The sequence below is a fragment of the Dermacentor variabilis genome, unplaced genomic scaffold, assembly GCF_050947875.1.
Source record: "Dermacentor variabilis isolate Ectoservices unplaced genomic scaffold, ASM5094787v1 scaffold_17, whole genome shotgun sequence".
In the NCBI taxonomy this organism is placed as follows: Eukaryota; Metazoa; Arthropoda; class Arachnida; order Ixodida; family Ixodidae; genus Dermacentor; species Dermacentor variabilis.
Genome location: NW_027460335.1, coordinates 2,058,722 through 2,130,810, shown reverse-complemented (window position 1 = coordinate 2,130,810; position 72,089 = coordinate 2,058,722). Strand labels below are relative to the sequence as shown.

Here is a 72,089-nt window from a genome sequence, read left to right as displayed (position 1 = left end):
ATAAAAACGGCCTAACCATCTTCAGGCTTCTTGCTGCAGTTATATGCGCAACAGCCCGGCATAGCGCTAGAACATAGAGCAGGAATCACAGCGTACAACGTTCGCTACGCCGAGCTAAAGCGCCGAGCCAGCCGTGCTCAGGAGGAAAATGGCGCGAACGAAAGAGAAAAACACAAACAAAACTCAAGATCCACGCGTTTCCAAGGGCAACGGCAGAGAGACCAATCGTCGTGCAGAAAAACGGGGGCAAAACTGGTTGCCGCGGGGGAACGCGCAAGGGGCGAGGAGGAGGCGAGGAGGTCGCGCCGCGGCGGCAGAGTTCAAAGAGTGTCGCTACTTTCAAATTATCAAGGGACTTTAATGTCGCTACCTTATTATAGAAGCACCTAACCAACGGCTAGTCTTCCTATATATACTTTTTCATCGGGCGAGGAGGATGTGGGGCGCGCGGCGAGCCTTTCCTCCTCTCTGGCTTGTTGGATCCGGCGCGGCGTTGCTTGAAAGTACATTGCTATCGCGTGCTGCGGAACGATTTCGAGATTTTTAGATCGTGCTTCCTGAAATTTACGCCATGTTCATTTATATAAAGTCATCAGGGGAGCCTTTCAGTGCATCGGTAACTATAATACGCGGAAATATCTCTTGGGGGCGCAAACATGTGAATCGCATTATCAGCTGGGGTGTGTGTATGTGTTGTCAACTATTTTGCGTATAACGGTTTTAATTCAACGAAGAGAACCGGTGTCTCAGCATTACCACCATGAAATGGTAAGTCTGCTCCCTGTCTGATCGCTTGGCGTAGGGGCTAAAACATAAGAGCGCGCGCTCGTGTACGGCCAACCTAAGGCAACTACGAAGCCTCTAAGCGGCAGGCGCTATCAAATATGTGTGATACACCGGCATCATTCTCAGGCATTTCAAGTCTAGTATACATCGCAAGATATACTCCGGCGTAACGCGCGCGCGCGGCCACGTGCGGCGCGGTTAAGCGACGTCGGTGAAATGCGAGCACTCTACAGTCCGGCGTCATGGCGTGGCAGGCGTGCCCAGGTGCGCTTGGCGAACTCAACGCCGCCGGCGCGGACATAGAGCGTGTTCTATTTCACGCGGCTGCCGCTAGACCAGAATGCACTGCGCGCTGCAGCGGCAGCGAGCAGAAGACAGAATGGCGGCCAGCGGTGCGCGTACTGACAGTGCGGCTGTTTTTTCTACATCCGCGTGTGATGACAGCGCAAGTGAGGACGCACTTATTGAGCGCCTGCTTGAAGCGATTCGAAGTCATCCATGTGTGTACGATGTGAAGCGCATGGACTACCGCGACACAGCGCGCAAAAACAACGCGTGGGAAACCATACGCAAGCAGTGTGGTCTCGCCACAGGTAATCTGCATTTCGTATTCATATTTAGTTGCAGTGCGCAGTTGTCGCAATGTAGGTGGTCCCATCTCGACTCCTTTTTTTTTTTTTCTGCATCAGTTGACCAGTGCCTCAAACTCTGGAAGAGGCTGCGTGACCGCCACAACAGAGAGAGAAAATTAATCGAACAGGCCAAGAGGAGCGGGTCCGGGTATATAGCCAGACGCACGTGGGAATTCCTCTCCGCAATGAAATTCTACAAAGAGTGTGGCCGTATGAGACCGTGAGTATTTTATTGAATACTTTAGAAGTACTCCAGCCACCTTTCTCTTTCGCTGCGCGGACGTTGCGTACGATCAAGAGTACCTCGCCGCTTTCGCAGCCTTATCACTAGACTGAAACGATTTCGGTTGTATTTTCGACAAAATTCACTGGACGTGTTTCGTTTGTTTACTTACAAAAATTAGTTGTTTACCCGCTGTTATTTTTTCCAATGATCTCATATACGGAGTTTACTTCAGATGTTTTTTATGCTACTTACTTGCCGATAACTTTGGTAATTCGCATTTGTCTGCTTTTGTGTGAGCAGGCTGTTGGCAAGAGCGGTCACAACTCTTTTCTATTCACAATTCCGCCATTCTGGCCCGAATTTTCTTTGTTTAGAACCGTATCGAACGTGCACGGTTCACAAGCAGCGACCAGCCAGGACAGCACGGCGGAGGAGCTGTTGCGCACCATGTGCGGCACTGGCAGTGTGTCTCCCTCCCAGGACGACCAGGAAGAAGAACAAGCAGGCCAAGCGGAGCAGTATTGCATTGAGCAAGCTCCCTTACAGGCTGATGAAGGCACTTCTGTTGGGACGGCGCCTTCTGATGCTCAGAAAAAACAAAAAAAAAATGATGATTTTGATCAGCAGCTTCTGAGCCACCTCAAGAAAAGAATGACAGAAAATGAGGCATTTGGTCTTTCCATTGGTATGACACTGGACAGGCTCGCCAGACAAGCAGCAGCTAAGTGCAAAGCACGGTTAATGGAGGTAATTGCCGAGTATGACATTTAAGCGCTTGAGAAAACTATGCAGCATCTACCTTCATTTATCTTGTTCACTCTTGTTAGAGAAGGAGACAGCAGTATGCTGTTTCTTTTTGTTATACAATGAGTCTGCAGAAGAACTGTACCTGAATTCTTACGCCATTTTTTTTATCAAGTGTCTGTGCAGGTAGTGTGCAGCTTGAGTTAGGGAGAGTACCTTTGTATACTCACATGTGCGAATAGCCCAATATAATGCATACTTTCTTTATAGTTGGTTGCAACATTGTTTTACATTTCAAATGAATACATTTATCTGACTTGGAAGTGTGACAGCCATCGTAGGCAGGTCTTTTTATACATTTCCTTTGTAAGTTTGTGCTTTGAACTAACGTGAGTGTGATTACACTACTTATTCTTGTGTTCAGACAGGTTGTATTCTCATTATACTAAACGCTACAGCATCATGTTGGATTTAAAACAGTGTATTATGTGCCTTCAAGTGCCATATTTGTGATAGCACATTTTTTATATATTTGTACTGATGTGTACCTGCTAGGGTAGTTCACATTACATTCACACACTCGCATCTGTAAGTGTAGTTCCTACTTTATTTGCATTTGGCTGCAACCTTATGCTGTAGTTGAATGACTGCAATGCAGTACATTTCTCATTGTGCCTTGAAGTGACACACATATAGGTCTTTTTATAAATCTCATTTACACTTGTTTTGAACTGAATTAATGCAATTCAGATTTCTTTTATGTATTGGTAAGTGCACATTCGTTGCCTTGCATTTTTCTATATAAGGCTGCATGCAGCCTCATGTGTTCCAAAGAGGGCAATATGTGCATGGCTCTTAGTGTCTTGAAGTGACAAAGCTATTCTAGTCACGATTTTCAAAGATTTCATTTTTACATGTGTTCTATGGTAGGAACATGATAGATATTGTTTACATACTCATGTGCACAGCTTGCTTGTGGTTTTATATTTTTTATGTGTAACAGTGCAGTGTCATGTTGGATTTGAAAGATAACAATGTGCTTAGAATGACAGAATGTTAAGCTAGTTATTAGAGATGCACCGTAGCAAAAGGTAAGGGGTGCACACATGAACAGAAGAGAAGGTAAAATGACAGAACACTGTAATGTCTTTACACGGCGTTTAACCTGTCGTTTTCTCTTGTGTTTGCGTCTCCACGCCTAATCTTTTATTTAGTTTTTTTCTTTAATGAGGGCAGTATGTTGCTTTTTCAGCCTTGGAGTGAAAAGACTATCCTATAGTCAGGTTATCTTGTTCAATTGTGTTAAACGTGTTCTGCGACGTGAGCCCAGCTTAGATGACGTTTGCGCTCGCAGTTTCTATGTTATTACCTATTGCTTTATGACTACCTACCTCTTTGAAAAGAAGCTACTAGCCTTGCGCTAGTGCTGTATGTGGTAACTAAACCTTGTCATGTGCTGTGCCCGCTATCACTCTTTCATTCCACTGTTTTAACATTTAAAAATCAATAAAGATGGTGCTTACAGACTTCAAAGCTTATTTATTGTGAAGATACTTTATGTATTTCAAGAAGTAAACCAAGCAGCTGGTGTTACAGAAGAGTGCAGAGTTGCATCGTACATATGTTTACACAGCAGCAGTGTGTACTAAAACAAAGGAACAAAAGATCAGCCAAATTATTATAGTGATTTAGCAGCGCTGAAACAGAAGTAAAAATGACTAAAGGACACAATACAGATAAAAATTAACAATGTCAAACACTATGATTGTAGCTGCTAACAGCCCAACGCGAGATTTATACCAAAAAAGAGGCAAGAAAATCAATACACCTGCAGAAATGAATTTCGTGAAAATTAACATTCGTGTGATGCAATGAATATATAAAAGCGCTGTACACCATCGTGAAATTTCGCGGTGTTGCTCAGCTTCGCCTAATTACGTTAACCTGCCATGGCACGGAGCCTGCTGCAGACAAGAAGTAATTGGAAATTTCGTCTCTGAGTGCCATGGCTGCAGGAGCAGATCGATTACTGCTAGACACTTCAATTGCTCCAACCGGTGTGATCAATTGCCGCCAATACCCATCTTGTATTTCCCCACCACACACAGCGTCACCATAGCCTGCAGGGCAATACACCGAATCGACCATTAAGAAGTTGTGCAGGCACACTGCCGCCTTCACCATGTCAGTGAGCAGCTCGGGCTGTCCCGTGGCAGTGCCTAGAAAAGCCCTCCACCGCGAAACGAGGATTCCAAATGCGTTCTCTACGCATCTTCTAGCCCTTGATAGACGATAATTAAATATTCTTTTCCTGTCGTCCAACTGCCTTCCTGGATACGGACGCATTAAATATGTGCGCAAGGGAAATGCTGCGTCGCCTACCATAAAAACAGGCCCCCCATTGACTGCTGTCGTGGGTAGCTCCATACCTGCACGCTCAAAAACATCTCTAATGGAGCTTTTATTAAAAAAAAGCACCGTCTGAAATCCTTCCTTGGGCCCCGACCTCGACGAGAGTAAACCGGTAGTCGGCATCAACCACGGCAAGTAGAACGATAGAATAGAAACCTTTATAGTTATAATAATCTGACCCGCTCTTATCTGGGCACTGAATCGCAAAATGCTTGCCGTCTACGCTTCCGACTACATTTGGAAAATTCCACTTTAAGCTGTATCCTTTGCGAATTTTATCCCAATGAGCAGCTGTTGGGGGCTTGAGGACGAGCGGTGATAGACAGTCCCATATCGCCGGGAGCGTTTCTTTTAAAATCCCAGCAACCGTTGTTGCGTGCATGCAGTAGCTCATTGCGATGTCTTGCATTGAGGCACCTGTTGCCAGAAACCTGGAAAATCACCAGTAGTAAAATTAGTTCACATGACATGTGATGCAAAATTTATCGAACAACAACTTAAAAACTAACTTCAACGCATTAAGCACTAATATTTATAAAACTGCAATAAAAGGGAACACTGCGCAATAAACGAAATGAGAAATCGGAATTGCTATGCTCATGGGGCGTCAGAACATTGAACTCACCTTAACGTCACTGCCAGCCTTTCGGCAGGGCGTATCGGTCTCCTGTGGTTAGATGCATGCAGTATTCTCTCGTACACAATGCTCAACAGGTGATCGAACTTCGCCTTTGTCATTCTGCGAAAACAAGAGTGTCTTGTGTCAGATGATGCTTGATTACATTTATAGTCCCCAAATTTCCACTGCGGGATATAAAGCTAGCCGTAGTGGAGGGCGCCGCATTAATTTCCACGACAGGAATTACAATGCGTGCATTTAAACGCAGGCGCACATGCGTTTCTTTTTCCTTTTTAATTCACCTGCATCGAATTGCGGCGACCACGGCAGGGTGCAGAACGCAACTGAGTGATCTGCAAACCGGCTGACAGGATTTTTTTTTTAAACCATTTCCATTGTTTTAAAAATGGCGCTTTTTAACATAAACACAGGTCACGAAGAAAGGCCCATTGCGAAGAATGCAGACTTAGGTATAAAAGGAACAGCATTATCCCTTACCTGAAATACTTAAAGTGGTACTCAGGGTCCACTTGGCGCAGCTCCTGTACGAGCTGGTGGTAGTCGCCGAGTTGAGGGCGCTTGTCAAATAGCTCTCGTATGTACATGGTCCGCTTCCGTTTCTGACGTAGTCTACGTACTAGCAATATGAGTGCGATGTTCTGGCTGTCAGGAAAAGTTAACGCCATGCCGCAAAACTTTTCGTTTTAGGCGCACAAAAAGCGCGCGGAACGAGAAAAAACGCGCGCGCTACCCGAGCGGCGCGGGTATATGCAAGACGCGCATGCGCCATGTAAACAGCTGTTCGCCGCGGCCGTGTAGTTGCGCTCCCGGACGCACAGATGGCGCCAGCCTCGCGCGGCGTGGCGCGCCGAACTGTAGATGAAGCAAATTTCTTGCACCCCTGGCGTCGCTAGCGCAGCGTATCCGACTTCGCCTGCCGCGGCCACGCGCGCCGAGAACGTCGGACTATGGACGTCTGACTCTGGAGTTTCGCAAGACGCGTAGCGCCACCTGCCGTTGCGAAGAGGCAGTAATTGAGTAGTGCGAAGCCCGACTCCCTTGCTAAGTTGCCTATGCAGCTAGCGACTGCGAAACAACGATTTAACTAGATTTTGGTCCATATGGCGAGCCTTTTGCGCATTTAACACCCAGACAGAGAGCTACGAATTTCTACGCTAGTCGGACGCGCCTCCGAACTGCCATAAAGCGCTTGCTGGCTTATTCGTCAGGCTAATAGGGGAAACGACGGCAACCGCGATAGCTCCGCGCGCTACAGAGAAACCCCGCAATCGACGCTACTGTTGTGTTGTAAATTGCCATGAACGTGAAGGACGGGATAACAACGTTCAGTTTTACCGATTTCCATCGCGATCGTATGAAGGGGAAAGGTGAGAGCGCTGGATACGGGCCGTTCAACCTGTTGGGTAATCGGATTACTTGCATTCCCCACAACACAGCGGCTCGCATGAGAAAGTGCGAGAATTTTGTTCTTCTGTAGTCGTGTTGCGTAGGCCTGACGGAGGACCGTGGTAACTAAGCGAAAACTCAAGAATTTGCAGCCGCCACTTCGTTAGTAACAGAAAAAACAACGTTGCGAGCCATCTTGCTTATGTGCCATCGATATCTCCGCCTTTTAACAGACGTCCTTTCTCCGGTTGACTCAACAAATGGAACAGAGAGATCTGGCAGGTCAGCTTAACCAAACATTTTGGTTCGTTTATGAATTCAAAATCCTGTTCTAGAGCATCGTTGCATCGCGAGTTCATTTCACTTACGGTATTTTGTACGTCCTGCGCGGATACAACAAGCACGCTTCGCAATGTGCTGAGCCTGCTAGACTGCGTTTTTCAAATGTGAGCAATAAAGTTGCTTTAGGAGCACTGGATGAGTAATTGCGAAATAACGCACATTTGTAAAGCAAAAAAATGTCGCATTTATTTACATTTATTTGTGCGCGCTTGTTGCCCGAAGCGTCTGCAAGAAGTTCAAATTAAGGTACTGAGCGATGCTGTATAGCTCCTGCGAGAAAGAAAGATGCAGCGCGTAGGCACTGTAGGAAGCTTACTTACGTTATGATCGCATGCTGCCTTGGAAAACGTTTTCTGTTTGCTGCCCTGGAAAAGGCTATGAAAGGGTTTACTCTCTGTAAATAATTGCGAGACAAAACATTACAATAAATATACATAAAAACATAGGAGAAACTTAATAAATCTTGTGTTCAGGAGATATTCAATATGAAACAATTTGAAATGCTTAGATTTTTATGCTGATATGCCTATAGACAATCCTGATGCTCTCTGTACTTGCGAGTTGCAGCACGCCGAAATAACGCTTGAAACTTTATTTTATATTGCGCACGTACTTCGCCCTGCTATGCTTCCTTTCCAAAGCGTGGATGGGCGGAAGAAGCTTTCCAGGTCCTTGATTTTTAGGAAACCGTGCCTCAACACAAACGAAAGAGAAGGGTCCATTGTGGCCTATGCACCGTCGCTTGCGGACAGCTCTCCTTGCACTACTCAGTTTGCGCCAAGGCTCCGATGGGGGCGCTGGTGCCGGGTTTTTCCGCAGTGCCGCCTGGGCAGAGTCTGAGGTCTATATCTTCGCCTAGGCTTGAAATCACTCTATATCTACGCTAGCCTACTACATGAGGCCGATGGAGCTGCTCAACACAGCGATCACTGCGGTAGGTGAACCAGCGTGCTATATACATATATATATATATATATATATATATAATATGCTATGTGCTTCGGCATTTCCTTCTTACCCTGTAAAGCCATAATATCCGAAATGGATGGTATAAAAAGAATGCGATGGCTATTTTGGAGGACAAAATTTCTGTAATTCGTTTGAGCGCGCCGTAGAGAAAGGAACGAACACAACCAAAAAAAATCGGTTATCATAATCTTTCTCGAAGAAGACAGAAAAGAGAGAGAGCGAGAGATTTATTTATAGAAAGGCAAAGAGGTCAGCGAGAGCTATAACTATAACGGGCTAACGATTTCGCATAGTCACGCAGCACAACGTTTATAGATCTATAAACAATGATGCCGCATACTTGGCCCATGCGCTATATACAGAACAAAGATATCCTTAATCCGACACTTCTCACTGCATAGGATGCTCGCGCAGTTCGTAAACGGTCGTTTTGCTGGACAACTATAATTCATACTGTAAGGCATGCTGTTATTACTAACCAAAACTACTTTATTCATAGGTGGAAACCTCAGTCCGTCGAACCAAGTAGTCACGCAATGTAATTTGCAGATAACAGTATGAACGCTTGTCAAATTATAACAGCACAGCTCCTATCGTAGCTGAACGGTACCCACGCTGTTACGATCGTCGCGTGTGTTTCATTGCTCCTAAACCACAGTTTGGAACTAGAGGGTAATAGTGCAATAAGGTTACGTAAGTGAATGGAACTTTCATAAATACACACTTGATCTCCGAGGCTGACTGCAGGCTCAAACGTGCGTATGCACATCGCGCTGCGTGCTCCGTCCGCCTCAACGCCACCAGAAAGTGCGCCCATACCGACCTAAACCACGTCACTACGTCTCGCAGCGCCGTTTTACACGTAGAAGAAGCCAGGTCATACTAAGTAGACCGCACGAGCGCGAAAGCAAACGCCAGACACTACCGCCGAGCGTATACCTGCCACAGAAAACTGAACGCTCGCCCAAGCCAGCAGTAAGTAAGTTTGTTGCTAGTCCCGTTTAACACAGGGCAGGCGTTTTAGGTACCACAGGAAAATAAAGTTTTTTGCTGTCTCTCACAGTTCAATGTTTTTTTGTTCGGGCACTGTAGAGTTTCACCACAATTTCCCATAACTATATATGAGCACTCCCCCCCTCCCCCCCCCGCTACGTTCACCGTTCCGCAGACAATGCCGCGCCAAGACAAGCCAAGCCAAGTTCGGCGTCGTCAGTGGCATGGCGGCGCATAGGTGTTGTCTCGTAGCCTGCCGCCAAAGCTTTGGCTACCTTGGCATGGGTAGATCTAGCAGGGCTCTACCAGGTGTTCTATGGCTCCACTCAGCACTCTGCGCAGTCGTCGTCTATGCATCGGTGTCCAAGAGGTGGCGTGTCGGTGTGGGAGGTTGGCAAAGGGGGTGTGTAGGGCGTTAACCCCCTTTGGTGATAGAAAAATGTGCGGAATATAAACAAACTTTATACATAGCTTTCATTGATTACGAGAGAGCGTTTGATTTAGTCGAAACCTCAGCAGTCATGGAGGCATTGCGGAATCAGGGTGTAGACGAGCCGTATGTAAAAATACTGAAAGATATCTATATAGCGGCTCCACAGCCACCGTAGTCCTCCATAAAGAAAGCAACAAAATCCCAATAAAGAAAGGCGTCAGACAGGGAGATACGATCTCTCCAATGCTATTCACAGCTTGTTTACAGGAGGTATTCAGAGACCTGGATTGGGAAGGATTGGGGATAAGAGTTAGTGGAGAATGGCTTAGTAACTTGCGATTCGCTGATGATATTGCCTTGCTTAGTAACTCAGGGGACCAGCTGCAATGCATGCTCACTGACCTGGAGAGGCATAGCATAAGAGTGGGTGTAAAAATTAATTTGCCGAAAACTAAAGTAATGATTAACAGTCTTGGAAGAGAACAGCAGTTTACGATATTTAGTGAGGCACTGGAAGTGGCGAGGGAATACATCAACTTAGGACAGGTAGTAACTGCGGATCCGGATCATGAGACTGAAATAATCAGAAGAATAAGAATGGGCTGGGGTGCGTTTGGCAGGCATTCTCAGATCATGAAGAGCAGGTTGCCATTATGCCTCAAGAGAAAAGTTTATAACAGCTGTGTCTTACCAGTACTCACGTACGAGGCAGAAACCTGGAGGCTTACGAAAAGGGTTCTACTTAAATTGAGGACGACGCAACGAGCTATGGAAAGAAGAATGATAGGTGTAACGTTAAGGGATAAGAAAAGAGCTGATTGGGTGAGGAAACAAACGCGAGGTAATGATATCTTAGTTGAAATCAAGAAAAAGAAATGGGCATGGGCAGGACACGTAATGAGGAGGGAAGATAACCGATGGTCATTAAGAGTTACGGAATGGATTCCAAGGGAAGGGAAGCGTGGCAGAGGGCGGCAGAAAGTTAGGTGGCCGGATGAGATTAAGAAGTTTGCAGGGACAACATGGCAACAATTAGTACATGACCGGGCTAGTTGGAGAAGTATGGAAGAGGCCTTTGCCTTGCCGTGGGCGTAACCAGGCTGCTGCTGCTGCTGCTGCTGATGATGATGATGGGCGTTAACCCAGCCGGTTTGCTGTCGGTTTGTCTGCAGAGCTGTTCCCACCGTAGCAATAGGGTCTTGGTTGACTGGATCTGATTTGATTTGTGACTTGTCCATTTGACCGGGCAGGCCCAAGAGTTCAGTCAAACTTGGCAGTGTTCGGGTTTTATCATGCAGGCGTGAGCAGACTTGCGACACATGGGCAACTGTTCCTTCGGGGGCACCGCACAAGTGGCACGAAGGGTGCGAGTCGAACAGTTCGTGTCGTCGTTGTTGATTGGCCAAAGATCCTGTGCGAGCTTGGAAGAGTAGCGCGCTCGGTCTTTCACCCCTGTAGTATGGTTCACTGCCAGGTTCCAGCTTATGTTTCGCATTGCATGATAGACTGTTTTTCTTTGCGGTCGTTGTGCGCCAGATGTCTGTGCTTGTCTGTGTTATCCCTTTGTTCACTACTTTACTCCATTCAGTTTCACTTTTGCTTTCTTGGAGCTTTGGGTTAGGGCCGAATTTTGTTTCGATAGATTCGAGTCGTTGCATCCAGGGGGTCTTTATGCTCTTATACCGCAGGTGTAAGTATGCATATTTGGTGGCCGTAATTGGCTTCAGGCATAAATTTCAGCCTACCCATGTATTGTAAGTTTGACCTTGCTTCTCGAATTTAAAGAGTGACCAGCCCATTTCGCCTGTTATTGCGGCATTGGCTGCGAAGATATTTCCTCCCAGCAGCCATCGTCCAAGTTCGTTCTGGTGCCAGTTTAGACATTTTATTGTCTGTGTCGAGTATGTGAGTCTGTCAATTGCGTATGATGTTGCTGGGACTGCCGACAGGAACTGGGACTTGCTGGGACTGCCAGCATGCCGACTGCCCATAGATTGCGCCACTGCATACACAATATGGTGCGCCCATGAAAAAACACTCTATACGCCCCCGCAGGGAGCAGAGTTGCGCATAACTTTTCCTGCGCCGCTCGTACCGCTATTCGCCGAGCGCAATCACGTGGTTCAAAATAGCGTCAAATGATCAACTGCGCGCTCCGAAGCCAACTTTACGGAAACGGCGCCGACTCGTTTCTGTCAGTGCAATCGAAATTGCAATCAGCGGACCGTCGAGCGTGCGTAGCAACGATCGGCTTCGGGTTACCGGTACGGTATTCGAAGATATTAAAGGGTCCCTGAAACGGTTCGGACAAATTTTGTAGACGCGTAGGGCTCAGCTTAAGTAGAACATTCGCACCACAATTTAAGTGACGCGTTACGTATTAATGGTGCTACAAGCGATGTCGAGTTACCCTCCTCCCTAGCCATGCTTTTCCTCCTCAACTCCTTCGCCATGCGATCGGGACTAAGCTCCACTTTCACTGGTTATGCGTTACGATGCAAAGTGACATCGTCTACTTCCGGTTGTTTTGGAGCCCGCCCCCGCGAAACCTCTCTGCTAGCCGCTTGGCCGTCGACCCCAAGCGAGAGCTATCGAAGCAGTGCGTTGCGAGCATTGTCATAGCGCCGAACGTGTCTGGTTTTCCGGTAATCACACACTTGCTGAACATGTCGACGGAACGGTGGAGGCATAAACTCGAGCTGATGAAGCAACTTTAGCGTAGACGTACGTGAGCTGCTTCATCATCTGCACGGTCCAGCCACCCGTTGGCTCAGAGCTTAACCAGCCAAAGAAAGAGGTAATATTTCTTTAACCAATTGTAAAACATTTTAAACATTTACAAAAACAACGTGTTAACGATTAAACTCCTGCAATAAATTTACACCAGCAGTAAAGAAGAATACATTTTGTTACTGCTACTGTGTGTGGTTGAGCTCAATGCCAGCAGGTGGCTGCACCGTGCAGACCATTCACATTTGCGCTTCTGTTCATCCCTTAAAACGACACGCAAGGGGACACGGCCAGGCCCTGTCCCCTTCAGTTTGCGTTTATCCTAATACCGGACTCGCGAAACGCTATTGCGTTAGTAATTTTCCGGTGTATAGTGACGGCCGCAATCGCGCGAATCCTGGCTATCCAATCCGATGCGCTGCCGCCTGTCCGCCCATCTGCTGCCGTGCAGAGGCGCACGATGTCGCAGCTTGACATATTGCCAGTCGCTTCGTTTGCAGTCCACAACGCAACAAAGTCGAATAATAGCGCTCGCGAAAAAACTCAGACCGTCTCTGACCGCGGAACTGTCGTCAAAATGGAGCACGTTGTAATCCAAGCAGACGATGCTTGCTGTGTGCCTGAAGTGCTTAAGTTTACTGAAAAATTGTTCTTGTGCATTCTCTTTATGCTACTTTCATGTTATAAAAACAAATTAACTAACATTCTAACTATTAGAAACATTATTTGTTTACCATAAAGTTGGAAAAATTATCGATCACGCGCCCTGGTCAGCCAATCGTATAGCTCACCCCACTAACGTCATATGGGCGATTTCCGTCATATGAGTAGGGGCGGCTTAAAATTCCGCCGAGCAGTGCGCTGCGATCGGCAGCGATGTGCATTTTAAAACCTTATAATAAATTACACGCTTTACGCGGAGAATTTAGATGTGTCAAAAAATTATCAGAAGGACTTACTCTAACGACTCAGTACGTTTGTAGAAAATCGTTTTAGGGTTCCTTTAAGTTAACGACTACGAAGCAGATCATTTTGACACTTTTATTCCTGTATGACGGGTTGCAGCGCACAAAACTGCGCAAATCGCACTGAAGGTTACAAAGGTTTTTACGTAGTGCTGTGCGGACGGACGAGACCGGCCGGCTCCGAAAGGGACCAGGATGTGCGAGGTCCGTTCGCCTTGTTTACACAGGTGAGTTCAGCTTGTTTACATTAAAGCGGCATTTATCTCCAGTAACGCTCCTGTACATGCTGAAATGCGTGCGCCTGGCATGAGAGATTGTTCACTTATGCAATTTTTGGTGTATATGTGCAGCGCGACACAGACGCGGACAAAGAAAGGACGACACTTCTTTGTCGCTCTGCACATATACGCCAAGAAGGTTAACTTACCAACTCGCTCAATTCGCTTTGCTGCTTCTACGATTGTTCTGACTATGCGACTCCAGAAAAGTGTGTTCAGAACAGAGTAAATACTAGCAGGTACAATTTGCCCGCTGCACCCCGCTTTTTTCTGCTCTGTTCTCTTTTAAATTTTTGTCGGCGTTCTGATTTTCCATGTAAAGTCGATTGATGTGCTGGTGTTCATTGTTTTGTAGTAAGCGAAAACACCGCGCGCACCCGCTTATGAGACAGTTGCGATAGCTTCAGCATTTACCGCCCGCAATATGTTGCTTGTTCGATCAGCCTTAGTCGACGTCAGGTTAGTTATTTTATTTTAGTACGTTCAATAGGTGCTGTGTTATAGTAAACTAACCTGAGTAGTATGAAGAGATAAAGAAAAATGTGCTGTCATATTACAGTCTGAAATTTGTCGAAAACACCGCGCGCTCCCGCTTATGAGACAGTTGCGATAGCTTCAGCATTTACCGCCCGCAATATGTTGCTTGTTCGATCAGCCTTAGTCGACGTGAGGTTAGTTATTTTATTTTAGTACGTTGAATAGGTGCTGTGTTATAGTAAATTAACCTGAGTAGTATGAAGAGATAAAGAAAAATGTTCTGTCATATTACAGTGTGAAATTTGTCGAAAACACCGCGCGCTCCCGCTTATGAGACAGTTGCGATAGCTTCAGCATTTACCGCCCGCAATATGTTGCTTGTTCGATCAGCCTTAGTCGACGTGAGGTTATTTATTTTATTTTAGTACGTTGAATAGGTGCTGTGTTATAGTAAATTAACCTGAGTGGTATGAAGAGATAAAGAAAAATGTTCTGTCATATTACAGTGTGAAATCTGTCGAAAACACCGCGCGCTCCCGCTTATGAGACAGTTGCGATAGCTTCAGCATTTACCGCCCGCAACATGTTGCTTGTTCGATCAGCCTTAGTCGACGTGAGGTTAGTTATTTATTTTAGTACGTTCAATAGGTGCTGTGTTATAGTAAATTAACCTGAGTAGTATGAAAAGATAAAGAAAAATGTGCTGTCATATTACAGTCTGAAATTAGTGAATAATTACTTTGCCAATTTGTCATCTTATGTGATTAGTCCAATAAAAATAACCTGTTGTTATTCTTAATAACTTGTTGCCTTTGCAGTGGCTTTGAATTCTGCCCCCAAGGCTCCAACAACCACGGCCGCTATCTTGTACACGTTCGAAAAGCCGATGTTCGATTTCGCCTCGCGCGTTTGTCCAGGCTCCGCCGATATCGCGGCCTAGTCCAATCTAGTCCAATCGCGTGAGGCGAAATCGAACGTCGGCTTTTCGAACGTGTACAAGATAGCGGCCGAGCACTCATCCCCTGCTGCCAGTCGCCATTCCTCATCGATTGCCTTGTACAAATAAATTTGTTCTAGAAGCTGGTGCATTTTGAATCTTTTTCCACTTGCAGATTTGCTGCTACGAAGCAGCTGTTAAGTTTGCGGTATGAATCGTAAAAATAAGCTTTGCATAAGATGTGCACATGCGAACATTTTAAATGCATTTAAATTTACATATCTGCACCGCATATATCGAAAACGTGCAGCTGCTATGAACGACATTTACTGATATGACAGTCAACGGTCACTGACATAATTGTAGGCACGATAATTCTGTTGGCGACATTCATTATTCGTCTCGTTTCGGCAGTCAAAATGTGCTCACATAATTGTATACCACACGTGTGTGAAGTTTTCTTTAAACACCCTTTAAAATATTTCTTGCCTTCCGCCTCCGCAAGGAAACTTCATATGAATGCTGAAAAACATTGCACTGCTTTTTGTTGCAAGGTAATGTGCGTTTGCACGCGAACTTTTGAGCTGTTCGAGCCACGGGCATATCAGGATTTTATTTCGAGGGACCGAGGGGGTCCTATCTTTTATATGTACATTCGTGCGTGTGTTTGTATATGTGCGTGTATATATGTACACAAAAAACTAAAAATTTCGGGGGTTTGGCACCTCTCTGGCTACGGCATTCGTTCAAACTTGGCCTGCATTAAAAAGTGTCATCTTGCTCAGCGCTAGCGTACACTTGCCGCTTGTAGCTCGCGACCAGGAGACAAAAAAGCAAATGCAACACCACGCGGCATTTGCCTCCTGCGCACGCGAGGAGTGGCTCCACCGCAGAGCTGAAACTCTGCGCAACTTTGCGAACCTATGCGCAACTCTGTTCCCTGCGGGGACACGACCAATAGCAGGAGCGGTGGCCGCGCGGCGACCGCGACGAGCCGAGTTGCTGGAGAATCGAGGAACGTGGTGTGCGGTCACAGTGCGGCCATAGCTCAAAGTGCGGCGACGGCGAAAACCTGGCGTAATGTAGCTATCGCTACAAAAACAAAACAAAGAATGGCACATTCTGCGCCGATACCCAACTGCAGAAAACCTTGTTAAATTCAAGGAGTCTAAATCGCAGGGAAAGCGCACGCGACGACAGGCTAGGAGAGAAAGCTGGAAGGAGTTTCTTCCGGTAATCAATTCATGAGCTCCATTAAAGGCTTACGCCTTAAAAACCACAAAGATGTACATGGCTGAGAAGACACAGGTGATAAATTCGAAAATAGTTTCTTGTAAATGTGGTACCCTACATGAACAGCAAATGATGTTGCTCAATCCAAGGATGCAATGTGCAAGCTTGACTAGATGAATGGTAACCAATTTTCTTATACAGGTGGCACACTTTCTTGCATGATGTGGACGCATGCTTGTTGTTTCTTTGCGCCGCAATGACCATCCGTGTAGTATCTGTGCCAGGACACAACAAGGCATGCCAGAAACATACGTCAGAGAGCAGATTTATTCAACCTAGGCATCCGCTTTTCACATATTTGTAATACTCCCCGACTGTTATTTTGTCAGTACCCAAAGTCCCTCTGTATTAGTTTGCCACATGAAAGAAGAATTTCATGCGCAGCAGCTGTTATGCATTGTGCAAAACAAGTGGTCCTGGTTATCATGAGCACATGAATTACTAATGTTCAGAAACTTAGACAAATTGCATGGTATGGAAGAGGGTGCACTGACATTCAGCATGTTGCGTAAATGTGGCATCACAGCTCATCTTTTCTGGGGATCAAGGGAGCCTCTTTATTGTTAGGTGATTTCAAACAGGTTCAACCCTTTGTAACCCAATGGCGGCATGTGTTGCCATAACAATGTACCACAATTGTTGCACACTAGCTACAGCTATGTTTTACAAATAGAAACATGCATGCCACATCATCGTTTTTCATGACCCCCCGTATATGGCACAACCTAAAGAAGGGTATGAATAGACTTGTCTAACGCACTCTCACAGTGCCCCGCGGGCATGCTGTTCACTACGGTTAAAGAGGCTACGTCGAGCGAGCAAGCTTGCCCGGGCACTCGCCGGCCCTTTTGAGCACTGGCGCTGTACGAAGTGAATGCCACAAGGCACTGCTTCTTTATGAGGCACCTCACAACGTAAGTACACTTGGCCACAATAATCTACAGTTCTATCTCAATAAAACAAAAGCGAGAGAAATAACACAGTCAGTGCAGACATCACCTATCAGCTGCGCATTCGCAGAGATCTTAATCTGACGAAAACCGTGTCGCCTTCGTCGTTGGGAACTTGGGTTACAGAATGCCGCGTTATTGGATGGTGCGTATACAGCCAATGAGACTGTGGATTGTAAAAAAATGTTTTATCGCCCTTCCGCTGCCGCAACGATATCATAAATGAAGCGCATGTGAGGCGGGGTGTTTTTGACAATGATCTACTTCGTTCTTTCTGGTCAGCTACTCGCAGTTTGGGCTCTATATTTACTCCTATGTCCAGGTAAAAAAAAAAAATCCCTTGTTACTATCCATATCATGTGCAAACATTGTACTAGGATTGCGTTTATGGTCTTGGTTCTTTTGGATTTGCGTCACACGTTGAGGTCATTCAAGTAGCTCATCGTAACGGCTTAATTTGTGTGTATTCGTCACAAGTAAATTAGGCTGCTGCATTGCAGAAAAATATTTTTGAAAGCAATTTTGATCACCTACGCTACATCAAAACATAGTTTTTACATCTTTCGGCACGTGCTATATGCAGCAGGTTGAGATATTAAACCACTGATCGAATCTAAGCAACATACTTTGCCACAGAAGTTGCGCAACTTCGCAGAACACATTGAAAGCATTCACACTTTCACACTCAGATATGGCACTAAACCTCATTATGGAATGCAGTGCGTTGCATTACCGCAGAAGCAGAGATCAAAATAAAGTTATCTTATTCAGCTTTGAAAATGTTAATCATGAGACTGAAGCTAACTAATGTCCCTCCTCATTTTTTGAAAAGTGAAAATGTTTAGTTGAAAAAAATGCGGCATTAAACAAGGCTGACCATTAACTTGATCCACCTGACGGTTGTCTGTGCAGCTGTGGAGTACGCGCTGGGTTCGCTACTAAATCTGCACATTGTGAAATCATATTTCGTATGTTTCTGCGATGTAGCGCACCACACAGGATTCTTCAGTGTCTAAGGTGGCGTGGATTGAATACAAGGATGTTCAAAGGTACTTGAATGGCACAGAGTAAAGCTAAAGTGACAAGCTCATCTCTGTCCCATGCACGCATTTCTCACAAACACTTTTGTTACTATTGGTTGCGCTCGCCTGTTAGAGAACGGTCTGCTGCAGGAAAGATATTACGGCGTCTGCGAGAAAGCACACTCTCCAATCTATTGGTGTTTTTTTTTCTTGTCTTGTTCTCATTCCCTCAACGTCTGAGTTTACTCTGCCCATTTGTGCGACAAAAGCTTGTCCGGGGAGTAATTTCACAATATTCTTGCAGTGAAGCTGTGGTGGCGTGCAGCTTGGTGGTGCAAGCTGCGGTGTCCGCAGGGGTGGCGTAGAGGTAGAGCATCCGCCTCGCGTGCAATAGGACCGTGATTCGAATCCCGGTGCCGCGCAATTTTTCCCCTGGATCAAGAAAAAATCCGTGTGTTGATAAAATTAGATAAACAGGCCTGGATTGCGGCCTGATCCCGGTAACCAAAACCAGTAACGCGCACTCCCTCATCACAGCAGGATTGGCCATCCTGATGCAGTACTTGGCCACAACCCCCTATATGAATACAACAATCAGGTAGAAGCTTTATAGCCTACTTAATAAAGAAGCATCCACATGTGTTGTACTAGAAGGCTCGACAGGCCATCTGTCTCAGCAGAAGTAACAAGTTTTATTCACCCTGAGCAGAAACGCAAACGAAAATAATAGCACGAAATTCCTGATGTAAAATGTCATGAGTCCTTTATCACGTGCATAGGCATAGATCTATAGTCATATTGCAGAGGTACTAAAATCGAACCACTCTCATTGTGTCCAACAAACCCAGCGCAAACCCAGCCAGAGAGAGTAGTAGTTATGACCGAAAAGAAGTTTATTCATGTGTGTGGACACAAATATGTCAAAGTCTACAACAATTCGGGTGAGGCAAGGTCGGAGGACCAACATTTATTCGTTTAGAGGATCTATTTGAAGATGGTCATTCTGCATATGCTAGGCGGCCCACAAAAAGGCAGGCTTGTTTCGTCATCATCATGTAACTAATTTAGATCCACTTCAGGTTAGAGCCATCTCGCAGTAATCTCAAATTATTCCTGGCATGAATGAGGTGACTTCATCACACCACCTAATTCTCTGACGTGCTCCACTGTATCTCCTTCTTTCGGAGCCCATGCTCTTGCCCTAACAAGCAACCAGTAATCTGCTTTGCGGTTTGCATTGCCTGTATAGCTACACTGTCAACTACAATATTACCAGAACTCGTTTTTGTGCTGAGTCAAAACAAGCTCTGAGAAGCAAACACAGCTTGCACATTTTTAGAAGCAGTGGTCTATGAGGATCACGGAGGCAGCATTTGCTATTGCGGGCGAGCTCTACCACTGGAAAATCTGGCGCCACCATCGGCGTGACATGGCATGAGCGATGACGTAGACGCAGCGTCCGCGTCGGCTCCGAAGCACCGAAGCGAACTGAAAACGAAAGCTTTAAGTCTGACCTGCGCGGCGGATCCGATTAGGTGGCGAGGTTTTCCCGCCTTGGGTATCTGCTTGGCAGCATTTTAATGTACTTTAATAGGTAGTGGCTGCTTTTGGAGGCGGGCAGCAGTGCCGCAATGCCGGACCTAGGCAACGGAGTCTCTTGTCCGCCTTATTCAAACAGCCCCAGGACAAGAAGCTGCTTGAAGCTTGACTCGCGCAACTTAGAACCGGTAAACAGCCATCGTCTACAACTCGCGTATGCAGCAAGCACAGACGCGAGGAAGATTCCTGATACGGCGTCGGGACTGCGATGTTCGGTGAGTAGCAGAAAACGCCCACTGAGACGCTCTCCTGCGCCCACTGCACGGCTAGTGACATGACGCTTTATGTGGTCTGTGAACTTGTTGATGCTAGACACTGGTACGTTCACCGGAATTGAAGGGGAGAGGTAAGAATCGTATTTGAAAAAAAAAAGGCATGACACATGGTCATGTTTGCGTTAGGAATTAATATACTGGATTACGAAAAAGTATCGCACTCTGAGAAGACCTATAAACATACAGTGCAGCGCAACAAGACAAATAATGATACTGAAACATGTAAGAATTTAGAAGGAGAGAAAAAAGATTGAATCGTCGCGACGGGAGGGAGGAGGAGGAATAAACTTTTATTGTAGAACCAGCACTTTATGATGGCCGGGCCTAAGCCTCCCACGAAGGGACGTCGAGGGCTTGCCTCGCCGCCGCCTCGCGGGCGTGCTGGGTCGCCCAGGTTTGGTCGTCGAGGGCGGAGCTCCGCAGAGCCTCATGCAACCTCGACGAGAGAGTCGTGGTGTTAGTCTCTGTGTACTGTGCTGGGCATTCCGATAGCGTATGCGGAAGCTTAGCCGGGTGAATTCCACAGCACCGGCTGTTGGGGGTAGTGTAGACGTCCGGAAATATAAGGTGGAGGCGGACGGGTGAAGGGTACGTGTTTGTTTGTAGTAGACGCAGGGTGGTAGCCTGCGCCCGGCTGAACTTTGGGTGAGACGGGGGGAAGGTTCAGCGACTGAGGTAAAAGGCCTTAACGAGATCGTTATAAGTTGTCAGATGGTCCCTGGTGTCCAACTCATCTCCAATGACCCCGGCGCGGTTGACTAGGCCTCGTGCAATGGAGTGGGTGAGCTCGTTGAGATTGGGGAGGTGTGGGTGGACAGGGCCCGCATGGGCCGGGGTCCATGTTAGGGAGATTATGCTGTCTTTAGAGTGTGGTGCCTGGCAGAGGATGCGAAGAGCTTGGCGAGAAATACGGCCTTTGCTGAAGTTAGTAACGGCTGAGCGAGAGTCACACACTATGGTGTGACAGGTGGGATCTAAAGTGGCCAGGGTGATGGCCACTTCTTCATCCGTCTCGGCAGTGGGGGTAGTGACGCTGCAGGCGTGGTGTAGGACTCCATCGCGTGTGGCGACGGCCACAAATCGTGTGCCATGGGAGTATTGGGCTGCATCAACAAATGTGACGCCAGGTACGTGGCGAAGGGCTTTTATGATAGCTCCGGCCCGAGCTTGGCGCCGGGCCCTGTTATATTCAGGGTGCATGTTTCCAGGTATAGGGTCTATGTAGATCCAGCTACGGATGTCGGTCGGGATCGGTTGTTTGGGGCCCTGTTGCTGATCGTAGGTGAAGCCAAGCGTGGACAGAATAAAGCGCCGCGTTTCAGTAAGGGTGAGCCGTTCAAGCTGAGAGCGTTGTTGGGCTTCAATGAGTTCGGAAAGGTTGTTGTGAACTCCCTGTTGGTAGAAGAGTTCAGTGCTGGTGCAGTGCGGGAGACCAAGTGCTGGCTTGTAGATCCCACGTATGAGGGTGTCGAGCTTGTTTTGCTCAGCCCGATACTAATTGAGGTACGCAGCAACGTAGGTAATGTGGCATATGACAAAGGATTGGACGAGTCAGAGAAAGCTTTCGTCTTTGAGTCCCCCTCGTCGGTTAGATATACGTTTAAGAAGTCGTAGGGTGTTTTGAGATTGGGCACAGATCTTGTTGAGAGCCAAGGCCTTGGAGCCGTTGGTAGAGATGGTGAGACTGAGAACCCGGATACTAGGGGATAGGACTGCCATCTTGAAGGCGTAGGGTGATGGCATCACAGGGTTGGTGATCTGATTGGTGTTTGGGAGGGCGACCCCGCTGAATGGGCTTGTATAGATGAAGCTGCGATTTAGCCGGCGAACAGCGCAGTCCGGTCCCTTAGAGATAGGCTTCAACCGTGTCAATCGCCGTTTGGAGGGCTGATTCCAATTGACCATCACTGCCTCGGTACGACCAGATGGTGATGTCGTCGGCGTAGATGGTATGGTTGATATTGTCGACTTGCTGTAGTTGCTTGGCAAGGCCAATCATGACTAAGTTAAAGAGCATGGGAGAGATAACTGAACCTTGCGGGGTGCCTTTGTTGCCTAGGGGAAGCTGGTCTGATCGTAAATCCCCGGCTTGTATACTGTCAAGCTGGAACCGCATGGCGCGTTTTCCGCGAGCGAAAAACGTCACGCGCGGCAAACGCCGGCGTTCCCGCCGACGCGCGAGCACCCGCATGAAAAAAAAGGAAGCGTCGCCTTTCGCGTAGCCTTTTTCGGGTTGCCAGGCAACATAACTCCCAACAACATGAATTGTCTCTGCTACCGCATATATAATATACCCTTAAACTTCAAGAAAACTACAATAAAAATAATCTTAGTGTAATTAGACAGCGACATATTTTTCCGAAGTGCATTTATCAAGCTTCATTTCAGGCAGCAAGATTGTGTGCGAAACTGCGACTATGTACCTTCCGCATGCTGAGAGGCCGCTGCTTGTTTACAACTTGAAGCGGGGGCTACATGGGGCGTTTTTCTCCTGCGATTATCGCGCGCCAAAAAAAAAAAAAAACGCGCTGGCGGGACGCCGGCCAGGCTACATGAGGCGTACGAACGGCGAACGCCGCCGTAGTGTGGCCAGACAAGGCAAAAATGTTTTAGCTACCACTAAATGAACGAACAATGCTTATATGTTGTTTGCTTGTGTTATAATGAATAAATTATGCAATAAATACCCCACTAATATGTCTAAACACATTACCAGGTATGTTTAGTATTGTATCAATATTTTTGTGGATGTTCAGCGGAGAGAGTTGGCCGGAAATGTTTCGTCTGGCGACCTTGTGCGACTGAAACGGGTGCCGACAGGCACTTCCGGTAGCGTCAGACGCGTGCGCGCCGCGTCAAAATCTAGCTGGTCCTGATCGGCGGCGGCGGGCGTTTTTCTCGACGCCGGGCGTCAAAGCGGCGCCGTGAGGCGAAAATCGCCTCAAAAACGCTCCATGTATTCCGGGCTTCACAGGACGCGATGCTTCTCCCCTTCACTTATTAGGGCCTCGTTGAAGGTTGCTTTGTCCATTTTGCGTGAACGCGATGCGCGAACGAAATCACGGTAGCAGCTGTTTTCTTTGACGCACGCGCCAGTTGTGCCGAGAAAAAGAAATTGCGCCAAAGAGGTTCCGTCGAGATGCGCAGAGAGCAGGGCCATCTGGTGGCAAAAAAAAAAAACCAAAATGCCACGTCATTAAATGCAACGTGACTTACCTGAACTCTGATTGGCTGACGCGCCGCGCGTTTCATTTTTTTCTACTCCGAGCAGCAGCACGCGGCGGCGCGATGACGGTTCATGCTGGGCACGCGTTAAAAATCACGCGCGTCAATCGCGCCGACGCTCGCTGTATAGGCTGCTTGTGCCTCAGGAGTACGCGCTACTCGTGGTCTTCCCATAGCTGTAATTTGGATGGAATGTGGGGAACCACTAATCCAATGCTCTGTATATTGGGCGCAAGCCCCACCACTGGAAATTCGGGCAATGGAATCGTTTTGACAATTGACGTGGCTGCAAGCATTTAGCTGGTACCGCATGGCGCGTTTTCCGCGAATGAAAAACGTGACGCGCGGCAAACGGCCGCATGGCCGCCGACGCGCGAGCACCCGCACCATAGAATAAAGAACCAACTTTAGAGAAGGGAAACAGCATCCTCCGCAGTGGTACGAAAATAAACAGCGGCAGCGCATGGAACTAACCTAGCGGGACGCCAGATGGCGCTGCTGAACCCGGAAGCGGAAGTCCGTTTTTTTAGAGCAAAATTCAATATGGTCGCTTTATGGCGGTAGCGTACGCCAGTACGCGCCATGCTTGCCCTGCCGGCTATGCGGCATGCCTTAATGCGTTGGCTGCCGCGTAGCTGGTGCGTTGATTGCCAGGAGACCAAAGAGCCTCTACTGACGCCCATTAAACAAGCCACAAGTGAGTGAACAGAACGTGCGACTTTATTGGCAGAAGACAAGCAGTGTACATTCTCGTGCAATGGCAGAAATAAAATTTGCATATCGAGATACGCTGGAATCTTTGACGCGATCTCGCAAACGGCTCACCGTCGTCGTCGCACATGGCGGTCTAGTAACGAGGGACAACCAGCGGCGCAAGCAGATTGGACAGAGCGTCGCGCCTGTTTGCAGCGGCAGTGGCCGTTAAAGAAGAGCAACTTCTTGGCGACTCCGTAACTCACCACCCCCAATAGAAGCACAAAGCAGTATTATATGCAGTATCAGACATGCCGCATTGGAGAGATTTAGGAATTGCAAACCCAACCGCCTTTGCATATGAAGAACCTACACATTGCTTGTGCTATTTTGTATGCCTTTTTGCTTTCTTTCGTATGCCCGGTGGCTTGTGTCTTCTAACATGGGGTGCGCAAAGCCTAAAACTCCCTATTCGGTTGGGGTATTTAGTTACATACGATTAAGTCGCTTCAAATTCCAGGGAACACTATTAGTACGGGTAAAATGCCATACGTCATAAGGCCTAAAAATCTTGCACAGAACAGCGTTCCAGCTTTAGATCTGCTGCTGTCAAGAAGTTTAAAATCCAATAAAGGTGTCAAGCGCATCTCTATATATTCAGTAGATTTCGTTAGGCGCCTGCCATTTACTTTTAGTATTCAAGAAAATGGAAGAGTGAATTGCTTCGATAACATTCACGTCAAGTAACATGCTGTACTTGATGTACAGAAACGTGCACAGTATTTTTTTAAATAACCTGGCGTTACAAAGTTAACTCATGGCATTTAGAACATACTCGGAAAGTTTCACAAGTGCAAACTAAGTTTTCACCTATCGTATGCACGTCAAAACAATGGCTTTAGTCTTTGTATCCTAGCTGCAACATATGATGCCATAAGGAAGTGCTGCACCACAAGTTCCATGTGGTAGTTAGATCCCCTGGGAACATATTTGTTACATCGGTGCTTCAATGCAGCCCACAGAGATTGCAGAACCTGAAGAGTGGTCGTGATTTGTGGGAAAGGAATAATGGTGTCTGACAGAAAGCAAGTATATCAGAATATTGATGAGTCTGTGTTTTCTTTTTATTTCACAAATTTTCAGTTTACTGCAGCCACACCTCAAGAAAGCAATTTATAATAGTGTCATAACACTGAATTTTGAGGTAATAGTGCAGCAGCCGTTTTTTGTAACGTACTGAATAAAGTAACGTTCACTTGTGTTGCCGCTGCAAAGATAAGCATGCTACCTATGCTAAAAAAATTACGGGGTGTTACGTGCCAAAACCACTTTCTCATTATGAGGCACGCCGTTGTGGGGGACTCCGGAAATTTGGACCACCTGTGGTTCTTTAACGTGCACCTATATCTAAGTACACGGGTGTTTTCGCATTTCGCCCCCATCGATACGCGGCCGCCCTTGCCGGGATTTGATCCCGCGACCTATGGTGTTGGGCTAAGCAGCCGCACACCATAGCCACTGAGCAACCACGGTGAATTATCTGTGTTAGGTGAGATCAAAGAAATAATGGAAAATCTCCTGCAATGTAAAATTCAGAAAATAAAATCCAGAAACGCCCGATGTCCAAAAGACTTGGGATGATTTATTAGCATTCAGAGAACAGCAGAGCTTCTAAATGGTTACAGTGGAGTATGTTTTTATGTGCACGCAAAATCATCACTAAATGTCTTTATGAACAACCTAGAATTCATTCAAAAGTGTGATGCGACAGCTGCTTGCAGGCCACAGTTCCTAAAAATGCAATGCGCAACAGCACTGCTGTGTATGACCTCTCTGACTTTGTCCCAATAGATATCGGTGCCTCTTCGCTAAAGTATGTACCGGCTGGTCCAAGTTAGCACATTGTCTCGGCAACAATCATATTGAGAACTACGACAAAATGCACCGTACACGAGAAAAACAAGTCTTTTGTGAAATGTTGAATGGTTTGGACAATAACCTCCAAGAGTAGTCGGGGGCCATTTGTTGCATTTTTGTAAAATAGGAAAGATGGCACTGCTGCAGAGAACATGTCACGGTACATTTTGAACCAGACTGGGTGGACATCAAGTATCGATACATCAGCTTGTCCATATGAATGACCCAACCTTCCAATATCAAGGATTTCGATGTTCAGGACAATGTTCAAAACAGAATGTACGACCAATTCACATGTTGGAATCTATATGAAGAGAAGCTTTAGAGAAGTTTGAATTAAATGGTGTACCACCTAATGTTATCTATACAGTTGTTTCTTTTCAAATTATGGAATGTATATTGTCGTTTAACGGTCATGTTTATGAATGCACAGTTGACAATAATGAAAGGCAACTGCAACAAAATTTTACTTTCGTGAAGTTAGCTAAGAGAGTACAAACTACTGAATCAATCGTCAGGGCTTGATATTGCCTAGTTTCCTAAGAATACCTTATAAATTGCAAGTACATAAACAGCACATCCATGCTCCTGGCGGTTACAAAGCTTGGAAGATATTCTTGCACATCCAACACTTTTAATACGCTGTAGGTGCCCCCTAATCTCAAAAGTCATGCGCAGTACCTTGGTAGCTCTCATCATCATGTCTGTTGTGCAAGTGCGTTGAGACAATTAGCAAATGGATTTGCTAGTTAACGAGTCTCACTAGGTCTGCATGACAATGAAAGCTATCTTTGATGGTTTACTGCCCCATACGTGTACTCACGTATGGGGCAGAAACCTGGAGGCTTACGAAAAGCCTTATGCATAAATTGAGGACGACGCAACGAGCTAAGGAAAGAAGAATGATGGGTGTAACGTTAAGGGTTAAGAAAAGAGCAGATTGGGTGAGGGAACAAACGCGAGCTAATGACATCTTAGTTGAAATCAAGAAAAAGAAATGGGGGGGGGGGGCAGGACATGTAATGAGGAGGGAGGATAACCGATGGCCATTAAGGGTTACGGACTGGATTCCAAGGGAAGGGAAGCGTAGCAATGTTTGCAGAAAGTTAGGTGGGCGGATGAGATTAAGAGGTTTGCAGAGAAAACATGGCCACAATTAGTACATGACCGGGGTTTGGAGAAGTATGGGAGAGGGCTTTGCCCTACAGTGGGCGTGACCAGGCTGATGATGACGACTACAATGATTGTCTCCTTCTAATTTATTGTGGTGACGCGCTGTCCCTTGTTTCCTTCTATTGTCACTAACAGGGAGCACCAGATGAGCGAATGCAAAAACGCAGTTTCTCATTCTACTGCACCACATTTGCAATTGGCATTGCAAACGCGAGTATTTAATAAATGTAAATAATTACTGCTTTGTTAACACCAAAGCCCCTGATGTTACATTTATATTTATGTGTTTCAAAGTGTGGAAATATTCCGTATTCGTAATAGCTTAATTAAGAAACTGCGTTACATCAAGAATAGAACTTCTAAATTGGAGCGGATATTCATACAGGTTTTGCTATTCCAGAAAGGAGAAGTCAGGGTCAGGCACAGGGGTATCGGGAGGGATTTCACTGAAGTCCACGAGGAGCCAGTCCCACTCGCTCGTTTTACATGGAACGGGTCCATACCACTCAAAGTCCTCAGATCTCATCGGCGATGAAGGACACACTTTTTTGGATGCTGGATCACCTTGTTGTTTAGAAGAATAACTAGGCTTGGTTTCCGTTTGGTGGCCATCATGCGTGCTGCTCCTTCTCCGTTTTGACCTCAAGGATTCACCTGGAAAGAAAAGAACAAGAAGAAAGAACTTAGAAACAAAAAACTTTCGCTAACTCCTGCGGGTAGCTGTCAGAGCTCGCCTGGCTTCAAGGGAAGATTAAACGTAGCATGTCGCGGGCCGTTGACTTCATTGGTAAATTTAGAGCGCGAACTATTAGGACACAGTCCAAGGGACAAGAAAAGAGAAGACACTAGTCGTTCGCTGACGTAACTGCCTCAGCCGTATGCGACACCCGACGTTTCATTACTATTAAACCATGTTCACAAATAAAATTGTGTGATTAAGAAAGGCGTTCATGTTACTGTTCGTAAGCATATGTAATTGGCTTCCTTGAATAATGCTTGAAGAAATCATGAGCTCGAAACCTATGGAAACGCAGACAATGACAACATTGTTGGTGTTTGACATGAACTCTTAGTCAGCAATTTCGTTAACGATTGAGCTATTGATACAAGGGAAAAAAGTCGCACTTTCACCAGAAAGGAGAAGACATCACTGCGATAGAAAGTTAGCAGACAGCTATGCGAATAAGGATAGTAGATTTATCGGCAATATAAACTAATAGATTTTTTTACTAATAAAATTGGCAGGCATGGTGCAAGCACACACAAATACAAACACATCACACTGGATGACACCGGCCACCGGCTGTCAAAACTGTGAGATGAGGAAGCGTGGAAGCTGCAGCGAGCGAAGTAACCGTCGTTCTGTCCATTGCTTCAACATTGGCTGAGCGGCGAGAACACAGCACGTGTAAAGCTACAACGCGTAGGCGCCCCTAGACTCTGCCCCCCTCACAGATCGCATGAAAGGTGCCCTGAAGCGCTCCTAATCGCAGTGAAGAGATTTCAAGTGAACATACGCTGTTTCAGAACTACTTTGACGCAAAAGGTACTTTAACGTGTTTAGCAGAAGCGGAGTTAGTGGCATTAAGACAAGGCCTCCGCGGTGCGTCCACTTGTTGTTCAATACCTTGCACAACGAAGGCTACGATAGAGCGTGGCGTATCCACAACACTCAGCCGTCAAAATGGCGTGGCGCGCAGTGCTAATTTCTATTTGGTAGTCTAGTGCTGGATGTTAACGACGAAGCCATTTCCATGTTCGGCGCCCGCTACGCACCAAATGCGATTTTCTCAGCGAGCCAGTTCCTCTTAGCCAGTGGATTTGTCGCGGCAACCCGCGGCGGCCATCGTATCTAAACTACGAGAATACCGCAGCTAAATGCAACCGTGAAGCGCATGGGCAGCCTTAGCTTTGTCCCTGACAAAGCTTGAGTGCATGCTTACCCACATATGCAGCAGTCTGACCATGTTACTTGGTGCTTGCCCTATAGACAATCGCCACATACAACTTGCGCATTTTTCGAGCGCTATCAGTTAGTCTGCCAAGGCGTCTAGCTGGAGCGTCAACCAATGATCGCGCGATGGCAAGCGTGAGATAGGTCAGACTTGGTCAGACCTTACGTTGCGCGTGGATTCAGGCCAGTTCAACGTTCAAAACTGTTGGTTATGGGCAAGACCCGACCTCTACGGCACCGATAAGCAGGATGGCCGTAGTTTATTTGCTACGAACGCTGCCACGATACAGCGCGATTAGACGATGGTCGGCTTGTTCCGATAGTATGTAATTATAAAAATTTCAAAGCACACGCACGCTTACTTCTACCTGTTTGATTGAACTTCGTCGATAACAATAGGCAGTAACAGAAAAATTCATACAATCTTTTTCATTGACGTGAGCTTTTGGCGAATAGCAGCCGGGTATACGATAATCACTCGTATTACGAAATAAAGCGTCTAGAACAGCGCGAGGAGCAGGCTTGGGTTGAAATGAAAGCGTTTCAGAGAAGGGTCACAACGCGCTCCGCTTGAACTCCGCCTTATAGATTTCCTCGTGGCGCGGAGTTCTAATTTTGTTTTGATATTGTAGTTTTCGATTTTAAGGCGGCGGCCCCACTCCTGTAGCAGGGACCCCGCCTTTTAGTCATTGTTTGAGCTGTGCTGTGTGGGCTCGTCGGAAGGATGTGAGTCATAATGCATTAGAATGCTCACTTTCTGTGCTTTCCAATTACACCTACTATTAACGCCTTCTCTGAAGCGTTACCTGACGGTATTCAAAACAGTGAGAGCAAGAAAAGCAGCCTTTTTGCCGCACTAGACTTCGGTGCACAGCGTTTCAGGGAAAACTACTCAACATAACAAATGAAGTTTGCTGCGCCTTCAAATGAAATGTGATGCAATGTTTCTATAAAGAGATGTTGCATGCAAAGGAATTATAACTTTACTTATGTTCTAATAAAAGTGGGAAGAACAATAAGAACTTATGCATGTATATCCTTCTTGCTTTTCATCGCAAAACAATAATTTAGTGTTTTCCTAGGCTACAGAGCACGTATCATCTATGCGTGGCTGTTTATGTTCCGATGTACAGTTTATAAATTAGTTATTGTTAATTAATATTTGCCCTTTCTGCTTATACTTGGTCACGCATTACCGAAGAAGAACGAGTGGCACACAGGTCAAGCTGAAGCACTGAAGTTTTCAATAAGCCTGGAGCAAGCCCTTTCTTGCGATTCTGTGAAGAGCAGACTGTGCTATAGGGATTAAGGAGTTTTTAAGGAGCCTTGAACATAGCAAATTTTTCTGCTGGCCCGGTCCGTGGAAACTGACATTCCTGTTCATGTACAGGCTAATTCACAATGGGCGTTGCACCTTAGAAGAGTCATACAGTGTTTTGTAATTACAATCACCTGCGAGTTTTACTATGCAGTGCTTGAACCAAAAGATTTCCCACGAATAATACATCTCATAAGAGTTTTTTGCTATTGGCACCATCGGTGCAAAAAATATCAATCTGTTTCAGGCAAGTTCCAGCATTTCTCAAATGTGACGCCACTAAATATTACAAAGCAGGTAAACCTCGGAAGGACTCTTTCTCAACATCTGTGTGTTTGATTCAGTCTAGTCGCTGCGCCTACCCCACATTCCTTCAAGCATGCGTGGCCTTAAACGTGGCCCCAAAGCAGTTCACTTTTTTGTGGCATCGGGGAGAAAAAAAAAAAAGAAAGCGCCGTGTACGGTCAATCACGAATGCATGCCAGGTGGACAGCAGGTTAGGCTATTGTTGCATTTTGCCCAGAAGAATCGCAAATAAAATGAGATTCCGGATATTTCCTGGATGCTCACTTTTGTTCACAGGTGACTGCGGAAGCATTTTTGAAGTGTACACAGAACTTGCCCTCGCCTCCTCCTAGTTCTCAGACTCCTATGACGATATCTGGAAGCTTTCTTTCCCCACGCGGTGAGGTGCCATGTTCTTGCAGAGTGCTATATTCGCCCTAATCTACGGGACGCCGGTTCAACGATAGGGTTACTGAACGGGAGCGAAAAGTGCGGATGCCTGCGTCATATGTAGAGTGCCAAGCCGCGCGCAGCAAACAGAATGCCAAGTGTTCCGACTCCCAGTCAAATGTTGAAACACGTGATTTCGAATGAACGGCCTTCTCGTGTACGAATAATTTCTCGTATTTACCCGTGTAATCATCGCACTCGCATAATGCTGGAACACCGACATTGCCCAATTTTTTCGAGTAATCATCGTGCCCTCGAAAATTGCTTAGACATTTTTGCGGTGCATGGCGGCCGATAGAGCAGAGATTTCCGCCATTTTTTTCTTGCGAAGCTTTTCCGCCCTAGCGTTCGCAACAGAGCACAAGCACTCGAAAGAGCCCTAATTCAGCCGGAAAAAGAGTAGAAAAAATAAAAGAGAACGGACAGCGCAAAAGAGGCAGACAATAAATGCAGAATTTATGCTACGTACACTTATGCCATCTAGAAAGAAAATAATATTGGCAAATAATTATTTTATACAGTTCCTGCGTATGCCATTCGTGGACTATGTTTTTTTCGCCGATCTTGAGCGGTAGTTAAGGGCTCCTTTGAGATACGGTCTGCACGGCGTCGCTGTATACCGCTGCTGCAGGAGCAGGACGCCCCTCTCTCGACGGAAGACGGCTCGCTTCCTCTACGCTTTCCTCCATTGCGCTGGCGATATTCAGCCGTAATCATTGGCTTATCACCGCACGCATACGCTCACACCTAGGGCGCGTGGCGACAAACACCACGCCAATAGCAGAAATGCGCCTGTAGTTACCATACAGTTGCTAGCATAATAAATAATGTATTCAGAAATCAGCCTACCTTCCGATCGTGCTGCACCTCGCTTTTGCAGTTGGCGATCTCCAGAAGACTCCTTAAGTTGCGGAAGCCGTTTGTTGGGGCTGTCCCGTTGTGGCTGCCTCGGCTTTTCTTCCACACAGGGAAATCCTGGCAAAAAATTCTTCAGCAGGAGGTGCCGGTGTAATGCCAAATCTTGCCTGCTCTTCTTAATATCCGCCATGGCCTTATCGACTGCTTGAGACAGTGTATCAACATCCATGTCAGTGCCAATGACAGCGCAAACGTAAGCCACTAGATCGCAAAGGCGCAGTTGCAAACAGAATCGTAGCTTCAAGACTACTACTTTCTCGGTGACACAGCGGAGTCTTTTATAGCCGAGCTTTCTTTTCCTTCTTCCTTCCACTTTCCCACTGCACCTCATTGTACTGCTATCTGGCAAAACGCGTCGATGGGTGGTTCCGAACTTGTGCGCATATGACAAGTGCGAAGCAGAAAAAGAAGGCGACGCGAGAAATTCGTGGGAGCCTTTTGTGCAGAATTCTTCCTGCTGCTCCCTGGGTATCGTCAGGATAGCCTTTTGACCGCTGTAATTATCCGTGACCCCCCTTAAAACCTTTGGAGAAACTGCAGCGCGCAGCTTTCTACTAATGGGCGTATCTAGCGGAGACGTACCGAGAACTATAGAGAGGTGGCGAGATGAGAGGCAGTTCCTACACATGGGGCCAGGGCGTGGGAGCGGGGTTAGGGGACGTGAACAGACAAGGAAATGCTACTACTACATACGCGACAACGATTGTGGGGAATCTGGATAAATTTAAATAGAAAATATCGTACCTTTCTGCTATTTTTGGAAAACAAACATCATGCAAATATATTAATCGGACACCGTACGCAAGACGCGTGAAACTGGAGCTCCAGTAATTAAAGCGCTTCGCAGGGACCAGGCGACAGTACGGAAGTGGTTGCACATCAAATCAATACCTCCGCGCCTCCTGCATAAAATTTGCGGCTATGGGTTTTTTCCATGTCGGGGATTTGATCCCGACCGTGACAGCCGCATTTTGACCGGGGCGAAATAGAAAACGCTCATGCGATTAGATATTGTGACAAGATAATGCACACCACGGTTGTCAAAATTAATCCGGAGTCCGCCACCACGGCGTGCCTCATTATCCGATTGCCACTTTGGCCTTACAGCCCCATAATCCAATTCTAATTTCAAACTTCTGCCACAATGCGATGTGCCACGTGAGGCAATGACAATATTCAGTGCTCTCGATGGTTACGAAACATTGCGCGCAATAACGCCTCAAGCAAACACCTCTCCCTGTGAGTTTCGCGTACAGCAGCGACAAACAACAGTGGTGCGTGCAAGGGAACGTTTAAGATCAACTTGTCACTCTCGCGTTAGAGTCAACGTAGAAGAAAATAATCTTCCGCCGTCAAAGTTGCCACTATATATCATCTAGCACAGCAACCGGCACAGAAAGCTTCGCTTAATCGAGTCCCACAGTGCACGGGATCTGCATAATTTTATTATTTTTAGAAATGGCAGTGGTGATGCATCAGAAAGGTGCCTCCTCAACAAATTACTCTAATCCAGAGAATGTTAGAATGAAGTATTGTTCCCATTGAATAGCTGCCTTGCAAGAATGTCGTATCTGCCGAGTTTGCGATTTAATTAGGGGTGTCGAGTGGACAAAATAGGCACTTGTCCGGTTGTCAAAAGCGGGCGGACTATGAAGTCATGAAATTGTCTGGTGAATTTACGGAATCCTTCGCGCTATGGAGAGGAGGGCTGGCGTTATAAAACATAATCGTTGCCTTAAAGGTACTGCCTTCGCCATGAAACTCCGCATTCTCTTTTTGTCGTGTACAGGTCTGGTGGTGCGCGTGCAAAGAATTATCTGCCATGAAGCAGATATGCCTCGCCATTCTCAGAAGTCGGGGTGGGGGCAAAGTATGTCATTTGCCCCATCCCCCTCCCCGCCACTTTTCAAAGCGGCCACTTTGGGGTGCACACTGGAAATTCCAACGAAAACTTCAGCTCACGCGAGAGAGCGAGAGTGGCCACATAAGTAATGCTTTCTTTACCACGCACCCCCTGCTTGCACCATGAGGACAGTCTTCTGTGCCATCTCGGGGCGCCCAGTACCGGACGATGCGCGGTATTCGCCGTACACGCTAGCGTTGTGGAGATCGCCATGGCGCTGGTCATTTCACGCCGTTGGAAATGTCAGTTTGCGCAATTTGCACCATGTCCACTTTTTGGGACAGCTATATCCGTTTTCGAAAACAGAATAAGCGTGCGACACTTAATCTGCCGGCGAGGCCTGCATTATACTCAGCCGCGCGCAATGTCTGGTGGGCATTACGTCATGAAATCGTTGGATTATCAGATCATGGAACCATTTATTGTCGGTCCAAATATAGCTTACATAGCGTCGCAGTCTCAGTATCTTATCACCATCGAAACCTATTCAAATCTCTTACAGGTATACCTATCTAATTTCACTGTGTAATCACACTTATTCTTTATTTATTGGAAATACCTTAAAGGCCCCTTGACACGGGATAGAGTAGGGTGGTAATAAAAGTGTAAAGTATCTCGACAGTGTACAAACATACCGCTCAAATCTGCAATTTAGCACAACGAAATGGAGGAATTGGTGATAAAGTGGTATGACGGTAATATGAGGTAGGGCAGGAAAGAGGATAACATAAAAAAATATTGGCTGGCATTATACTTATGGCATAACTGCACGCAAGAACTATAAATTATACTAATCACAATGACGACAGTAAAAAGAAAAGAAACTACAACCGAAGTTAAACAGCCAAATGTGCGGATTCCAGGCGCAGAAACTGTTGGCAGTGTTTGAGAAACGCACAACGGTAGGGCATGATAAAAAACGCAGGGACTAATCGCGTGCACAGTAAAAACATTTTTCAGTGCAAAAAAAATGCAGTCGGACACAAAGTGGGTACTGCTAAAAAAAAAAAACACGTGCAGTAGTACAAAAAAATCACTGATGTGTTGGGTCTTCAAGCGGTAAAAGTAAGAAAAATAACTACATGGGTGGGATACAGGACATGGCACAAGAAGTAAAACAAAACTCGAAAAACTAGTGGTGAGTTTTTAATGTGAAAAGAAAGAGTGTAGAAGTTGACGGAAACTATCGTGGTCTGATTTGGATGCGATGTTGTCTGGCAGACCATTCCACAAACGTTTGGCGCGACGAAGAGCAGATGAGTTGAAGGAGTGAATTGACATATATAATCGGGTGAAACTTAAGTGATCATGCAACCGACGTAATGTAATGGAAGGAGCATCAAGGTGAAGTGGGAAGTATCGTAATATGTTCATGAAACCAACATTGATCAAACAAGCCGGGCCTTTCAAGTACCGATAGAACGCAGTCTTAATTTTTTTTCAAAGACAAGCATCTCTTATAACTTTGACTATTTCATTTTTAGGCTCGTTCTAAATCAAAACTACACTATTACTTGTTTCGCGGCAGGAGTGAAAGCACCAGATATATCAAATTTGGGCGGACCACATTACGGGGACATGTACCAAAAATCTGCATTCTGTGCATGGCATAAGAGCACTGAAAACAGCTACTGAATCGTCGCTTTTTCCCAATTTTTATGCGTTATACAAGGCATTTAGTCCTTTTCTCCAGGCATCCTCAGTGACATATCCTGAGCGCGGTGTTTTTACTTATTCGAAGTACGAAGCAATGTTCTGAGTGACGAGTGACGTATGTCTATTCTATGTAGGTTCATTACAGTCTTTGCGGAAAGTTTCTCATCGAAGCGTTCCAAGGTGTCTTACTGTCGCTAATCTAAATGTTTCCCAAATTCCGCAAAGAACAACACATGAAACGGATGAAATTTCGTGAAGAATAAAGAGAATTTCAAGTGCAATGCATTGTGAAACGTTCACTTTCCTGCTTTGAATGCAAGTGTTGGAGATAATTACTAAGCCCCCGTTTTTCTATGCATTTTTGTGCATCATACGAGATTTGTGGTTTTCATCCTGTGTCCTCGGCCAGCTAAATAAGGCATCTTACCTGCATCTAGGGAAAATAAGGTGAATGGAAGGCCAATGTGCAGGCAAGCTTGCAAATGGCAGTGTTAAATTAACAATTTTTTATGCAATGCGTATACAAGTGGACGATATGGTTATTAGTCTCCTTCAAGAGCGGTGCAAAATTAGACCGTTTCATGGTTTTTTCATGATTTTTCATGGGTGATATATATAAGTTTGGCCTGGTCTGCTTACTCAACAATAGGAGGTAGCTTCGTTATATTTGGTGACTGTAAGGACAGCTTAATCGATAATGTGCAGATAAATCTCACTATAGATAGGTAAAGGGGCCTTTCGCCATAAATTACGCATGAAAGCATTCTGTAGTGTAATGAGCGTGCCTAACGACCGGGGAAGAATTGAGCCGTCTGGCCTCAGAATTTATTTAGACGTTATTGTTTGCGAAAATACATTATTTAATAAGAACTGGTGGTGCGCTGTGGAAATTCTTTGTGAAAATTAAACGTGGTTGCACGAAACACAGCTTTTGTAGCAAATTCTTATACAAGTGTTAGAGGTTTTTATATATCCCGCAATGACATACGCAATTCTCACTGTTCCGACATAGCTGTAGGTCACAAAAGGTTTACATTTTGTGGAAAAGGGAGGGAAGTCATTGTGAGTCCAAAGTGCAACAAAACTTTTACGTTCCTGGTCCAGTTAGATGCGCTAAAAATTTCTACTCCGTCGTCGTTTTTCTTTCCCTATTATCAGGCGTCAAAACACGTTCGGACATGGCTTAAGCTTTGTTCTGGGGGAACTAAATAAGGCATTTCGTTTATATTTGGTGAAAATAAAGGTCACCTTATGGGCAGTATGTAGGCAAACCTGAAAGACAGGGGAATACTTATGACATTCGCAGTAAATTGCGCATGCAAGCGAGCCGGAGCTTCTTGAATGTAACGCTAATCGCATGCTTGGGTTTTTACGGCGTAATTTTTCATCTACAACTGCAGCTGTCATGTTGCTTCTGTACAAATCCGTAGTAAGGCCTAAACTTGAATATGGAAGCTCCATTTTCGACCCTTCTACTCTAAAGCTAGAAAATACCATCAAATCCATTCAAAACCGAGCTGCTCGTTTTATTCGTTCGAATCATTCTCGTCATGCAAGCGTCTCTTCAATAAAACTAACCCTTGACTTGCCTAACCTAGACTTACGTCGTAAATGCTTTAACCTAGGCCTTTTTCACAAGATCTATTACACTAACGAAACACTTAAGGATGAACTAATCTCCTCGCCATCATACATATCGTCGAGAACGGATCATCCTTTTAAGGTTGAAGTTCCAACTTGTCGCATCAACGTTTATTTTGATTCCTTTTTATCAAGAACGAATAATGACTGGAACCACCTCCCTGCCTCCATCACTGCCATTTCTGACGCCACAAACTTCAAGAATAGTGTTAACGAATTTGTTTGTAATAATCAGCAATAATCTCTGTAATGCCCCCGGGACTTGAGAGTATGACAATAATTAAATAAGTAGATAAATAAATAAATGTGTTTTGCGAACAAAGAATTTATGCCGTTGCCCCGGAGAGCTCAACCATTACCAAGTCCAGCGTAAAATGAGTGGGTGAGGGAAGACGGGACTGGAAGGGAGGGAGGACACCGCGTTCATTGTTTTGAAGAAGTAAATGTGAGTCGATGAATTACTAGCTTTTTTTGAAATTTTCGTTAAGAAGTGTTGCGAGACATTACATACGGGAGAGTTTTCAAACGGGAAAGTCATATAAATACTACCAACATTTCGAAGCATGCGTTATAATTACTTGAAACTGAAACTTTTGTTGCGACTGCTCGAAAGAAACAGCTTCGCTGAAAATTGGGTTGTAATTCTCCATTGTGTTTGGCTGATCTGCTGTCTTTTTTTCTTGTGAGTAATGGAAGTAATTTATTGTGACTGCATACCGCCGCGTAGAACCTCAGCATAACTATTACCTGAACGATTGATAAACTTATGCTGTATACTTAAATATCAAGTGCAGCTCTCTGTTTAAGCATTAAAAGTTTTCTAGCAAATGCGAATTTTTCGTGTGCGCTGCACTGCTACAACTGGGACCCGCGACCTCTCTGAGGCCCTCATTGCCTCTTGTGCCTGCATGATATTGCGATAGTATAGGTGGTTGCAAGAAATAAATGCAAATTGATGTAATTGTTCGAGCGCCTATGGTTTACCTTGCGTGATTGATAAATAGGTCTACATCTACATAATTATACCTGTCAGAAGGATCTCCAGCATCATACTGACTGTAATAATAATTTACCATATATATATATATATATATATATATATATATATAGGGCGCGTGTGTGGGGGTTGCTGTCGTTTTTGCTTGTGAATATTGCAAGTAGTGTGTTGTGATTGTAACGACTGTGTATAAGCTCGACACTAGTAGTACCTGAACGAGTAATTTATGCTGTAAACTTTACATGCAATGAATTTCGCCATCACGACTAGAATATATATATATATATATATATATATATATATATATATATATATATATATATATATATATATATATATATATATATATATATATATATATATATATATATATATATATATATAGACGTAAGGAACTCAGACGCTTTATTGGCCGAAGTTCTGGCAGGCGTCCGGCCATCGTTGTCAGCAACACATGTAAAAAAATAAAAACAAAAAAGTGGGAAAAAATACACGACGAAAGGGTTTTGACAGTTCGTTGGAGCAACAATATACACAACAAAAAAGGGGGTAGACAGAAAAGATGACACGCTTTAACAAGAAAACGATGACAGAAGGCAGTTTTTTTTTTTTTTTTTGCTGCATGGTGACTGCACCCGTCATGACTCACTAGCACAGATGTCAAACGTGGTAAAATGCACAACTGGATAATGTGGTTCTACCAACAGCAGGGTTCAAAGAAAAAATAAGACCAGGTTAAAAAGAAAGGAATCCAAGGCAGAAGGCAGTTTTTGCTGTACGGTGACTGAGCCCGCCGTGAGTCATCGGTACACATGTCAAACGTGGTAAAATGCACTACTCGATAGGATGGTTGTAACAAATGTAGGGTTCAAAGAAAAAAAAATGACACCTGGTTAAGAAAAGCAAACCGTGATAGAAGACAGTTTTTTGCTATAATGTGATTGCACTCGCCGTGAGTCTTCGGCACACGTGTCAAACGTGGTTAAAATGCACCACGGGTCGGTTTGGTTGCAACAGCAGGTTCGTACTGGAACGAATATTACAAGGGCATGGTTTGAAAAACAGCTTAGCGATAAAGGTGCGTTATGCGTTTGGACAAAAATGTGGCAACTACAATTCATGAACTTCACACATCCTAGGTTAATTACAATGAAACACACATTAGCAACTTGAAAATTGTGTGGGGCGACTCGCGCGCGCATGTGTTGGTGTCGGAACGGCTATTCTGGCGACGTCGCATAAACGAACCGATGGAAAACGAGCTGTTCAGTCTGAAGGCAACGAGTATACGATTCTCTATTTCGCGAACAAAAAGGTAAACTTACCAGGGTACTCGTTAACCTCAAGAGCTATGGCAGCAAATTTATGGATTAGAAATGATTTGCGAACATCCCTATCGTGGTGCGATTTGAATCCAGATTCAAGTATGGTGGCGCTTACCTGGCCAAAAGAGTGGCCCGGGTTACTCACATGTTTGGATAGCGGCAGATTAGGAAGACTCACGACATATGAGCAATGATTGTTAAAACGTAATGTAAAAGCTGTTTCCTTTTGTTCAATTTACTGTAGCTTTATGCTGAACATTTTAGCCTATAGATAACATTAGTGTCGTCACAGCCGAATTCATGCTGTATTTGAAGGCTAAAATTTCACGCGCTGCTCATAACACTTAGTAAAGTAGCAACGATCAAATCATGAAACCATTAATAATGGAAAGCGATTCACTCCTATTACTGCTAAGGACATCGGCTTGGAAACCGGTAGACAGAATGCATTTTTTAATGCATGACAAGCGTAATTCCTTGTACGTACCCTACAAGTACCTTATGCGCATAAGGCACGAATTCATCGCTGTATTCTTCAGAGTTCACAGCTATCACTCCGACTCTCGATGTATCGCACAATCCAAACACCTTGTTTAAGATACCGCTGAAATCACAGTTTGAGGAACCACAGATTTTTCGCATTAACATATTTCCTTACGCGGTTCTTGCTACATGTCCGACACAAATGTGCAAATGCAATCGTGCCTTGTTTTCCTAGTATGGTAAGATATCAATTGCGGTATTTGCTTGCTTGTGGTGTTGTGGTCTCCGTGCCGGGCTAAAGGCACTAATTTCTGCAGTGGAACATTTTCGCATATGTCGCCATGGCACTGGCACGCAAATATCTTCTGCGCGACGGATTTTGATATAGGCACGTACTGGCCTCATGTCTGTAAGAGGCAGTCTGTAATTACGTAGGTGCGCTTAATGCGTTGTTTTCCTCTTTGTTATAAAATTGCGTGCACTGGCTCTATTTCTTCAATGCTGTGTACTAATATCTTATATTGACGAAGATATTTATGATATAAAAAATTGACGATTGTTATATTTTCTCTGACGAAGAGTTTTGCAAGAGCGACAAACTACGCATGCAGCGTGCGCTTCGCTTTCCTGCACCACCCGTCACTGTCTGTTTTTCGTATGAAAATTCGAATTCACGTTCCAAAAGAATTTTTCCAACACTGTGCTTGTCCAGACACAATTGAATGTTTTGTGCCAGTCTGTTGGAGCCATCCGAATTTTGATAACATGCTGAAAACGTCCACCCAGCATGATCCACGCTGTCCGAAAACGCACGTTCGCTGAAGAGCGCAGATATAAAAAAAAGTAGGCGTTCCGGATTCTTTCGAAAATGACAATCAGATTTGGAGATACGCCGTAGTGCTCACTCAGAGATAATTCGACCATATGGGTTATTTAACGTGCATGTAAATTGAGCATGCGCCAGTTTTGCCCTTATCGAAACTGAGATACATTGGCCAGCATAGAATCCATAATGTCGAAGTCAGCATCGCAACACCATAGCCCCTAAACTAATGGTTATTATCGATGGAGTGAAGCGAGATGTTTCACCAGAATGGCGCCCAAACCCAAGTTAACCAATTACGTGGCTATATATATATATATATATATATATATATATATATATATATATATATATATATATATATATATATATGGCGCTGCAGCCGTGGCAGTCCGCACAGCGCCACATGCATATCACCCACTGCAATATAAATATCATTTTATTTGAAGAAAATTTCGTGTTTACCTTATTGTGCCTGCGGCTTCTATGAAAACAGTAAGCTATTTACTGAGTCAAGGCTGATAACCTAAGCTGGTAAATAGAGAAATGTGAACCTGCTTCACTTAAGTATCAGCTTTTACGTTTCCTTGTTAATATGAAATGTAATCCCATATAAACGGCATGGCCAGACTTACAACATAGGTCATAACAACCTCATATAGGAGGTTGTGGCCAAGTACTGCACCAGGGCGGCCAATCCTGCTCTGGCGAGGGAGTGCGTTACCTCTTCTGGTCACCGGGATCAGGCCACACTCCAGGCCTGTTTATGCAATTTTATCAGCACGCGGATTTCTTTTTTTTAATCCGGTGGAAAATTGCCGGCACCGTGATTCGTACCACGGAGCTCTTGCACGCGAGGCGGGTGTTCTTCCTCTACGCCACCGCTGCATTGACCGGGGTTGTTGGAGAAGAATGAAAGAGGCCTTTGCCCTGCAGTGGGTGTAACCAGGCTGATGATGATGATGATGGTGATGATGATGATAACAACCTATATTTTTTTCATGCTTTAGCTCCAGAAAGAACGCAGCTACATAGCTACACGTTATGCTGCTTCAATAATGGTGAAAAAATTATCAATCAAATCAAGATAAAGTTACAAATCAACACATAAAAAGGAATTTTTGCATACCGAAATTGCTTATGAATGACTGTTTTCAAGGAAAATTTGAATGGCTTTTAGAGCGGAGCACACGATACTACGCATTAAATATTTTGCAAGAAAACTACGTTCTCGAAATAGGCGATCATCAAAAGAGTTCGCTTAGGACGGGGTGCACACGTCTGTTGTTGATGTGTGAATTATTTCTGTTTCATGCCAAAAAAAGATATTTTTGTGTTGGCCTGGTATTACTGCCACTAGATGCAGGCTTTGGGTCATTTGAACTTTGATTCATATAAATAGTGAACTTGGGCGCGATGATCATAAAACATCTCGCTTCACTCCATCTATAGTAAGCGTTAGCTTAGAGGATACGGCTACGCGATGCCTAAATTGAAATTGTGGATTATATCACGGCCAATGTAGATCCGTTTCAATAAAGGCAACATTAGAGAATGCTAAATTTAGATCCACGTAAAGAACCCGAGGTGCGTCGAAGTACCTAGGAGTTCCAACTAAAACGCACCTTTTAATATGATCGTTATTTTTTACACAACGCGGGAACACTTTTATTTTTCATCTGCGCTTTTGTGCAAACCTGCGTTTTCCGATAGCGCCTATCGTAATGGATGGATGATTTCACCGTGTTATCAAAATACGCACGGCTCCCACCGACTGGCACAAAGCTTTCATTTGTATCTGGACACGTACGGTGATTGAAAAATAATTTAGGAATGTGATTTAGAACTTTCGTACTAGAAAAAAGAAAGGGTGCAGGCAGGTGATGCACATGATGAATGTAGACTTTGTTGCGCTTGCAAAACTATTCGTGAGAGAAAATGTTACACTCGTAAATATTTCATATCATAGATATTTTATTCAATATAGGAGAGTTGAGTAAAGGCATTGAAAGAAAAAAGCGAATGACGGCAATTTTATAACTTTGCATAACCTTGGATAATTTGCACTTCGTGTTACGAAGTACAAATGCTTAATCATCAGACCGTCTCTCGTTATTTCTGTGAGAGGCAAGCACGTTCATGTGCTCGAGGTACTGCAATGTGTAGGCAGTGCAAAAGAGACAGCGATTGTACACGCGTTCTTGTGGTATTTAGTATCATTGTGCCCTTAAGTATAGTGCCTACTATGCCGACAATCATAACCTTTCTTAAATTTTAGAAAAATGATGCGATTGTGAAACAATCCGAACGAGCGAATGCACAGCGAAAGAAGAAATTCACAGAAAACGAAAAGACGCATGCAATGGGTGCTACCTTAAAGTGCTTGTCCTAGATTAGGGCTCCTTTCTTTATCGGGTGGAATCATTCCCGAAACATATCAATTATTAAACGAGCGCGTACTGTACGTGAAGCCCATACGTGCCCGTTTCAAGATTCATCGCGCAGAAGATATTTTGATACCAGTGCCATAGCGACATATGCGAAAAACCTCCACCACCGAAATTACTGCCTTTAACGTCTCGCAAAGCCCACAACACCATAAGCAAGCAAATACCGTAAATGTTTATTATACCATACAACAAATACAACGCATGATGGCTTTTGCACGTTTGAATGGGGCGTATAGCAATAACCGCGTAAGGAACCATCACCATGCCAAAAATTTGTGGTTTCTGAAATCTGTGGCACCTAAAACAAGGCGTTTGGATTGAACGATACAGACATGGCCGGAGCGAAAGCCGAGCGCTCTTAAGAATAAAGTGACGTGATGCTATCGTACCTTATGCGCATAAGATGCTTGTAAAGTATGTAGAATTTATTAATCCTGTCATCCACTAGCAAATGCATTTTGTCCTTCGGTTTTCAAGCCGATGTGCTTAGCACTTATAGGGATGAATTGTTTTGTATTAATCATGGTTAGATCACCTGGCCGTTGGTGTTGTTACCTTCCAGCTATAGGGTCAGCCTTTTATCGTTCGCGTAGCCTACAACAGGAACTACGAGCAACCGTTACACGTGGGCCTCGCTCGACTTTAGCCGAATTGCCCACTTTCGACATTGTTTGATTACACAATATTTAGGTAGGACTGATTTGTTTAGCTCAATATGTTCTACCTATGTGTTTTTCGGACTATCAAAGTAGCCAGCAAATACGCGCAAAATTTCGGCGCCACTGGCTGCTCGGGGCATTCTGCATGTAATCGCGGTCTTCTTTCACGATTGCAAAACAATTTTAGGAAGCATGTGTCGAGCGACAGAAAGCTGTAGCGCCAGGTTTTCATGTTTATCTACAATTCTCATTCACACTCATTCACACTCCTCATCTAATTATAACATTTGAGAAGTTCAGTATTTATTTAGGACTAAATGTGTAATTAGGCGGAATGGAAAAAAAATAATTTCAATATCTAGAAGCGACAGGAAACAACACCATCTTGGTCCTGTCCACCTACGCGGCGTTCACATATACTCCTTATGTATTTTCTCTCTCTGCGCGTGTTACTTTATTCGCAGCTAGGTTATGGACTATATCATACAAAAAGCTCGAAGGCTGCAATAAACTGCCGCCTTTAATGTCCCGGAAGTGGATTGTGTGTTATGAAGGCGCTGTAGGAAAGGAATGGTGACTAATTTTTTCCACCTTGGCATCTTTTACCGGCACACATTCACAGCAGGCAGCCAAAATTGGTTTTATTCTTGAACAAGAATTATTACACGAGACTGAGCCCCTGTGTGAGATAGGCATGATATGTGCAAATTGAAATACGTTCACTCTATAATCACCCGAAGAAATTTGCAGTCATGTTACTTAGCTGCAAATGCGCCTGATAAAATCACCTCGGAAAAAGAGGTCGTACAGTAAAGGTCGCCAAACCGTGACGTCCTCGCGCATAGCTACTATGCACAATGTCGCGCGTAGAAATTCCACTCGCAGCAATTGGACTGAGGCGGGGGGGGGGGGGGGGGGAGCGAGATGCAAAGTCGTACATGTACCTTGCACTGGGTGGAAGTGTAGGTACTGTAGGTTACAAAATTAAGCCGTGTCCCCCGCTACGGCGTGCTTCAAATTCGGATCCTGATTTGGACACACAAAGCCCCGGCATTTAATTTCGAAGTACTGGATAATATTATAACGAATGCTTCATTAGGTTATGGTATTTGCTAATGGCTTTCATTGCCTAATCTTTTTGAAGTACTGTGCAGCGAAGCATTTGCCTATAAGCTTTCTCATCTTTCTTTCACGTGCATCCTTTGGCTTATCTATGATATTTCGTGTCTGGTTTGAATTTCTTATACAGGCTATGTTACAGGTTGTTACAGGTTGTTGCGACATCATTACCGCTTCAGTGTCTCTGGGCGCCTGCTTTTTTTTTTCTCGTGTGTGTCCGCAGGCTGTTGCCATTTTCGCGAATAGATAATTTACAACATTTTCAGCAACCTTTGTCGCCACAATCTGGGACGTCGGGCTTCGCCACGTGGTTAGAAAATAACTCCTAAAGAGCACACGTGGTTAGCGACGCAGAGACTGCAGGTGCGCTGGCCCCAGCTTTACCTACATTCGTTTCCTGTCAAGTCTTCAAAGGTATAAGAAAATGAAGCTGCACCTGAAAGGGCAAGGCATGTAGAAGTTCATTTGAAGGGGGAATTTCTGTTTTAACAGCTTCGCTTTTCTCGAAAGTAGTCTGGAACATGAAGCTAAATACCAAGCCTCTATTGTGACCACGCGTTTGCACAAAAAGCCGCAGTTTCCACCACGCTTATCACCTTCTCGCACTATACCCGCCCCATTTCAACCTCCCTTGCACAAGATTATTCATGCCTATTTTCACGGCATCCGAAGACAGCTTCCCAGAATGCGCGCACAAAGAGCCATAGCTGCGTTTCGAGCACACAGAGAAGTGTCAGCAATTATCCTGCCAATCCAGTACTGATGGGATGTGTGTGTGGGGGGAGGCGGGAGGGGGCAGGTACTCAAGGAAGGGAGATAACTACCCTTCAACCAAGTTCTAAAGGGAAAGCGTGGTTTCTGGAAATCCAGGGGCGCAACCTTGCAGCTTAGGCGCGAAAATGGCCCTTAAACTGCCTGTTAAGAACATCTCTTTTACCACCTTATAGCGATGCCCGAAGTTTCAAAGTTTCGCAAATTGCCCAGTCTTGAATTCCTTGTTCTGCAATAGTACTAACTGCACTTGAACACTGTTCTTATATACCTCACACTTCACAACGGCGCAAGAAACATGTCGATCTCTCAACACAATACTAATATTATAAAATATGTGTTATAATTGTTTCGGGGTATATACAAGCTAAAGACCAATATCAAGATGCTGTGATTTAGCCTGAATAAAATTACTTCTGCTCGAAGTTATCGTATTTGTATATGTAAAATGTATATGTATATGTATTGTATTTGTATATTTGTAAAAAAGGATTGTTGGCTGATTTAGGGAAGATAGCATGAAGTCGCAAACAAGTTTTTCTGTAATAAAGTTTATTTGGTAAACTTATTTAGCAGTCAGTACAGAAAAAAACTCCAGATTGGGTGGATTTTCAATAAAGAAAAATCGTTTTATTGAATAATACAATAGGAATAATTAAAAGAAAAACTCACATACACGCATATTTGCGAGTAGATACAATATCACTTGAGGTAATTTAATTTTTTAGGCCTTTACGTCAAAGTCTGATCATGACGTGTTACTCGATGTTTTAAGAAATTTTTCTTCGTCGAATGTACGATCATCAAGGCAGCTCACGTCAGAACTGAATGCAGATCTGTTTTGTTGATTTGTGATTTAGATAGCTTGTAAAAAAAAAAACTGGCGTTTACGAGCTTTCTGATATCGAAGCGGCAGGCTGCAGTGTTTGAAGTGTTCACAATTTTCTGTATATAATTGTTTAAAATGGGGGAAATCATGGCGTGATATATATTTTTATTTTATTTCAGAGAAAATCACCTCGCTTCTCTACAATGTCAATAATATATGCATGATTTCAGCCGCGGTTCCGCACGCCCTTTTTGCTTATCATGTAGCGTTGCTCAACTCGTGCATCGTGTTCTGGCTGTAATGGCCAGAGTCAGATCGGCGTAAAATGTACGCATCGCACCTTATGATGCGTGCAATGCAATTTGCCATGTCAGATCTCGACATGCGCACAGCACATGGTAAACTTTATGAACCAGGCAGAGGTGCTTCATTGCATCGAAGAAAAAATGAATTAAAGCCACGCAATCGCTAGCTTCCTCCATGACACAGTGACATTGCTGAACTACCCTGCACGCCAAACACTGCATGGAGATGTTAACAGTGCTCACATTCAATACACCTGAGCACCATTATCATATATTTTTGATCTCAACATATGAGCAATCAAAGGAGAAGGCGGTATAATTGGGGCGCATGAATTAGCAGTGATTACGTGATTGCATTAGTGATCTGTGGTATGTCACGCGGAGAAACGAAGTTGGGGATCTTAATATACAGGCTCGGATAGAAATCGAAAAAGCACAGTCACTCTGCCTTTCTTTGTTTCTACGATAGGGCGAGGCAGCACTTCCCAAACGTCTTTGTGTGATCTGAAAGAATAAGTAGTTGTTAAATCTTTTCCTGTATCCTGGAATCAGTGAATAAAATTAAGATGCTCCAACACGACGAACCCCTGATGCGGACAACGCAGGCGGTTCAAACCCTTTACTACCCGCGTCCGTAAAAGCCAAGTCCACAGAGCCGTGCTCTGTTTCAACCAAATGTCGCTGTCAGAATCTGCCGCAGCCACAAAGCTAGTCTTTTCTGTTTTCCAATGCAAAGCACCGAAAATGATGAGGAAAGGCTGAATCTCATAATTACTAAACTTCGTTTGCAAGAAGCAGACAGTGGCAGAAGCTTGTTATCTTGCTATTCTACTACCCTCTTTTCTCGTTGTATTAAACAAAGGCACGTCCTTGGTTCACCGCTTCACTTTTCCTCTTTTCGTTTCTCTGCGGTATGAAGCTAAAGTAACGAAAGCAATTGATGCTAAAGCTTATATATAATTTATTAGGGCACGTGTCTAGAATATAGTAAACTCCCTGGTTTGAAATGAGCGCCACATAAATGAAAGATACAAAAAGAAAGCAAACGAAAGATACAAAGAAAGCAAAAAGAAAGCAAACCAACGAAAGCAGGCAAGAAAGAAGTCGTTCTCAGTTAAATGTTTCGAAGAAACCAGGAGAGTGTGAGTCACCTTTGCCCAATGCGCAAGTTATTTCTACACATTGCTCTCCTAAGCGCGTCGTCTGCTTCTTTCTAACAACGATGAAAAGATAGATTGCTCTATTTCCACCGCAATTACACGTATAATGGCACACAGCGAGGCTTTTGACATCAGCTCTTGCGCGTGGTGGGATCGCGACGATTTCATGACTACGAGGTTTTCAGGGCATGCTTTCGTCTAAAGCCTCAACATGGATCGGCTGCTGCTCAGCACGGTTGTTAGGCGGCGACCGAGAACATGGTGTTGTAAATATGTGCGTAAATTTGTTTATGAGGGTTGGTATGGCTACTATATTTACCTTCCCATATGCGCTGTCAACCTGTTATCCCCAAAGGAGATGAAGTAGTGGTACCTGTGTTAAAGCAACGTAAACGACCGCTTCAGTCATCTGCCAATAAGGTCCGTATTGGCATGGAAGTTTCTTTTGCATCGAAGTTTGTTTTATTTATTTATATTGCATTATGCGATGAATTGATTTCTCTTGATTGAATATCCTCCCAACGTGCGATTTTTCTTTTTCCGTATTCACTGTTAGGTACGTTTACGAAAGCAGCATTATTAAGGAAAAAAACTTTTTTGACACCTCATGCTATCGTCTATAAATCACCGAACAAGCTTTTTTTGTTTCTAGAGAGGCAGTAAAGACGGTATATATGGAAACACAATAACTGCAAACATATATAATTTCATTATGGCTAAATCACAGCATCTGAAAATTGTGCTTTAGCTTGTATATACTCCGAAGCACTTATAACATATATTTTATTATTTTAGTATTGTGTTGTCGATATACGCATGATATTGCGGCGCTTGCAAAGCGTGAAGTGAATAAGAAAAGTAATGAAGTGCAGTTCGTACTAGTGTAGAACAAGTAATAAAAGACTGGGTAATTTGCGAAACTTTGAAACTTCAGGTATCGCCATAAGGTGGTAAAACATGTTCTTAGCGGGAAGTTTACAGGCTATTTTCGCCCCCAAGCTGTAAGATTTCGCCCTTGGGTTTCCAGAAACCATGCTTTCCCATGAGAGCTTGGTTGAAGCCTAGTTATCTCCCTTCCTTGAGTTTCGCCCCCCCTGCCGCCCCCCCCCCCCCCACATACAAATTCCATCAGCACTGGAATGGCAAGATAATTGCTGACACATCTCTGTGTGCTCGGAACGCAGCTATGGCTCTTTGTGTGCGCATTCCGGGAAGCTCCCTTTGGATACCGTGAATATAGGCATTCCTATCGTAGGGCAAGGGAGGTTGAAATGAGAAGGGTAGTGCCAAAAGGTAAAAAGCATGGAGGAAGCTGCGGCCCTTTGTGCAAACGCGTATTCACAATAGAGGCTTGATTGGTAGCTTCATGTTCAAGACTAGCCTCGAGCTAAGGGAAGCTGTTAAAACAGAAATTCCTGGACCCTTGAAATGTACTTCTCCATGCTTTGCCCCTTCACGGGACACAAAGGCTTTTGGGAAGGGCAGCTTCATCTTCCCACCCCGTTAAGATGCGAACCTGTGTAAAGGCTTTGTCAACTCACCCCCAGTCTCTGTGTCGTTAACCAGGTGTGCTGTTTAGAAGGAGTCATTTTGTGACCACGTGGCGAAGCCGGATATCCCAGAGTGTCGTGCGAAATGTAGTTAAAATGTTGTATCTATTCGCGAACATGGCGGCAGCCTGAACACACGCACGAGAAAAGGAAAAAATAATTGACAGGCACCCGGAAACACTCAAGCGCAAATGTTGTTGTAAAAACCTGTCACAACAGGTAACCTGTATAACATATTCAAACGAGACACGCGAAATATTATTTATAAGGCAATGCATGCACCTGAAATAAAAATGTGAAAGCTTGTAGCAAATTCTTCGATGCGCAGTACTTCAACAAGATTAGCCAATGAAACGCATCGTCAAATAACATAACCTAATGAAACATTCATTATAATATCATCCAGTACTTCGAAAAAAAAAACATTATGGGGTTGTACGTGCCCAAAGCACCGTCCGAACCGAGCAAGGAGCTCGGGTTAATCTTGACCAGCTGCGATTCTTAGTCTTCCGCCTAATATGCGTTGCATACGCGATTTTGAATATCGCCCCCCCCCCCCCCCGTATCATGTTGCCGCGGGCGGGATGTCATCACGCGACATCGTACATAGTAGCCATGCACGGAGCAACCACAGTTTGGCGATGTCTACTGTACGAACGTTTCTTCTTAGCTTATGTCATCAGGGATATTCGCACCTAACTATTCTCATTGGAAATATTTTCGGGTGTACTTATCGACCGGATGCATTTCAATTTGCACCTATCATGCTTATCTAACACAGGGCTCAGTCTTGCGGTATAATTCTTGTTCTAGAATAAAACCGATTTTCGTTGTCTACTGTGCAATGTCTGCGCTTAAAAGCTGCCTAGGTGGAGAAAATAACCATTTCTTTCCTACAGTGTCTTTAAACCTACAATGCAGTTTCGGAACGTTATAGCTGGCAGCTTATTGTAGCCTTCGAGCTGATTGTGTGGAATAAGCCATAAACTAGCTGCCAATAAGGTAATACACGTATAGAGAGAAAATATACACGGGGTATATGTGAATGCAACGTAGCTGGATAGAACCAAAATGACGTTGTTTGCCGTCAATTTTAGATATTCCGATTATTCGTTTTCAATACTACCTAACTAAATAATTTCTCTTCAATAAATTATTAATTTGCTATATATTATAATAAGATAACAAAGTGCGAATGAGAAAATCCTGTAGAAACATGAAAAACTCCAGATACAGCTTTATGTTGCCCGATACATGCTACATAAAAGTGTTTTTGCGAGCGTGAAATAAGCCCGCGAATACATACAAAATGCCTCGAGCGGCCAGTGCCACTGAAATTTTGCATGTTTCCGCTCGCTACTTTTACGGTCGGAAAAACACTTTTAAGTAGGACATATTGAGCAAAACAAATCAATGCCTGACTTGAATTAGTATGTAAAACAAGTAAACTCGAAATTTGGGATATGGATGTGGGCCACGTGCAACCATTGCTCGCTGTGCCTGTTATAAGCTATACAAGCATCAAAAGGCTAGCCTTAGAGCTGGAAAGTAAAAGCAGCTACGGCTAAATGATCGAACCATTAATAATGTAAAGCCATGCACTCGCATCACAGCTAAGGACATCGGCTTGAAAACCAATAGACAAAATTCATTTTCTAATGCTTGACAAGCGTAATACCTTGTATATACCTTACAAGTACCGTATGCGCATATGGTACGAATTCACCACTGTAATTTTCAGTGTTCACAGCTATCACTCCAACCACCTCTGTATCGCACAATCCAAAGACCTTGTTTCAGAAACCGCAGCTTGAGGAATCACAGATTTTTCGCAATGACCATGGTTCCTTGCGCGGTTCTTGCTATATGTCCAACACAAACATGCAAAAGCCGTCGTGTTGTGGTAGAGGTGGCCAGCTAAAGGCCTTAATTACTGCGGTGGAACTTTTTCGAATACGTCGGTAAGGCACTGGGAGGCAAGTATCTTCTGCGCGATGAATTTTGAAATGGGCACGCGTATGGTCTTCACGTACAGTACGCGCTCGTTCAATTGATTTGTTCGGGGAACTAGCGCCACCGATAGAAAAAAGAATCCAACTGTAGGATAGCCATGTTAGTATAGCATGTGTGGGATGCGTCTTTTCGTTTCCTGCGAATTTCCTTCGTTCCGGTCGTTTCTTAATCGCTGTACTTTCCCAAAATTGAAAAACGTTGTAATACCTTTCGTAATTGGCGCTGTACTCGCAGGCACTACGAAACTAAATACGGAAAGGACGTGTACAAGTGTTGCCTATTTTGCACTGTCAACACGTTGCAGTATCTCGTGTACTGGAACCTGTTTGACTCTCATAGAAATGACGAGTGACAGAGTGTGATGACGCAAATGTGCTCCGTAAAGCGTTCTTTTCCTCTTCATTATAGGATTACGTGAAATGGCTGTATTTCTTCAATGCCTTTGTACCAATCTCCTAAATTGAAGAAGATATCTATGATATAAAAAATGACGATTGTAATATTTTCTCTGACGAAGAGTTTTGCACGAGCAACAAACTACGCATGCAGCGCGCGCTTCACTTTCCTGCACCACACGTTATTACCTGTTTTTCGTATGAAACTTCAAATTCACATTCCAAACTTATTTTTCAAGCACTGTACGTGTCCAGACACAATTGAATGTTTTGTGCCAGTCTGTTGGAGCCATGCACAATTTGATAACGTGCTGAAAACGTCCACCCAACATGATCGACGCTGTCGGAAAACGCATGTTCGCACAATAGCGCAGATATAAAAAAAATAGGTGTTCCCGATTCTTTCCAAAATCATAATCAGAATAGGAGGTACGCCGTAGTGCTAACTCAGAGATAATTCGACCATCTGGGGTTATTATCGTGCATGTAAACTGAGCATTCTCGACCTTAGCCCTTATCGAAACGGAGATACCGCGGCCAGCATGGAATCCATAGTGTCGAATTCAGCATCGCAGCGCCATAGCCACTAAAAAATGCTATATAAATGTATATATATATATATATATATATATATATATATATATATATATATATATATATATATATATATATATATATATATATATATATATTATTGCATTTGCAGGACATTTCGTATTGACCTTGCAGTATTGTGCCCTCGGCTTGTCTGAAAACGGTAAACTATTTACTGTTGCAAAGCTGGTAACCTAAGCTGGTAAATAGAGAAATGTAAGAATGCTTCACTTAAAGACCTGCATTTTCGTTTTCTTGCTGATATGTACTGCAAGTGCATACAAACCGCATTTCCCGAGTGATAACATTAGTGATAACATCCTATAATGATTTCACGCTTTAGCTCCGGAAAAAACGCAGCGACATAGCTACACGTTCTGCAGTTTCAATAATAAAGAATAATTATCAATGAAATGAACTCAATATTACAAAACAAACATAAAGAGCAATTTTGGTAGACCGAAATTCGTTTAATATAAAGATACCATAGCAGTCTTGTGATGGCCAATTTGAAGGGCTTTTAGAGCGGAGCACTGATATTACGCATTGAAAAATAGTCCAAAAAACTTTGTTCTCGAAATGGATGATCGTTAAAACAGTACACTTCAGACCTGAGTGCACATGTCTGCTGTTTATGTGTCAATCAAATTGGTTTCATAAAAAAACTTTTTGTGTTGCCGGGGTATTATTGCGACAGGCTGCATTATTTGCATCAGTTGAGCTTCTATATTATAATTGGTTAACTCGTGCTCCACGATGATAACCCGATGAATTCCATCGTAGAAGTGTGATGAGGCGAGCAAGTGAAGTTCCCGTACAGGATCTGTTTTTCAGAGTCGTAAAAGCACCCACTTATGTTTTTTATGAGCCGAGGGAGCAGCTTTATCTGCGCTGTCGTTGCCGAGAAGTCCGCAGCGGCTTGGCAACCACTGAAATGCATTGTCGTGTCCTTTCTTGAGCGCGTGGTGATGAGCTTGCCTTATTTCGTACATTACGTGTTCGGGTAACCCTTGAGGTAGGGAAAACTGCAGAGTTTGAAGGGCTGCTTTCGAATCGCGGAGAATGGCCCAACGATATGGTGGCTGCTGGAGGACGTAAGTGAGTTCAGCTTGGAGATACGACTGTTATTCCGCTATCAACGGCCTATAGTGCATGAGATCACTTAAATGGCAAAGAGACGGCACAAGGGACGAAAACATTAAAGAATATCAAAAACAAAAACATAAAGTATCTCTAAGCGATGCCGAACGAAACTGCCTTGGTTCTGTGCAGCTACGTGGCTTTTGCATATATTTTTTTATTTCAATCAAACTACGTGGGACACCCAGTATAATGGGGATGCCATGTAGCGTAGGTTTTTTGGTCGCGCAGAGCATGAAATGAAGATTGGTGGATTTTAAATCTACATGATCAACAAGGAACTACAAGAACACTTCTCTACATCCTGATAGTGTAAGCATCTCGTCAGGTTCACCAGTATAGGAGACGCTTGAGTCGGCGACTGAGCTCGGCCTAAACTCACTAGAGCGCCATCGGCATCGGCCTAAACTGTGCGGGCGGGTAGGCAAGACTGAATGCCGTGCACGCAAAAGAGTCACAGGCCTGAGCTGCCCACACAACACAGTCGCAACGTAAGCTGCACGAGCAGCTGCATAGGACCTCTACTTTCTGCATCACACACTACAGCGTCTTCGCGGCGCAGTTTCTACGCAATGTTTCTACGAGAATGATCCGGACTGTCCTTCTTGCATCGACGGCGAGCTGGGGATTGTTCTGCGGCTGGTCCTGCTCTCTGCACCGCAGTTTACTCAGCCCGTTATTGTCTAACTGAAGTGGCACGGTAGCTCTACGATTCGTTTCTCCAGAAGCCGTTTGCACTTTGCGAGGAGGCACCATAACGCGTAGCGAAGAAACACAGGTATCCAGACTACGTGCCGCTCATTTCACATCCCTTGACCTGTGGCACAACGCGCTGCTGCTGACTATGATGATGAAAAATATGGTTTAATGGCATCCCCTTTGAAGCGGGGTGGTGACAAACAGTGCCCAGGTTGCATGCCGCATGCCACTGCTTAACGGAGTGCTACATGTCAGGACCCCTAGTGCAATATAGCGGAACTGCAATGCAAAGTTTGTACGCATCGACACTCCGCGGCATGCCACTCATATTGCGCGTCAAATAGTACGATACGTTGCTAATGATTATCATGATTAATTGCATTTCCTTTTTCTACTGTACAGTGACAGCCACCTAGCCTTCTTTAATTAATCAAGCATGCATCCATGTTTTTCGATACATTATTATATATTTATATCGACTGTGTGCTTTTTTCTCTTCAAGACTTCTTTACCTACCTTGTTCTGCCACCTATGCAACTGTTACATTTCGTGCCACGTGATAAAATGCAACTGCAACACAAAGGGCGCATGTCTAGTGGATCTGCCACACGCATCGCAGACCGCAAAGCAACTGCCCCGATACGATGGTAATGATGATGATCATTATTATTGGCACACCGTTCGAAACACGGCGGTGACATAGTCGCCTAGCCATCTTGATTTGAAAAGCGACACGACACAATGCCACAATAAATCACAATAATGATTTATTGGTACGCCTTTGAAATGCGGCGGTGACATAGTAACTTAGCAAGTTTGACTTACTCCTAGACAAAAAAATATATATTTTTCTCGCGTTCTTTTATATAACGTCTTGACTTTCTTTTTATCTTTCTTTCACTTCACTTAACAGGAAATTGTAACAATAAAACTAAAGCAAAAGATACATTTCAAGGAGGCACGCAGGCGAGTATCCTTCCTGTCAAAGAACTGCTTTGCCGATGTGACGCGTCAGGGGCAGCGACACAACGGCTTCCTGCGGTTGTCCGGCCCAATCGCATTGAGCCGTCACTGACGGTATCTGCCCTCCCCCCCGCGCGCGCGGTTGCAACTGGCGCTGCTCCGCGACATCAGCAGAGGGGGCCATCGACCTCCGGGCAAGTGGCCTCAAAGGTCTCGTCTAACGTGTCGAGGCCTTCACGTCAAACGAAGCGCTCGGAAGAGTATATGTCCAGCGGCTGGTAAGAGGCGATGGACAAAACGACTAGGCAGACGGCGCCGTCAGTGCCCAAGGAGCGGCGATATTCTCACGAACGCTCCAAAAAAGACAAACAGCGCGTCACGGCGACTGGAAAGGGCCCCTGAACTAATCTTTGTCTCTTAAACGCACAGCTGAACAGATTTATCATAATAGAGACAGAAATATTACAATGGAATGTCCGATAAGTTCTTCATAACCTCGAGCAAATTACATAACTAGTATACAAACACAATTAAAAGATGCTGTGTGTTCAAGACACACATCTGAAGCCGACGAATACTAATTTCTTTCGTAATTACACCATCCTCCGGAAAGACCTCAACAAAGCTAAGGCGTCTGGCGGCGTAGCAATAGTAGCCGACAAGTCTGTAGCTCGTCGACACGTCGCCCTTCAGACGGCCGCTGAGGCAGTGTCAGTTTGGGCCATTCTTTTTATTAAATTGGCAACTGTACGTTTTATTTATACACCTCCGAACCATCATATCGAAAAAAAAAAAGACTTTTATAACCTTATTGATTAGGACGTGGGGAGACTCACCATGCGACGCGAGAGGTCTACTCATTGAGAACTTTGTTTTAAACTCCGGTGCCTGCCTATTCAATAAGAAGGAACCAACGTATTATAATCCTCATCATAATTCCTACTTGTAAATAGACCGGTCTGTAGGCTCTGCTCCTATCTTCCCTGATTTAAAATGGCGTGTAATTAAAAACTCATTAGGAAGTGATAACTTCCGAGTAACTCTAAACCTAGTAACACAATACGACTCTCCTCCGCCTGCCGTCGCTGGAAACTAGCTCAGGGTAATTGGAACTCTTCTTAGGAATCCGCCCCCATATCGCCAGATTTTATAAGTAATTTGACTATGAGACCATGCCATATCATATTTTACCACTTTTATCATTGACGGAGCAGACAATTTCATCCCTCAAAGAAATGGTCGTTCACGTGGAAGACGAGTTCCCCGAAGGAACGACGACTGCAGAGAAGCGGAAACAAAATTGGCTGTGGTTTAGCTCTGATTAAACCTAGCCGAGTAGCGATAGCTACAGACTCCCAACTGCGCTTAGGCTTCGCTTGTATTTAGACATGTTATTAAACTTGGTGGGTTCCCACTTAGGGGTTTCCTCGAACGGCAGGAATGGCGGCCGCACGGCTTCCGCGACGAGGCGAGATGCCCGAGAATCGAGGCCCGCGGTGTGACGTCACACAGAGGGCGCGGCGAGCGCCCAACGGCTAAAGTGCCTCAATGATTTCAAAGTAGAGAAAGGCTTTGATCCAGCCGACAACGCCAGCGATACGCAGATCGGTGACAAGTGACCTTGCTCTGACTTTGCCGCCATGAAAGTTCCTGTACGCCGGGCGAAGCGCGCGCGTTTCGCCTCTTGTGCTGTGCCCATTGCCGCGCTAATTTCGTACCGGGATGGCCGAAATGCCTTGTTGCTCTTTGGTTGGGTGCCGAAACTGGACGACGGATGGCAAGAAGTCATTTCGCATCCCGCGCGGCAACCAGAACCTAACCAGAAGAAAAGTATGGTAGCACAGGATTGGTCGGAAAGACTCAACCATCGGTAACTGCACGACTATGCGAGGAATGTAACGTACAGCGATAGGAAGGTGCGAGAGAAAGTATACACGCGTGTGTACAGAGCTGCGATAGTATTTAATTCGCGCCCATGAATGTTGACGGCCGAAGTTTGTGGAGATTATTGATTTAAGTGCATTATGAGCCCGTTGACTTAACAAGTGCAGTATGACCTGGCATGCATGTAAATAGTGGGGCAGAAGCGCATTAACTCGCTGACAAATATCCGCATTGCGTTACGTGCTATCAAAAATCACAAATTTCAGCAGTGAATTCTACTTTTACACTTTCCTGTGTTTGTGCGCGCGTTGTTAACGGCACTTTACAATATGTCCAAAAAGACATTTCCAACTCTGCATATCGTAATCGTATTTTGTGCATTGCATATGGGAATAAATATATATTCCTAAGTGCCTGCATTACTCTGCTTTCAAAAAGAAATACTGCATAGCCACTGTTACTGGCCATCCAATAATAAACTATAATACAATATATCGAAGTACATTACGTACACCTGCGAGCTCGTTCCTTCCAAGTTTCCCTTACACTCGAAGATGTTTCAGTAATCGGCGATGCCATTTTACTAATGAAAAACACACAACTGCAAATTAACATTAGAAACACGCCAGAAGCGATACACGGATCGCCAGCAAAACACAGTGCAGTCATAGCTAGGCCAATCCGCGTGCGTTTCGTACAAGGGCCCTGTAATTCTTAAGGGGCTTAGCGGTGCACGGAGGAGAAAAGGCATAAATACAACAATGCGCGTCACTATTCAAGTTTACGTGGTGACGTCGCGCGGTTCACGAGAACAGTCAATCGCATTCACACACGCGCACACACTACGCTCGATGTTGGGGTGCCGCGAGGTTAGATCGCGCTGGCAGTCCGAACACGATGGAGAAGACTCGCTGACACGATCCACACCGCCGCTTCAGAATGTCACGACAGGTGCACTGGGTCGTAGCACTGAGCCACAAAACACAACAGTCGTCGAGTAATCGCTACACGACATAAACACTCAGCGGCAAGAAGACTGTTGGCGCACTCGTTTACACACACACACACACACACACACACACACACGATGTTTAGTTTCCGTGAGGGTCGCACGTCTTATGACGTTATGTCGAAAGTTTTTAGATCCAAGCGACTGCCGGTCTTCTTTTTTACACGAATTATTCGTTCAAAGTAACCGCTATGTGTACGCAGCACAGTTACAAGCAAAGTAATTTATAGAACAAACGAGAATAAGCGCTAGCAATTACCAAGGCTCGCGCGTTGATTGAACGAAAACAAACGAAAGGTAAGCATGCGGAATCGAGGCGTTCAAGCACTCATTCCGCTCTCTTGAGCGTTTTTCTTTCAGCGTTCATTTGAAATTAAAGGACTAGATTTAGCAGTTCGCGCCCTTCTTTCGTTTTTCTCCACAGTCGGGAACCAGTAGGTTTTATTTCCACGCATGTGCAGATATTTTTTCACCTTACGAATGCCACGGCGCCGCGGTTTAGCCTGGGCGCCGTCTGCTACAGGAACTTACTAGGTGGCGCGCGCGGCAGATGTCGCTTAAAACCCCTTGATAATTTGAAAGTAGCGACACTCTCCTCCTCACGGCGCGTTCCTCCTCAATTCTCCTCGCCCGCCGGCTGCGCACGGCGCGCTTTTCCTCCTGGGCTCCCGCGGACGGGCCGCAGGATTCTATGGAGGCGTGTTATTTTGGGCCAGTTGCGCGCCCCAGTGGGGTTGAAAATTTTGAGAAATGCTAATAACAGCATTGATAATGCTGGAGGCAACGTTTATGAGGAGGTTCATTTTTTCTTGAAGCCGTATGAACGGGGTATACCGATGTAAAGGGAGCTTTGAGGCGAGTTCTACACTCCAGACAATTTTTCTGCCGCATGATCAGATGATTTACTTCGTGTGTCTGATCTAGTATTGCTTGTGACACATCATTTTGTGTGTAGCTTATTAAGCGAAAGCCTTGGACCTCTGTTTCAAGGTCCCGTTGTGAGCTACAGAAAATATCACGTGACCAAAGGAAGGCGGGAAGCTAACCAAAGCATGTGCAGCCGCGTATAAGAGATGGTTAATGATAAGCAAAGTAATGACTGATTAGTGATTGGATTAAGAGGAATTCGGGGGTATTAAGAAGGATTAAGGTAGATTAAAGTCGATGAAGGTGCATTAAGGTGAATGAAGGTGGATTAGGGTGCATAAAGGAGGAGTAGGTTGGATTAAGGTCGACGAAGGTAGATTAGGGTGAATGAAGGTGTATTGAGGTGCATTAATGACGATTATAATAGATTAGGGTGGATTAAGAAGGATTAAGGTGCATTATTCTGTATTATGTGGAAAGAGAGAAATAAAGATTATTATTATTATATTAAGGAGGATTATGGTGGGCTTGGGTGAAATAAAGTGAATGAAGGGGGATTAGGGTAGATTAAGGAGGATTAAGGTGGACTAAGGTAGATGAATGTGGATTCGGGTGGATTAAGGTGAATTAAGCACGATTATGGTGGATTAGGGTGCATTAATGTGGATGAGGAAGCATTAGGGTATATTAAGGAGGAATAAAGTGCATTAAGGAGGGTTAGAGTAGATTAAGGTCGATGAAGGTGGCTTAGGGTGAATTAAGGAGGACTTGCGTGGATTATGGGGGATTAAAGTGAATGACGGAGGATTAAGGTCGATGAATGTGGATTCGGTGGATTAATGTGCATTAAGAGGATTATGGTAGACTAATCGGTCCTAATACTCAATGAACCCTAATTCACCTTAGTCCACTCTAATCCACCTCATCCACCTTAATCAGCAAAATATCAAATCAATCATCCACCTTAATCCAGCAAAATACTCCCAATTCACCTTAATACAATTTAATCAATCTATATGGCCCCTAATGCACCTTTGCCTACCCTATACGGTCTTAATCCTCCTTTATCAACCCTAATCCATCATAATCCGCCTTAATCCTCCTTCATCCACCTTACTCCTTATCCATGCACCTTAATCAAACTTAATCCTTCTTAATAGTCCTAATCTACCGTAATACACGCTAATCCACCTCTATCAAACCTAATCCAGCTCCATGGTCCCTAATCCACCTTAATCTACCCTAATCCGTACTAATCGGCCTTAATCCTCCTTAAACAACCCTAATTCAGCTTAATTCACATTAATCAACCTTAACCTTCTTTTAACCGCTTTAATCCTCCCTAATCCTTGTTCATGCACCCTAATCCACCCTAAGCGGTCTTATTACCCTTTCATCAACCTTTCACCTTAATCCCCCATAATCCGCCTTAATCCTCCTCCACCCACCTTAATCTGTATTCATACATCTTAATTCTTCATAATGCACTCTAATCCACCTTAATCTTCTTCAGTACACTCTAATCAAACTTAATCCTCCCTAATCTACCTTATGTCAATCACTAATGATAAATTAATTAACTTGGGTAATCATCTCTTATACAGGGGTGGACATGCTTTGGGTCACCTCTGGCCTTCCTTGGGTCACGTGAAACTTGAAACATAGAGTTCCAAAGGCTTTCGCCTTATAACTTAATAAAAAAACGCAATGTTGGCTAGCTAACGCCCATCACCTGCGATACCACGGGTATACTTGCCACTAATTTTTTCAGGGCGCAAAGCAGAATCTATAATGCTGCACTTCCGACTGAATAACAATAGTTAGCGACATGCGAGCGGATGGAGCCGCCCCAGAATATTAAGCATACTGAGGACAACCGCACCAAAAACTCTGGTGAGCAGGCCGGAAGAATGAAAAAAAAAAGCAGCATTACGGGATGCTTTGCTACGAGCTATAAGAAGGACGCCTCAGCTCGCAAACAACACTGTTGTCGGAACAAAGTTCGTTCGGCCAATGTCATGCAGCCACTGCTTCCTGCGCAAGCCGTCACGCTTTCCTTGTAGTATCATAAAAACGGCCTCACCATCTGCAGGCTTCTTGCTGCAGTTATATGCGCAACAGCCCGGCATAGCGCTAGCACATAGAGCAGGAAGCACAGCGTGTAACGTTCGCTACATCGAGCTAAAGCGCCGAGCCTGCCGTGCTCAGGAGGAAAATGGCGCGAACGAAAGAGAAAAACACAAACAAAACTCAAGATCCACGCGTTTCCAAGGGCAACGGCAGAGAGACCAATCGTCGTGCAGAAAAACGGGGGCAAAACTGGTTGCCGCGGGGGAACGCGCTAGGGGCGAGGAGGAGGCGAGGAGGTCGCGCGGCGGCGGCAGAGTTCAAAGCGTGTCGCTACTTTCAAATTATCAAGGGACTTTAATGTCGCTACCTTATTATAGAAGCACCTTACCAACGGCTAGTCTTCCTATATATACTTTTTCATCGGGCGAGGAGGATGTGGGGCGCGCGGCGAGCCTTTCCTCCTCTCTGGCTTGTTGGATCCGGCGCGGCGTTGCTTGAAAGTAGTATTGCTATCGCGTGCTGCGGAACGATTTCGAGATTTTTAGATCGTACTTCCTCAAATTTACGCCATGTTCATTCATATAAAGTCATCAGGGAAGCCTTTCGCTGCATCGATAACTATAATACGCGAAATATCTCTTGGGGGCGCAAACATGTGAAGCGCATTATCAGCTGGGGTGTGTATGTGTTGTCAACTATTTTGCCTATAACGGTTTTAATTCAACGAAGAGAGCCGGTGTCTCAGCATTACCACCATGAAATGGTAAGTCTGCTCCCTGTCTGATCGCTTGGCGTAGAGGCTAAAACATAAGAGCGCGTGCTCGTGCACGGCCAACCTAAGGCAACTACGAAGCATCTAAGCGGCAGACGCTATCAAATATGTGTGATACACCGGCATCATTCCCAGGCATTTCAAGTCTAGTACATCGCAAGATATACTCCGGCGTAACGCGCGCGCGCGGCCTCGTGCGGCGCGGTTAAGCGACGTCGGTGAAATGCGAGCACTCTACAGTCCGGCGTCATGGCGTGGCCGGCGTGCCCAGGTGCGCTTGGCGAACTCAACGCCGCCGGCGCGGACATAGAGCGTGTTCTATTTCACGCGGCTGCCGCTAGACCAGAATGCACTGCGCGCTGCAGCGACAGCGAGCAGAAGACAGAATGGCAGCCAGCGGTGCGCGTACTGACAGTGCGGCTGTTTTTTCTACATCCGCGTGTGATGACAGCGCAAGTGAGGACGCACTTATTGAGCGCCTGCTTGAAGCGATTCGAAGTCATCCATGTGTGTACGATGTGAAGCGCATGGACTACCGCGACACAGAGCGCAAAAACAACGCGTGGGAAACCATACGCAAGCAGTGTTGGTCTCGCCACAGGTAAGCTGCATTTCGTATTCATATTTAGTTGCAGTGCACAGTTGTCGCAATGTAGGTGGTCCCATATCGACTCCTTTTTTTTTTCTGCATCAGTTGACCAGTGCCTCAAACTCTGGAAGAGGCTGCGTGACCGCTACAACAGAGAGAGAAAATTAATCGAACAGGCCAAGAGGAGCGGGTTCGGGTATATAGCCAGACGCACGTGGGAATTCCTCTCCGCAATGAAATTCTACAAAGAGTGTGGCCGTATGAGACCGTGAGTATTTTATTGAATACTTTAGAAGTACTCCAGCCACATTTCTCTTTCGCTGCGGGGACGTTGCGTATGATCAAGAGTACCTCGCCGCTTTCGCAGCCTTATCACTAGACTGAAACGATTTCGGTTGTATTTTCGACAAAATTCACTGGACGTCTTTCGTTTGTTTACTTACAAAAATTAGTTGTTTTCCCACTGTTATTTTTTCCAATGATCTCATATACGGAGTTTACTTCTGATGTCTTTTGTGCTACTTACTTGCCGATAACTTTGCTAATTCGCATTTGTCTGCTTTTGTGTAAGCAGGCTGTTGTCAAGAGCGGTCACAACTCTTTTCTATTCACAATTCCGCCATTCTGGCCCGAATTTTCTTTGTTTAGAACCGTATCGAACGTGCACGGTTCACAAGCAGCGACCAGCCAGGACAGCACGGCGGAGGAGCTGTTGCGCACCATGTGCGGCACTGCCAGTGTGTCTCCCTCCCAGGACGACCAGGAAGAAGTACAAGCAGGCCAAGCGGAGCAGTATTGCATTGAGCAAGCTCCCCTACACGCTGATGAAGGCACTTCTGTTGGGACGGCGCCTTCTGATGCTCAGAAAAAACAAAAAAAATGACGCTTTTGATCAGCAGCTTCTGAGCCACCTCAAGAAAAAAATGACAGAAAATGAGGCATTTGGTCTTTCCATTGGTATGACACTGGACAGGCTCGCCAGACAAGCAGCAGCTAAGTGCAAAGCACGGTTAATGGAGGTAATTGCCGAGTATGACATTTAAGCGCTTGAGAAAACTATGCAGCATCTACCTTCATTTATCTTGTTCCCTCTTGTTAGAGAAGGAGACAGCAGTATGCTGTTTCTTTTTGTTATACAATGAGTCTGCAGAAGAACTGTACCTGAATTCTTACGCCATTTTTTTATCAAGTGTCTGTGCAGGTAGTGTGCAGCTTGGTTAGGGAAAGTACCTTTGTAAACTCACATGTGCGAATAGCCCAATATAATGCATACTTTCTTTATATTTGGTTGCAACATTGTTTTACATTTCAAATGAATACATTTATCTGACTTGGAAGCGTGACGGCCATCGTAGGCAGGTCTTTTTATACATTTCCTTTGTAAGTTCGTGCTTTGAACTAACGTGAGTGTGATTACACTACTTATTCTTGTGTTCAGACAGGTTGCATTCTCATTATACTAAACGCTACAGCATCATGTTGGATTTAAAACAGTATTATGTGCCTTCAAGTGCCATATTTGTGATTGCACATTTTTTATATATTTGTACTGATGTGTACCTGCTAGGGTAGTTCACATTACATTCACACACTCGCATCTGTAAGTGTAGTTCCTACTTTATTTGCATTTGGCTGCAACCTTATGCTGTAGTTGAATGACTGCAACGCAGTACATTTCTCATTGTGCCTTGAAGTGACAAACATATAGGTCTTTTTATACATCTCATTTACACTTGTTTTGAACTGAATTAATGCAATTCAGATTCCTTTTATGTATTCGTAAGTGCACATGGGTGCCTTGCATTTTTCTATATAAGGCTGCATGCAGCCTCATGTGTTCCAAAGAGGGCAATATGTGCATGGCTCTTAGTGTCTTGAAGTGACAAAGCTATTCTAGTCACGATTTTCAAAGATTTCATTTTTACATGTGTTCTATGGTAGGAACATGATAGATATTGTTTACATACTCATGTGCACAGTTTGCTTGTGGTTTTCTATTTTTTATGTGTAACAGTGCAGTGTCATGTTGGATTTGAAAGATAACAATGTGCTTAGAATCACAGAATGTTAAGCTAGTTAGTAGAGATGCATCGTAGCAAAAGGTAAGGGGTGCACACATGAACAGAAGAGAAGGTAAAATGAGAGAACACTGTAGATGTCTTTTCACGGCGTTTAACCTGTCGTTTTCTCTTGTGTTTGCGTCTCCACGCCTAATCTTTTATTTAGTTTTTTCTTTAATGAGGCCAGTATGTTGCTTTTTCAGCCTTGGAGTGAAAAGACTATCCTATAGTCAGGTAATCTTGTTCAGTTGTGTTAAAAGTGTTCTGCGACGTGAGCCCAGCTTAGATGACGTTTGCGCTCGCAGTTTCTATGTTATTACCTATTGCTTTATGACTACCTACCTCTTTGAAAGGAAGCTACTAGCCTTGCGCTAGTGCTGTATGTGGTAACTAAACCTTGTCATGTGCTGTGCACGCCATCACTATTTCATTCCATTGTTTTAACATTTAAAAATCAATAAAGTTGGTGCTTACAGACATCAAAGCTTATTTATTGTGAAGATACTTTATGTATTTCAAGAAGTAAACCAAGCAGCTGGTGTTACAGAAGAGTGCAGAGTTGCATCGTACATATGTTTACACAGCAGCAGTGTGTACTAAAAGAAAGGAACACAAGATCAGCCATATATATTATAGTGATTTGGCAGCGCTGAAACAGAAGTAAAAATGACTAAAGGACACAATACAGATAAAAATTAACAATGTCAAACACTATAATTGTAGCTGCTAACAGCCCAACGCGAGATTTATACCAAAAAAGAGGCAAGAAAATCAGTACACCTGCAGAAATGAATTTCGTGAAAATTAACATTCGTGTGATGCAATGAATATATAAAAGCGCTGTACACCATCGTGAAATTTCGCGGTGTTGCTCAGCTTCGCCTAATTACGTTAACCTGCCATGGCACGGAGCCTGCTGCAGACAAGAAGTAGTTGGAAATTTCGTCTCTGAGTGCCATGGCTGCAGGAGCAGATCGATTACTGCTAGACACTTCAATTGCTCCAACCGGTGTGATCAATTGCCGCCAATACCCATCTTGTATTTCCCCACCACACACAGCGTCACCATAGCCTGCAGGGCAATACACCGAATCGACCATTAAGAAGTTGTGCAGGCACACTGCCGCCTTCACCATGTCAGTGAGCAGCTCGGGCTGTCCCGTGGCAGTGCCTAGAAAAGCCCTCCACCGCGAAACGAGGATTTCAAATGCGTTCTCTACGCATCTTCTAGCCCTTGATGGACGATAATTAAATATTCTTTTCCTGTCGTCCAACTGCCTTCCTGGATACGGACGCATTAAATATGTGCGCAAGGGAAATGCTGCGTCGCCTACCATAAAAACAGGCCACCCATTGACTGCTGTCGTGGGTAGCTCCATACCTCCACGCTCAAAAACATCTCTAATGGAGCTTTCATTAAAGAAAGCACCGTCTGAAATCCTTCCTTGGGCCCCGACCTCGACGAGAGTAAACCGGTAGTCGGCATCAACCACGGCAAGTAGAATGATAGAATAGAAACCTTTATAGTTATAATAATCTGACCCGCTCTTATCTGGGCACTGAATCGCAAAATGCTTGCCGTCTATGCTTCCGACTACATTTGGAAAATTCCACTTTAAGCTGTATCCTTTGCGAATTTTATCCCAATGAGCAGCTGTTGGGGGCTTGAGGATGAGCGGTGATAGACAGTCCCATATCGCCGGGAGCGTTTCTTTTAAAATCCCAGCAACCGTTGTTGCGTGCATGCAGTAGCTCATTGCGATGTCTTGCATTGAGGCACCTGTTGCCAGAAACCTGGAAAATCACCAGTAGTAAAATTAGTTCACATGACATGTGATGCAAAATTTATCGAACAACAACTTAAAATACTAACTTCAACGCATTAAGTACTAATATTTATAAAACTGCAATAAAAGGGAACACTCCGCAATAAACGAAATGACAAATCGGTATTGCTATGCTCATGGGGCGTCAGAACATTGAACTCGCCTTAACGTCACTGCCAGCCTTTCGGCAGGGCGTATCGGTCTCCTGTGGTTAGATGCATGCAGTATTCTCTCGTACACAAGGCTCAACAGGTGATCGAACTTCGCCTTTGTCATTCTGCGAAAACAAGAGTGTCTTGTGTCAGATGATGCTTGATTACATTTATAGTCCCCAAATTTCCACTGCGGGATATAAAGCTAGCCGCAGTGGAGGGCGCCGCATTAATTTCCACGACAGGAATTACAATGCGTGCATTTAAACGCAGGCGCACAGGCGTTTCTTTTTTCTTTTTAATTCACCTGCATCGAATTGCGGCAACCACGGCAGGGTGCAGAACGCAACTAAGTGATCTGCAAACCGGCTGACAGGATTTTTTTTTTTTAACCATTTCCCTTGTTTTAAAAATGGCGCTTTTTAACATAAACACAGGTCACGAAGAAAGGCCCATTGCGAAGAATGCAGACTTAGGTATAGAAGGAACAGCATTATCCCTTACCTGAAATACTTAAAGTGGTACTCAGGGTCCACTTGGCGCAGCTCCTGTACGAGCTGGTGGTAGTCGCCGAGTTGAGGGCGCTTGTCAAATAGCTATCGTATGTACATGGTCCGCTTCCGTTTCTGACGTAGTCTACGTACTAGCAATATGCGTGCGATGTTCTGGCTGTCAGGAAAAGTTAACGCCATGCCGCAAACCTTTTCGTTTTAGGCGCACAAAAAGCGCGCGGAACGAGAAAAAACGCGCGCGCTACCCGAGCGGCGCGGGTATATGCAAGACGCGCATGCGCCATGTAAACAGCTGTTCGCCGCGGCCGTGTAGTTGCGCTCCCGGACGCACAGATGGCGCCAGCCTCGCGCGGCGCGCGCGCGCGCCGAACTGTAGATGAAGCAAATTCCTTGCACCCCTGGCGTCGCTAGCGCAGCGTATCCGACTTCGCCTGCCGCGGCCACGCGCGCCGAGAACGCCGGACTATATCTTGGCCTAGGTTTGAAATCACTCTATATCTACGCTAGCCTACTACATGAGGCCGATGGAGCTGCTCAACACAGCGATCACTGCAGTAGGTGAACCAGCGTGATATATATAATATGCTATGTGCTTCGGCATTTCCTTTTTACCCTGTAAAGCCATAATATCCGAGATGGATGGTATAAAAAGAATGCGATGGCTATTTTGGAGGACAAAATTTCTGTAATTCGTTTGAGCGCGCCGTAGAGAAAGGAACGAACACAACCAAAAAAAATATCGGTTATCATAATCTTTCTCGAAGAAGACAGAAAAGAGAGAGAGCGAGAGATTTATTTATAGAAAGGCAAAGAGGTCAGCGAGAGCTATAACTATAACGGGCTAACGACCTCGCATAGTCACGCAGCACAACGTTTATAGATCTATAAACAATGATGCCGCATACTTGGCCCATGCGCTATATAGAGAACAAAGATATCCTTAATCCGACACCTCTCACTGCATAGGATGCTCGCGCAGTTCGTAAACGGTCGTTTTGCTGGACAACTATAATTCATACTGTAAGGCATGCTGTTATTACTAACCAAAACCACTTTATTCATAGGTGGAAACCTCACTCCGTCGAACCAAGTAGTCACGCAATGTAATCTGCAGATAACAGTATGAACGCTTGTCAAATTATAACAGCACAGCTCCTATCGTAGCTGAACGGTACCCACGCTGTTACGATCGTCGCGTGTGTTTCTTTGCTCCTAAACCGCAGTTTGGAACTAGAGGGTAATACTGCAATAAGGTCACGTAAGTGAATGGAACTTTCATAAATACACACTTGATCTCCGAGGCTGACGGTAGGCTCAAACGTGCGTATGCACATCGCGCTGCGTGCTCCGTCTGCCTCAACGCCACCAGAAAATGCGCCCATACCGACCTAAACCACGTCACTACGTCTCGCAGCGCCGTTTTACACGTAGAACAAGCCACGTCATACTAAGTAGACCGCACGAGCGCGAAAGCAAACGCCAGACACTACCGCCGCGCGTATACCTGCCACAGAAAACTGAACGCTCGCCCAAGCCAGCAGTAAGTGAGTTTTTTGCTATTCCCGTTTAACACAGGGCAGGCGTTTTAGGTACCACAGGAAAATAAAGTTTTTTGCTGTCTCTCACAGTTCACTGTTTTTTTTTTTGTTCGTGCACTGTAGAGTTTCACCACAATTTCCCATAACTATATATGAGCACTCCCCCCCCTCCCCCCGCTACGTTCACCGTTCCGCAGACAATGCCGCGCCAAGACGAGCCAAGCCAAGTTCGGCGTCGTCAGTGGCATGGCGGCGCATAGGTGTTGTCTCGTAGCCTGCCGCCAAAGCTTTGGCTACGGTGGCATGGGTAGATCTAGCAGGGCTCCACCAGGTGTTCTATGGCTCCACTCAGCACTCTGCGCAGTCGTCGTCTATGCATCGGTGTCCAAGAGGTGGCGTGTCGGTGTGGGAGGTTGGCAAAGGGGGTGTGTTGGGCGTTAACCCCCTTTGGTGATAGAAAAATGTGCGGAATATAACCAAACTTTATATATAGCTTTCATTCATTACGAGAAAGCGTTTGATTTAGTCGAAACCTCAGCAGTCATGGAGGCATTGCGGAATTAGGGTGTAGACAAGCCGTATGTAAAAATACTGAAAGATATCTATATAGCGGCTCCACAGCCACCGTATTCCTCCATAAAGAAAGCAACAAAATCCCAATAAAGAAAGGCGTCAGGCAGGGAGATACGATCTCTCCAATGCTATTCACAGCTTGTTTACATGAGGTATTCAGAGACCTGGATTGGGAAGGATTGGGGATAAGAGTTAGTGGAGAATGGCTTAGTAAGTTGGGATTCGCTGATGATATTGCCTTGCTTAGTAACTCAGGGGACCAGCTGCAATGCATGCTCACTGACCTGGAGAGGCAAAGCATAAGAGTGGGTGTAAAAATTAATTTGCAGAAAACTAAAGTAATGATTAACAGTCTTGGAAGAGAACAGCAGTTTACGATATTTAGTGAGGCACTGGAAGTGGCGAAGGAATACATCTACTTAGGACAGGTAGTAACTGCGGATCCGGATCATGAGACTGAAATAATCAGAAGAATAAGAATGGGCTGGGGTGCGTTTGGCAGGCATTCTCAGATCATGAACAGCAGGTTGCCATTATGCCTCAAGAGAAAAGTTTATAACAGCTGTGTCTTACCAGTACTCACGTACGGGGCAGAAACCTGGAGGCTTACGAAAAGAGTTCTACTTAAATTGAGGACGACACAACGAGCTATGGAAAGAAGAATGATAGGTGTAACGTTAAGGGATAAGAAAAGAGCTGATTGGGTCAGGAAACAAACGCGAGGTAATGATATCTTAGTTGAAATCAAGAAAAAGAAATGGGCATGGGCAGGACACGTAATGAGGAGGGAAGATAAACGATGGTCATTAAGAGTTACGGAATGGATTCCAAGGGAACGGAAGCGTGGCAGAGGGCGGTAGAAAGTTAGGTGGCCGGACGAGATTAAGAAGTTTGCAGGGACAACATGGCAACAATTAGTACATGACCGGGCTAGTTGGAAAAGTATGGGAGAGGCCTTTGCCCTGCAGTGGGCGTAACCAGGCTGCTGCTGCTGCTGCTGATGATGATGGTATGATGATGATGATGATGGGCGTTAACCCAGCCGGTTTGCTGTCGGTTTGTCTGCAGATCTGTTCCCACCGTAGCAATAGGGTCTTGGTTGATTGGATCTGATCGATTTGTGACTCGTCCATTTGACCGGACAGGCCCAAGAGTTCAGTCAAACTTGGCAGTGTTCGGGTTTTATCATGCAGGCGTGAGCAGACTTGCGACACGTGGGCAACTGTTCCTTCGGGGGCACCGCACAAGTGGCACGAAGGGTGCGAGTCGAACAGTTCGTGTCGTCGTTGTTGATTGGCCAAAGATCCTGTGCGAGCTTGGAAGAGCAGCGCGCTGGGTCTTTCACCCCTGTAGTATGGTTCACTGCCAGGTTCCAGCTTATGTTTCGCATTGCATCGCATTGCGCCAGATGTCTGTGCTTGTCTGTGTTATTCCTTTGTTCACTTCTTTACTCCATTCAGTTTCACTTTTGCTTTCTTGGAGCTTTGGGTTAGGGCCGAATTTTGTTTCGATAGATTCGAGTCGTTGCATCCAGAGGGTCTTTATGCTCTTATACCGCAGGTGTAAGTACGCATATTTGGTGGCCGTAATTGGCTTCAGGCATAAATTTCAGCCTACCCATGTATTGTAATTTTGACCTTGCTTCTCGAATTTAAAGAGTGACCAGCCCATTTCGCCTGTTATTGCGGCATTGGCTGCGAAGATATTTCCTCCCAGCAGCCATCGTCCAAGTTCGTTCTGGTGCCAGTTTAGGCATTTTCTTGTCTGTGTCGAGTATGTGAGTCTGTCAGTTGCGTATGATGTTGCTGGGACTGCCGACAGGGACTGGGACTTGCTGGGACTGCCAGCATGCCGACTGCCCATAGATTGCGCCACTGCTTACACAATATGGTGCGCCCATGAAAAAACTGTCTATACGCTCCCGCAGGGAGCAGAGTTGCGCATAACTTTTCCTGCGCCGCTCGTACCGCTATTCGCCGAGCGCAATCACGTGGTGCAAAATGGCGTCAAATGATCAACTGCGCGCTCCGAAGCCAACTTTACGGAAACGGCGCCGACTCGTTTCTGTCAGTGCAATCGAAATTACAATCAGCGGACCGTCGAGCGTGCGTAGCAACGATCGGCTCCGGGTTACCGGTACGGTATTCGAAGATATAAAGGGTCCCTGAAACGGTTCGGCCAAATTTTGTAGACGCGTAGGGCTCAGCTTAAGTAGAACATTCGCACCACAATTTAAGTGACGCGTTACGTATTAATGGTGCTACAAGCGATGTCAAGTTACCCTCCTCCCTAGCTATGCTTTTCCTCCTCAACTCGTTCGCCGAGCGATCGGGACTAAGCTCCACTTTCACTGGTTATGCGTCACGATGCAAAGTGACATCGTCTACTTCCGGTTGTTTTGGAGCCCGCCCCCGCGAAACCTCTCTGCTAGCCGCTTGGCCGTCGACCGCAAACGAGAGCTATCGAAGCAGTGCGTTGCGAGCATTGTCATAGCGCCGAACGTGTCTGGTTTTCCGGTAATTACACACTTGCTGAACATGTCGACGGAACGGTGGAGGCATAAACTCGAGCTGATGAAGCAACTTTAGCGTAGACGTACGTGAGCTGCTTCATCATCTCCACGGTCCAGCCACCCGTTGGCTCAGAGCTTAACCAGCCAAAGAAAGAGGTAATATTTCTCTAACCAATTGTAAAACATTTTAAACATTTACAAAAACAACGTGTTAACGATTAAACTCCT

The 72,089-nt window shown here is 45.0% G+C and overlaps 1 pseudogene; it reads right to left on the bottom strand.

The window, feature by feature from the left end:
* Nucleotides 1–27,488: 27,488 nt before the first annotated feature.
* On the bottom strand, nucleotides 27,489–67,418 carry LOC142568170 (uncharacterized; annotated as a pseudogene).
* Nucleotides 67,419–72,089: the final 4,671 nt, after the last annotated feature.